This window comes from Telopea speciosissima, chromosome 7, assembly GCF_018873765.1.
Source record: "Telopea speciosissima isolate NSW1024214 ecotype Mountain lineage chromosome 7, Tspe_v1, whole genome shotgun sequence".
Taxonomy (NCBI): Eukaryota; Viridiplantae; Streptophyta; class Magnoliopsida; order Proteales; family Proteaceae; genus Telopea; species Telopea speciosissima.
This window is the reverse complement of record NC_057922.1, coordinates 57,199,905-57,271,993: the sequence shown is the minus strand read 5'-3', so window position 1 is coordinate 57,271,993 and position 72,089 is coordinate 57,199,905. Positions and strand designations below refer to the sequence as shown.

The window sequence follows — 72,089 nt, the reverse complement described above, 5'->3', positions numbered from 1 at the left end:
AAGATCGGTGGCGCACCGCCGGAGGAACTCACACCTTTCCCCTTGGAAAGGGGCAATACAGAAGATCCAGAAGGAACAACAGAGGGAGGCAGAGGCACAGAGCCTGGAACGCCATCGTCACAAGGAGAAGTACGGGGAAGGAGGACCCGCACACCAGAGCTCGTCACGCGGGCATGTCCTGGTCCACCCTTCCGCTTCGCTCCAACAACCATAGGCGCAGAAGCACCACCAACATCGGTCACTCCAGCAGATGGACCACCCTGAGAAGCAGCCTTCCTCCGCAGATTGCCTCGGAGTAAACTGAAGTCCGGACGCGTATCCACTGCATAGATCAACCAACCAATTAGATGACACATACATTCAAATACCAACATACCAATCAAGTACAAAAAACAATGCACTTACCAGGACTCAGCTTCCAGAGAGACAGGAAGGCCTCCGAGTCCAACTCCTGGACGTGGAACGGATCGCGACCCAGGCACAGCTTGAGGGAGTCACCCTCAAAATCACTCAGCTCAAGCCCCTGATTGACCCTCTTGAGGTCAATAACTTCCCTAACAGTCCGTAATGGGCATCGGGGGACCGTGGCAAAAAAGAAGCGATCCCTCCAATACTTCACGTGACTAGTGATCCCCGTGAGAAGCTCCACAGAGGCATAGGGCCCCTTGAGCACGCGGCGAGCAAAGTGATAGCATCCATGGTTCCCCTTCTTCAACAGATAAAAGTGGGAGAAAAGGGGAATAGTGGCGACGCCCAGCGGCGAAGAAGACATAGAAACCCAAGATCACCCTCCAAGAGTTGGGCAACACCTGCCCAGGGGTGAGGTGCCAATGCTCTAACACTAACTCGAGGAAGCGAGGGATAGGAAGGCGAAGGCCCTGGAGGAAAAATGAACAGTAGAGACAGATCTCCCCCGCACGATGAGAGAAGCCATACTCGCTAGGCCCTGGAGCACGCAACATGACCTCGGCGGGAATATGGAACTCGTCATGGAGGGAAACCAAGTCAGAAGGTGACAAGATGCTAGCAACAGGGCCTAACCTATCAGCAGGACCGGTGGTTGAGGATGCCGCCTGCAGGGTCGACGATCCCTACGGGGACCGGAGACACTAGAAGGTCCCACTCCTCCATCGATTCACTAGGGGAGGGTATAGAGGAGGGAGTACCCACGAAGAAGGCGATCCGGGAACGCTCCTCTCGAAGATCCAACCCCGACTGAAGCAGGGCCAAGGTCACCCGGGAACGACATGAAGGACAAGAGGGGAACGAACTACTTACTCGAGAAAGCAATCTCCCCGAAGCAAGCAAGAAAAATGAAAGGAATGTCACCTGCAAAATATAAACAGCAGATCCATCACATACAAGAGGAAGAACAGGGAAGAAGAGCGAGGGTCCATCACGCCCACGCCGCGGCCACCATAGGCGCGGCATCACCACGGCTACATCCGCAGGGCGCGGCCTCACCGCGGCCACACCCGCAGGCGCGGCCTCACCACGGCCACACCCATGGGGCACGGCCTCACCGCGGCCACACCCGCAGGCACGGCCTCACCCGTGGCCACACCCGCAGGCGCGACCTCACCCGTGGCCACACCCGCAGGCGCGGCCTCACCTAGGCACGGCCTTACAAAAAAAAAAAAAAAAAAGAGAGCAAAAGGAAGAAAGGGGACCGATTTACCTCAGATAAGAGGTGACCGCGCGGAAAGACAGGCACACGGCGACGACGTGGCCACACCATGAGGCACAATCAAGGGATAGAGGTCACAAGAGGCAAGGCACTCAAGCCAAGCACCACTCAAGCCTTCCAAGCAAACCAAGGCACCAAGATAACACAACCCCAACACAAGGACCCAAAATCAAGCAAAATGGATACTAGTGGAGGTGACCCAAAAACAAGCACATGGTGCGCACCAAAGAGAAGACAAAAGACAAAAAGGGGGAATTAAAGGAGAGCAAAAGGGGAGACAAAAAGTAAGAAAGAGAAATGAGAAGTGAAAGAAGAAGGGAGAGGAAGGAACATATACCTACAAAAAACAAAAAGAAAAAGTGTAGGAGGTAAGGTTTGAACCCCCAACCTCTTCTACCTCATTAGTGGATTTACAGGCAAACCCCACAGGAAAGTCTATTCGCAGCGGACCCCTCACTATGCAAAGACACCTACTCTCTTGGACATCCTATCCCAAGAGAGTGGGGGGCAAATGATACATCCAATATTCACCGGGCCAGTCACCGACCGCCACGTGTCACAGACGACCCGCTCCATAGCTAAGGGGAACGAACCGGGGTCCCAGCACCACTCGGGGGTGCGGCCACCACTCGGGCGCGGCCTCCTCACCCAGGCGCGGCCTCACCCAGGGCGTGGCCTCCTCACCAGGGCGCGGCCTCACCCAAGCACGGCCTCCTCACCCAGGCGCGGCCTCCTCACCCAGGCGCGGCCTCCTCACCAGGGCGCGGCCTCACCCAGGCCGCGGCCTCCTCACCAGGGCGCGGCCTCACCTAGGCGCAGCCACACATCCAGGCGCAGCCTCACCCAGGCGCGGCCTGCACCCAGGCACAACATCGTGGGCACGTGAGGTGGGGGCCACCCATCTACGATCCGATCGTATCGCTAAGACTCATGTCACTACCAGGACTCTAGACCGCCGCTTAGAGGTCACGTCATCCAGACGGATTCAAGCACCAAGGACGTTATCACCACACGCGGGTATCTATCCACCAAGGATCCTGATGCCACCAGGACACTCCCTCCCACGGGGAGATGGCCAATCAGGATAGAGCCCCGTTACCCAGGGCCTCTATCCACTCAACGGCACAATCGCCATCAAATAGGGACTCTCCACACCGCCATACACCGCCATATGCTACTATAAAAGGCAAGGTACGCAACCCCATCGAGGGACATCTAAACTCATACTGAATAATCACTATTCATCTGTTTGCGCCAGGAGATCTAACTTTGGCATCGGAGAGCCCTAGGCCGGGACCACACCGGTTCTCTCTGTTGACCCCTTTGGTCCACTTGCAGGTGACGGCACTCGCAGGACCGCTCGACGATTTCTTGACGCAACAGGTTGTGTAGCCCCTGCACCAGTGCGGTAGCCAATGAAAGTGCATGCAAAGGCATTGGTTTAGATGCGATATGATTTTTTATTTCAAATGGGGGGCTAAATGGTCTTTTGCGTACAAAGGCATTGGTTTGTGTCTAGGCGTAGAAGCCAAGCAACCAGTTAGTGTTTTTTCCCTTATGTTTAATCCCTGTGTTTGAACTTTGAAGATGGATTTTGAATTTGTAGTTCTGTGCCAGGAATGAATGTAATCGGTAGTAGTCCACACAACAAGGACAGAGGGGGGGTGCATCCTTCTATAATATGCTCTTTGATCGTTCACAAGGGGTGGAGTGGAGGAGTTATGCATAACCGAGATCTCCTTCGATTCTATCTGGTAAGGAAGGGCGAGGGTGGGGAGAGGGGAGATGAGGGGGTAGAGGGGAGGGGTGGGGGTGAGCACACATGGTGTAGGATTGTGGCAGGGAGGAGTGCACACAAGGGGTGGGGGTGGTTAGCAGGGAGGGACGGGGATGGGGGGAGGGCAATTAGGGGGTGTCAGATTTGCAAAGCAAGGGTGGGATGGGTGCGCGAATTAGAGGGAGACGAGGAGACAGAGCTAGAGCTTAGGAGAGAGAGAGAGAGAGAGAGAGAGAGAGAGAGATGTGGAAAATTATCTCCTCCAGTTCTCTGTGCAGCCCAGTTCCCTAGTGCCTCTAATAAGGGGGGGGAGGGTGGACCCCACCCTGGCAGAGTGTCCGGGCAGGGTATGGTGGTCATTGTGCCCCCTCTTGTTAGGGGCACTGGGCCAGGTAGGGAACTGGAGGGGATAAAGATCCATCGCAAAGCTGTAGTGGATCGTGAATGATGCATTGATGGCGGAAACAAACCACTAAATGCATTCTATTCCATTCTTCTTCTTTTTTCGGTAAATCATTCTGTTCCTTTTTTTTTTTTTTGTAACAAATCATTCTATTCCATTCAACACTCAATATAATGCTAACGTATAAGATTATATTACATTTCACTGGGGCATACATCATTTTCAATTAGATCCATTACCTATTTATTATTTTGAAGAGTCTATAGTGTTAGGAGAGGGAAAAAAAATCCATGTGAGGAGGAATAGAGCCCTCACATATATTTATGAGGGTTCTATTTGTAGAACCCTAACACGATGCAAAAAAATAAAGGAAAAACGCAAACACAATCACACAATGTGCATAAGGATTTATGTGGTTCGGCAAGGTTGCCTACATCCTTGATAAGATGAGATTTGTTTCATTATCAATGGAGAATAGGGTTTACGGTCGCTCAGTCCTCACACTTCTCTTAAATTTTTGTTATAGAGAAAGAATTCTCGCCAAATGTTTTATAGCGAAACCCTATATAAGAAATTTATTGAAATACCCATATAGTCCTTAAGTCAAGACTCCATATAGCAAACAGTCCATCATCAGAAGTCAAGACACCAAAAACTTCAACAATGTTATTGTCGTGGGAAACTCTTTTTTTTATTATTTTAAGCAGGTAAATAGGTAAAGATGGGTCGAATAAATCCTTACGTACCATTACCCCCATTGGTCTAGCCTAAACTGAATAAAATCCTTATCCTAAGTTCTAACTCTCCAAATAACTATGGATTAAAATGAATTAAATTCACAACCCTAATTAAAATTCAATTCTAAAACTAACTTTTTATTGGAATCCATATTCAAGCATTTGTAAATAGAATTTAATTAAATTCTAACGGAGTTTGGTCCAATTTTTCAAAATTTTTAGGCAAGTCATAACCGTCCAACAATTCGAAATATATACAAAAAAACCATTCCTAGGAACTGAAGAATCAAACTTAAGTGCATGCATCTCCTTTTTGTTTCAACAACTTTGCATAATTTTTCTCAAATCACTTGATTAGACATTGGCTGCAATTAGTTGTCACGTCCAATGATTCTTTTTGGTCAGCAATTAGTTGGGTCAACGGCTAGTGGGCTAGTTTGCTCCGAGTCCGGATCAGGTTCACATACATGAAGACGTTACTTTTCATGTACAGTGGTAAGCCTATCCATATGTGTATGCTCCACGTACAAGTACGTGATCACATGTGCCAACTCTATCGCTCTTAAGAGTGCATAGAAGAGGTATTTATGAAAGCAAAAAAGATACATGTCGTTCTCTGCTACAACTATACATGAAGAATACGTATAGGTAGACAATCCACACTCGTCGAAATTGGTTAGCATTTAAAAAGTCTATTAAAGTGTCGACTGTCTAATAGGAAAGGGACATGCATGATATACATACTACCAATAATACATGTCTTCGATCTCACACACACTTTCTATCTTCCTTGATTATGTATACTCTCTCGAATACGAGTTGTGAGACATTTCCTTTCGTGCTCCCATTGGCATACAGAGGTAGGTTGGCATTTAAAAAGTCTATTAAAATATCGACTGTCTAATAGGAAAGGGAAATGATATATATGTATATACATACACTACCAATAGTACACATCTTTGCTCTCACACTTTCTCTGTCTTCTGTTTGAAACTTTCTCTCTTCTCCCTGACTATGTGTACCCTTGTATACTTCTTGTGAGACATTTCTTTCCATGCTCCCATTGGCATGATGTGAGAGATACTAATATGCACGGGCGGCTTGTAGATCCCTCTCTTAATTAATAGAAAAATCTTGGGTTTACCTGAGGTGGGACCTTTTCTTTTTTTAATGCAATCAAATCTATTGTCATTGATAAATTGCTCTTTTTTTTAATTTTTTGCACTTTGCACCCTGAATGCCTTTTTCACTTGCAACTTGTGAAGTTGAGAGATAGTTAATAATGGGGAATCCATCTTTTTGATGATAGTGTTATGTTAATTGAACTCCCTCTCTTGTATATAAAGGATAAATACCCACTTAAGATATTGTTTATGGTAAAGATAGCATTTTGGATGAATATTATTATAGGACTAATTAACATTTACTCTTAGAAACTCCATCACCTTCTTATAAGTTGTCACATTGTGTTAATTTATATATAAACTACCTGGATAGAGCATCCTCAATATTCATAACTGGAATAAGATCTTCTTTTTCTTCAATTTGTGCTTAATGGGTTCTTAAATACTAATTTTCAGAAGGGAAAATATTCTCTCAGCCTACAACGGAGGGTGCTAAAACATTAGCTAGCACGACCCTTTCACTTTCTCTCTCTTTCTTCTCATATGAAATAACCTTGCTGCTCCACTATTATGAAATTGGTTCGTCGTTCCTAATTGATGTATTCTCTTATGCCTTTTGCTCAGAGAACCCTTTCCTAAATTTAAAAATATGAATTTCACTTTGAAAAAAGAAATATATAAATAAATAATTGGACATTATCATCCAAAGAGTTTCTGACTTTAAGGATGCTCTTTGATGAGCCAACTAGCTAGTCCTCAACTTGGTTGAGCTCTCTAAAGGAGTGGGTATCTTTGGAGGGACCATTTAGTGCTTATGTTTTCAAAAATCCGTACATTTCTTCCAAAGAGCTTTATATAAGCATTTCCATGATTGTTCCTTCAATCCAAAGTTCATGATATGTGAATAGCAGCTAACCAAGTGGCTTTTTTGGCCATGATAATAAATGGTCAAAATAAATGGCTCAAATATATCTCGTGATTTTCTCAAACATCACCTTTCATTGTTACATGGATAACTATCCTATTATTAAATATAATTTTATTTTTCAAATAAATTTTGAAATTTATTTTAATATTTGAGTGTTATATTGATATTAAAAAAAAAACATAGACTTAGATGACAAACTTAGGTTTCCCACGCCATTGACGTGGGAAAATCTCTCACACACCACATTAATCACGATGCGGGAAATGGTTTCGTTTAGTACTAAGCGGACCTACATGGTGTTTAAGAAGAGAGACTGTCAGTGTAGGCCCACAGCTCATTATGTGAACTAGAGGGAGTGAGGAAGGAATTCGTATGTCCTAAGTTATAAGTATCCTCTTCCCTTAGATGACTCTAAAATATGAATATAAAAGATTGCATGCTAATAATAGGGAGGAAGTTTTTCTTCACCCACCATGAAGGTAATACCACGAATCTAAGGTTGCATCATTACTCCCCCTCCCCCCATATATGCCAAGTTGAAAATACCCTTCACTAGTCCCCTATGCCCATCTAACACCAATGATGGCCATTGGTGAGAGAATATCTTCTTTACCATGGCTTGTGGAAAACCCGGTCCCAACTATAAGGACCAAATCTCTCTCCATTCATCGAGGGGAGCACGGGAGAGGGTGAGAATAGGTATCAAGAGGGTATTTTGGAACATACAAAAACCTAGGAAGGGGTTGTACGTAAACCTTATGATGGTGGGTGAACCATCCTTTATGGATCGAGAAAAACTTTGTCCCAACTATAATATCTTAAGCAGCCTTTCTTTTCAGCCATGGGAAAGGAAGAATCCCCCACGATAGGTATCTAAACTTTCTAATTGAAACCCCACCCCCTCCCGCCCCCACCAAAAAAAAAAGGTATTTGATACCATAATAATAGCATAGAGACATCACCAATGGAGAAGGAATTAAACTTAGTCCATAAAATCCAAAGGGGCAAAAGATTGAACAGTGCTCTCCTTTCATTTTTAAGAGACAAAAACGAATCATAAAGTCATAATAAAGCATATATATAATATTGCATAATTGATGGATTAATAATAATGGGATTAGAGAGTGGATTCATATGTACCGTGTTTTTTAAGGAAAGGGAAAAAAGAAAAAAAAAGGCCGAAGAGGGCCAGAATGCCAGAGATACATGCACCGACGTCGACGTGACTCCGCATATAAAATCCAATTCCTCCGTTCCCAACGGTCAACACCGTCTTCGCACACGGAATTTCCACCACATGCCATCTTTATTTATTTACTAATCATAGTACTAATTAATACTAGGTTAATTAAGGTCTTGTACATTGTCCTAATTAATTAATTAAACAAAAAACCACAGCTAATAATAGAAAGTAATATAATAGTATTAAAGCACACGCGCGACACACACAAGCGACACAAGAGAGAGCAGCAGGGACGTCGTACAGCAGCAGCAGTAGTTGTAGTAGTAGTAATAGTAGTAAATGAGTTTGTTTCAGTAAACGAGATGATGAGTCGGAGGATTGGTGAGAAGTACGACGTCGTCCCAAAACCAAAGATCACCTCCTAACTCCTTAGTACTCATCACCTCCGATTCAGATGACTCGGGCTCCAACTCCAGAAACGATTTCAAACTTGATATCTGCTCCTTCATCATCATCTCATCATCCTCACTACTACTACTACTGGTTTGATTGGGAGAGTTGATCATCATGAGTGGTATTATTTCCTCTTTAAATGGATAACAACAAGGGGAACCCATCTGTACCTCCTCGAAACTCTTCTTCTGCCCTGTTTCTGGTTCTAAGCACTGTCTTTTGGCTGGTTCATCAGGACCACCACCACCAAGTGGCGGTTCAACTGCAACAACAAGAACAGGTGTCGATGATGATGATGATGATGATGATGATGGTGTTTGTTTGGGAAAGTTGAGCTTAGCTTTGTTGCCTCGGATTCTCTTTGCTGCTTCATCATATGCTTTGGCAGCCTCTTCTGCAGTATTATAAGTACCCAACCAAACGCGTACTCCCTTTCTTGGATCTCGTATCTCAGCTGCCCATTTCCCCCATGGCCTCTGCCTTATCCCTCTGTATATATTCTTCCTCCTACCCGCACCACCACCACTTCTCTCTCCTCCTCCTCCTTTCTTCCTGATCTTGTTCGTCTTTTTGGCTTTCTTAACACTCGTCGCTGCTGCTGAGATTCCAAGATTTCATTCATAGATTATAAAAATGTAAGAAATTCCAAACTCAAAAACTAATTGATCCATCAATTAAATATTGGTTACCTTTGGAAGGTTTCTGAAGTTCATCAGATGAGTAGTGAGTAGAGGAGTCTTTCTCACTGAAATCGAAGCCCAGGAGATCGGAGATGGTGTCGAAGTCGGACCATAGATCCTGTGTCGTCAGATTCCGGCCACGTTTGGCGGCGATGAGGTCGGAAATGATTGCTCCTCCACACATCTTCTTTTCTTCTCTCTTTCTTTCTTTCTTTCTTTCTTTCTTTCTTTCTTGTTTTTGCTTCTATATTTATTATAGGACTGAGAAACGGGAAGGAAGCAGGAATACCCAAACCTAACCGCTTTTATTTATAAAAAAAGGGGCAAAAGTGTAAGAAAAAGATACCTTTTAATTTCCAGGTTGAGGTGACGAGAAATTAATAGAAGGAGACAACTACAAAGGAGATGAGATTTGAGAGAGATACGTAACGTGGGTGTCGTGAAGTGGGAAGCGACAGAGACCGTACGATCTTGCGCAGTTCGAGAAGAAACGATTGGTGGTGGGACCCTTATTTTGGTTATCTTATTCTGACAAATTTTGAATCGATTGTACACGTGGCGACTTCTGGATTGAGAGACGAGGATTGTCTGTGTGTGTAGAGTAGGCAAGCTGTTGTAAGTTTTTGTAACGCACGTTCGAGTGATTCTAAAATTTAACGGCCGTGCAATGGCACCTGCCGTTATGGGTGGCTTAAACCTATAAATGCCCCTGGAATTCTTCTAAATATCCAAACTAATCCTATTCGCTTCCAAATTGATTTGTCAATTTCTAACCCGAACCGGTTGGACCGACCAAAAGCGACATCCAATTAAACCTTATTGGTTTGGTTTTAATTTTTTGAAACTGGTAGAAATGAAGCCAAACCAGACCAACCAATTGGATAGATTGAAATTGAAAATTGAACCCAACCAAGAAAAAAATCAATAAAAAACCATTAGTTTTAGTATTTTTTTTAAATGGGTTTGCGTTTTTGGTGGGGGGAGCATGGTAAGAATATGCACATTGGCATCATGGGGGTGGGATTTTCACCTTTCATTAGGGGCGCGTAGTCATTTGACCCCCTCTGTGTCTGAGCATGGGTGGTACACTCTCCCACAAATAACTTTTTTTTTTTTTTTTTTTAAAATATACATAGAAAAACCAAAATCAAACAGGTAATAGTCTGAATAGAACCTGTGAAGACAACCTGATAAGAGACCAAAATGAACCGAAATAGAACTTCGGCTCTATTTGTCCATTAGCCAATCGAAACCAATTTAGTCCAATCAAAACTAGACCAGATCAAACCGGTCAATTAAAACACCTACTTTCAAAGGTCTATCAAAATTCCAAATAACTACAATTCTTCTCTCAGATGAAGCCATCCACCGATTGATCTGATTTCCCAAAAAAACCAACTGATCTGATCTACTAGTATGGTTTGTGATCACCTTTCTCCAATAGTATTTTGAGATCCCATTCATCAAGTCCAAGCTCAGATATGCGTCTTCCCAACCCATTCCAAGATATCCAATGTCAGTTTTTCTCTTTTTGGCTATCAAATCGTCCCTTGAAGAAATATGCGTCCGCCCAACCCATTTCAAGATGGATCAGGATCGTCTTCAGAGAATAGAGAATGTTCAAGGTATTATTAGTCGTTAAGCTGTGTTGCACACATTTCTAGGCATACACCAAAATATGTACGACACAACTCAACCGCTGAATGTCTCCTGACAGTCCCCTGGATGCAAACCTCCCTAGAGACGAGCTATATTCTTCCAAGATATCTAACGTCAGGTTTTCCTTTTTTGGCTACCAAATCGTCCCTTGAAGAGTTGAAGGTTCATTAAGCATCAAAAGGTGTAAAATTAGATACCCTTTGGTTGGAAACATTGACAACTTGAAAGCAAAAGGTTCAAATTTTGATGACAAAACAAAAGAACGGAAAGAGAACCCAGGAAATGAAATCTGTTGGTATGATTTTGTCTTTTACCCCAATCTCCGGATTCAAACGTCATCATACTCCAATCATTAAAACAATTTAATGAAATTTTACACGTTGCTTCCCTGAGGTATTGACTAATTACCAATTCACCCATGATGTTACACTATTTAATCTAGTTGCGATAGGTTTTTTTTTTTTGTGACAAAAAAGAGAAGATGTATTAAGATAAGGAGGTATATACAGTTTTATTGATCAATGAATGGCAAGCCATATTCAACACTATAGTTATACAAAAAGGTTCTCCTTGAACTATAAACAATGTTACTATACGAGTCAGAAATATATAGCAAATCGTTAAGATGCTACCAGGGCCAGGCTGATTTGGTTGGAGATGGAAGAACATTGGCGATCGTAGGATAAGAACACCATACTTCTTAGATCTGCAACCCCAAAACTGATGCTTGATCCAACCCAATCCAAATATTGTATAAAATCGGCTCCATTTCCGTCGAAGTAGACTGAAATCCAACAACAAAAAAGGTAAATCTTCCTCCAGTCAAAAAACAATAAGACCACCCTACTATTCTCAACCCTGGTATGTAGTATCCTGCGCAAATTAAAACATGAAAATCTAGGTTTGGTAAGCCTTGGAATTGTGAAACTGACAAACAAATATCCGGATCATTATTTACATTCGGGGATGTAATATGGGGGGGGGGAGTTTCATATCAGATAAATAACGTGAAAGTAGCATTATACTCCGAGTCGAATTAGGTCTCTCTGACCTAAACATAACTATATTTCGAGCAGCCCAAATAAAGTAGTATGTTATAATAAAGACATTAAAAAACCAGACAAGAGAATGTTTTTTCGAGTTGTTCGTTAGTTGTTCTGTTAGAACGATAAAAGTATCTGGGTAAATTATGAATCATCCCTTGATTTTCAAACGAAACTCAGATCACCCCTGGTTTGGACCCCAATATGACAAATTAGTCCCTAACGTTAGTTTTATGTTGTTAAGTGATGATGTCACCCAATTAAATAAATTTAAATTCCCAAACTACCCTTTAGCAGTGTATTGTAAATTTAATTCTAATGTTGTAGTATAAGGGTAACATAATCCTTTTACACCAATAACTAACAACAAACTAACACCGTTACTGTAGAGGGGTTGATTTAAGTTTTTTCAATCAAGGGGTGATCTAAATTTCGTTAGAAAACCAGGGGGTGACGTGTAATTTACCCCCAAAGTATTTTAGACATTTTGATGACCAATATATCCTTGATAGGATAGAATGACTTTATTGTCCTCTTCTTCTTCTTCTTGGTTCTCACCCTCTTCTTCTAATCTAGCACTGTAACATTTCATCCTCATTGAGTTTGGTCTTGACCTCAAGATCACTCGTTGGAATCCAATCCTCGACATCAAGATCCTTCTTTGTTACTTCCGCCGTTCTGGTATCATCACCAAGCACCATGGATCTCCTTCAACATGTTGTTTACCATTTCCTATCTATTTAATAGAATTTAAAATAGTTACAAACACTTATAACTCTTTCAACCCATGGACAACACTACTGACACTATCTCATTTAACTCCACAAATTAATAGATAACTACACCATGTCTGATTATCTAAATACTATAATTAATCATTAACTAAAGGGAAAAAGATCTCTGTATGGGAGTGTGGCCTATGCCAGCACTCCCATGAGTCTATCTCTCTCCTTCCCATATGAAAAGATACCTTTGCCCCCTTGTTTTAAGGAGGAGAGAGATAGACGCATGGGAGTGCTGGCGTAGGCCACACACCCATCCAGAAAACTGCTTCTCTTAAATAAATTAAGGGTAAATTATACATCACCCCCGGATTTTCAAATACTTGCACACGACACAAAATTTGTTGGAGAGTTGGAACTGATCATTGTTTACACTGCCTTTAGTTTTCGAATTGGAGAATGGTTTCGGTACTGCTTTGCTTTGACCGTTTGAATCTTCAAGCTTTTCACAATCAAGGTTTAGAAACTTAGAATCTTTTAGGGTCCCTCTCCGTCTCCGTGAATTCCTATTCAATTCTGATCTGAATTCAGTCTAACTGGATCGGTTTCCATAAACAAATAATTGCAGATAATTGGATCGATGTCGATCGAGTTTGAGTTGAAGCAATCAAATTCAAATTCGATTTCTTAAACCCTGACCACAACCAAGTTCAAAATACATGACACATGTGTGCAATCCTTATTGGGTTGGGTTAACCGAACTTGGGCCTAGACCCAGTTCGGTTGGCTCTCACCCATGGGGCAGCCACAAAGGAACCGCAATCCGCCTTGAGTAGGTAGGCCACAAATAATTATCACCTCCAATTCGTGGGCACCTCCAATTCCTTTAATAGGAGGAAGTGGATCCCACCTTGGGCAGTGTTTTTGGGTAGGGGGTAGGGTGGTCATTTCCGCCTCCATGTGAGGAATTGGAGGGGACAACGATTCTGTCGACCACTTAAGGGTGGCCCTCCTATTTTGTTTCTCTCCAATCTTAGGATTCTAATTAGAGTGTGAATCTGCACGGGGAGGGGGGAGATAATATACCTATCTAGTCTCAGCCATAATCGTGGTTGTTGGAATTTAGTCTTTCTCACTTTTAATACTAGCTTTCCAAGTTATTATCTTGTTTTTTGTGGGATTCTATTTGTTCCCAAGGATTTGTGATGTGGAGTTCTTCGTGGAGAAGTCTTTCAAAATATCTAAAGATCGTAGAAGATCATTCGAGTTCGTTAAACTTGTAATCAAATCTGTACGAGATCCTTCTGTTGCGCTCCAATCTCCGTTCAGGAAACGAATGGTGATTTGTTTACAAGTTCAATCAATCAAATTCTAATCCAACTTTTTCTGATCATTCAATCAAGTTTTGAAACCAACTTCACTTTAGTAGCCCACCAAAGAAAATCCAGCCAAATTGGGACCCAAATTTTTCCCTCCTCTGTTTTAGTGGTTACTCTGCTCGGTTTTCACAGGAATGGAAAAATGAGGATGAAAGGAAGATGGGTGAATGGAGGAATGTTTTCACCCACTAGTTATATTTTATAATTTCAGTGCTAAATTTCAATGAATTGCGTATATTTCTCCAAAATTTATTTACTCCTAGATAATTACCTAACGATTTCTCATTCCATACTCCATTATGTCTAATATTTACCAAACGATTTTCACTTTTTGATCAAAAATAGTTTTAATTAATGATTTTTTTAAAAATAGACCATAAACAAAAATAAAAATAATACTTAAATGATTTCAATTTTTAAACCAAATTAAACCATTTAATAAATTGTTCATCAACTCTGGTTTAAATGATTGGGTTCGATTTCGATTTTGTCTTAACACCCTTATTCTCATTCTATATTCCATGGTTCACTCTTCCAATCCAATCAGAAAAGCACGCAATTGAAGAGGCCACTCTGCTCTTGTTTTGTTTTTTTGCCTTTTTTTTTCCCAGCCTTACCTTGGTTAGATGGGGCTGTTTTAATGTTACTTTTATTTGGGAGGGGACCAAGGTTCAAAATCCAGGTATCGGACTTGGATTGGTCATGGCCAAAACCTTTCTGGATTAGGATCGGATCGGTCCAAATTGGTCAAGATCTGTCAAAAAATCCCCCAAAATCATTTTTATATGGATCGGGTCATGCATCGGCCAGAGTTGGTGGGTGTTGTAATCTCGGAATCGAATCGGCTGATATTATCTAGATCAGATTGGTCAAAATCGTTTGGTATCTGTCGGTATTGGTCAAGATAATATAAAAAGCTTTAAAACTTTAAAAAAAAAATAAAATTCATTTGGATCGGTCATGGATCAGATCGGATTGGCTGATCCAACCAAGTTGGGTGATCCAATCAAACCTTGTTGTATCGGTCAAATCTCAGGATCGATCTCGACCGATACCAATCCGATCCGGCCAATATCAGGTGATCCCATCTGATACCTCAAACCATGGAGGGGACAGTAGGGAGAAAACGAAGCAGCAGGGCTCAAGTATGAGCCGCAGACCAGTGTAATGAGAAAACAGCCTCAACTAACAGAGGAAGAAGCAGGATAGACAAGCCTAAAGAAAACTGTGGAACAGGGTGAAGCTTCAGCCAAAAAGCTTGATCAAAAGTACGATCAGAAGTCTTTTGATCTTTACCAGTTCCATTTCTAGTTTAAACACTTGTTTTCCCCAGAAACCAGGGTTGGATTCTGATCGGAGGATCTTTATCCTCTCAAATCCGATGCACTTGAGAGGATATTTTATCCTCTAAAGTGTGGTACACTGTCCGATGCACTGGCTGGTGCACCGGACTTGAGAGGATAAAAATTCCTAATCAGACAGCTGGGAATTGTTTTAGCAGATATGACGTGCACAGTTGTCGATCCAATCCCATGTTACCTGTCACAACTACTCATTGAGGTTGCTCATTGAGTCTTTCAGATTTTCTATGAACTTGCTAAAGCAAGCCTTCAAAGGTCTCTGCTACTAAAAACTCACATTTAGAAAATTACCATTGTATACATAAAGAACTTCTATACAGACTCTTGTTTTTTTTTTTTTTTTTGGGAAAAATATACAAACTCTTGTACAAATAGTTTCTTAACTTGCAAGAAAGTGTTTATGAATTGTATTCTAATTCCTACCACTCTTCTCTATATACATTACCTTGCTTCACAGGCAAGCACATTTAAATGCTGTTGCTGTTTATTTCTTTGAGCTTTGAACAAATAAATGAGAATCACTTGGCTCCCCCTATTGGCTCATGAGCAAAAAATCTCCTCTTCATACCTCAATTTTACTCTATATAACATGGGTTGAATCCGTTGACAAATTAGCATTCAAGAAATTGGTGGCCATCTGTTGAGCTTGGCCAGGTACAACCAGTAGACCAGATCAAAACACCAGGAATCAGGTCTACACTTGAGCAGGCATTTACCTGTAGAAAAATAAATCAGTACAAAAATGTATTGAAGGGAGGAAAATACGGAGAGTCAGGCATCAGATGTACCATACTGTCTAAGCTCCCTTCGATGTGAAATAGCATCACACCCATTCCCCTTCTTCTGTCAATCTCTGCCTGCTCATTAAATAAAATATTAGAACACATTATGCAACAGTAAACAAATACAGAAATTCTTTGTTAGTAAAATCTTATTCCTTACCACACAAGAACAAATAGAGATGCCCACAGTGGTCAATATGGATGAAACCTCCGCCATCATACCTGAAGTTGTCCAGATAAAAATGACAAAACTTAAACAACATCATCATTATTATCAAAGGATAAAGTTATACCCATAATGAGGAATTCTGGACGCAAATTAACCGCAATAGCATACCAGTACTATAGGTGTGCATGAAAGGTGTTCAGCACATAACAGGGGAATCACCAAGATCTACTAAGAAATAAAACTTGGTAGTATGGCCAATTACATAACTTGAAGAAAACCCATCTAACAGACAGTAGTCCATTGAAGACATGGTTAGTTATCAATTCCAGTATTTTTTTTTGGTTCTTAATGGTGGCTCCCACACCTTGCATGCCTGCCAATAAACACCAATTTTCTGCTGCTACAAACATCCACCTCAGCATATGCATATTGCGGTTTTCTAAACAAATCAGAGTGGACATGCTACTAATGATGTGAAATTCACCTCTTCGATCCGTACATACTACACAGAACCACAGAACTGACTGTCCTTCAAAGTTGTGCCAAGAGGCAACCTTGCCAGCTTGCCAGCTGTCTAAACCAGGCAAGACTTCCTTGTACATTGGAATGTTAGCATGGATCAACTTGGCAAAACCATTTCCTTGTAACAACTCTCCATTTGTCTTTAAACTCATATGCTGCACATTCTTGTTATGGCTCCCATTGACCACAGGAATTCCGACTCTACCATTTTGAATGTGGAGGACATCGTCATGGCTTATCTTTGAAGTAGAAAACTCTGCAACATCCACAAGGATTTGCTTCCAATCGGTTTTGCTTTCGTCTACGTAGTTGGATAACTCATATGATTCCCTCTCATCCTCAATATCAGCAACAAAGTTATTTACAGCATCTGCCGTCATCTCCGTAGCAGACAGAGCAGCTTGTTCTCTCAAGAACTAGAAATATGACGAGCATTGATTAATAGAAAAGCCAAATCTAACATTGGAAAGCAGTATATAATCTACAGCACATAAGATGACTTACTTTTATAATCTTGTGTCGAGCAGATCGGGTCTTTGCATGTTGCAGCCACTGCTGATGCCTTTGAACAGCATATTTGCTTGAGAGAGACTGATAGAACACAACATGGGTATGTCAATTGATTTTTCATATCTGTGCAATCTGATGAGCTGAAAGTAGATGTTTGTAATCAAACCATCAGATGAAGGCTAGTTTCTATTCTAAACCAGCGAAGATGCAGTAGATCCAAACTGCTACATGGTGTGACATCATGTAGAAGTTAAAATGTACAATTGCATCAATAAAGAATTTGGACTTGAATTTCTTCAAGTTCAATCTAACAAAATGAGCCTTGCACAAAGCCTGAGTAATTGAGGATGAGATTTGTTAGAGGTCACATGTTATATCACAACAGATCTACTAAGATGTCCAGATAGAGTTAAGTACACCAACAATGATACATACGAGAAAGAGAGAGAGAGAGAGAGTATATAATTACAAAGTAGTTCCAAATCTGATGAGTTTCAGCATATGTTTGTCATCAAACCATCAGATGAAGGTTAGTTTCTAACCTAAACCGACAAAGATCACAATAGATCTGGCTAAGATGTCCGGATAAAGATAAGTATACCAACAATGAGAGAGAGAGAGAGAGGCTGTTAAAGTGTACCATGAGGAGGTGTCTTGTTAAGTCATGAGAGTCGTGTTGTCTTAAGAGTTAGAGTTGGTTTATGTCTAGTCCAGTCAAGTCATTGTTGGTCTTTGTTATTTAGTTTGGCTGTAATTTGACTCCAAGTAGGAGTCTTAGTTTAATATATGTAGTGGGCCTAGGCCATGATAGGTTAATTCTGGATCCTATCGTGGCTCTAGGATAATCTCCCCTTTTCTCCTATTATTCTATCTCTCCCTTTCTCTCTCTTGGTTCTCGTCTTCTTCTTCATAGATTCTGGTGATACCTGACTTTGCTATAAAGTATCAGAGCTGTGAAGAAGAAAAAGAAAAAAAAATTGCTATGAAACCCTAATTGGGAAAATAAAAAACTAGGGTTTCTTACTTTTTTTATGAAGATTGATTGAGCAATGGAATCATCTCTCCTGTGGATGTTCTGTTTTTTCCAGTTAGTTTCCTGTAACCTGCAACTGCTCATCTCTTTCTCAATTTTGATCTCTTTAGCCTGAAACTCTACCCATCATCTTTCTCTTATAAAACCTCGTACCATTTTTATTCTGTTCTGGAGCTAGTGCTGGAACAGCAAGAGAGACACCGATCTTCCAAGGGTCTCCTTTTAATCTCAAATTTTGGGACTTTATTACCTACCAGTGGGCGACCCTTTTCTGCTGAAACTCAGGTCAAGAGCCTGCTGGACTGGGAGTTTCACTCTAGTTCAGAACTGCTTTACTGCTGGACCTTAGTTGCAGAGATTTACACTGACCTTCTCCATGTTGCTTGGAGTGTTTATCAATGGGAATCAACACCTCCTTAAGTTATCGACCTCCGCATGAAGTTTTAGACCAATCGGAGGCTCCTTGAGGGAGTTCTCTGATCTCTTTCGATTCTGGTTTCCGCCTCCCATTACGTTTGAGGTAGAAGACAATGGAATGTTTATGCCTTTAATTCTTTAAATCTAATATCCCATGTTACCCCCTTTTTTGTGTTATTATATCCTTCTACACTTATTTTGTTTCTCCTTCCAAGTGTATCCCTACATAATAAATACTGATTTCCTTTGTATCCTTGCCTTAGTCTACTTCTTACAACTGTGTTTCCGTCCTGCTCTGTGATTAGCTTCCCTGCGGCTGGGTTTTCTGGTTTTACTATGAAATTTGTCTTGCGGTTGGGATTCTTTATCTACTTGGATCTGATCTGTTGCTGCAATCGTGGCTGCTCTTGATAATGGGATTTATTTGTTGCTCATCCTTCATGATGCTGGTTATTGCTACCATATACTGATGAGATATCCTTTATTGTATCTTCTGTATTATTTGTCCATGTGTAGCGCTACACGTGAGGGGGAGATTAGAGTTACCATCTAATAGTTGAAGATTATTGTTATTATCTACTCGTATCATCCGCATATCTGTTTGTGTCATATTCTCTTGTCATCAGCAACAATTTTATCTTAGAAAGTCGTTACTTGTTTGCAGCAACAAGATTATTACTTGTGGTTTACAAAAAACCTTTATGCTGTTACTTATGGTTCACAACAACCTTATGCTGTTACTGATGATCCACATCAACCTTATATTGTTACTTGTGGTTCCCAGCTTCCCTATGCTATACTTTTATCAGTGGTTCACAGCAACCTATGCTGCACTTTTATCTGTCTTCTTTGTGAAGATTATACTTGCCTTCCTTGAGAAGGGCTAGTGATGTTGTTGTTGTTGCTATGATATTTCGGATTGCGGATGGTATTTGCTGCCTGCTTATTTTGTTTGTTGTTGTTTGGATTTATTCGATATGAAGATTTTTCTACTGTTGCTGTAGATGATTGGTGTGCTTGAGTTGGTATTGTTGTCCAAATGAAATCCTCTCTGTGCTCACTGGCATCTACGACTGTTATATATGTTCAAGACAAGTTTTGCAATTAATATCTATTCTTCTTGTTGATATATATATATACCATGAGGAGGAGTGTCTTCCTCGATAAGTCAAGAGAGTTGTGTTGTCTTAGAGTTAGAGTTGGTTTATGTTTAGTCTAGTTAAGTCATTGTTATTCTTTGTTATTTACTTTGATTGTAATTTGAGTCTAAGTAGGAGTCTTAGTTTAATACAAATAGGTGACCTAAGCCACGATAGGTTAACGCTGAATCCTATCGTGTCTAGGATAATATCCCCTTTTCTCCTATTGTTCCCTCCCTCTTGGTTCTCGTCTACTTCATAGATTCTGGTGATCTCTGACTTTACTACAGTTACAAAGTAATTCCAAACACACACATATTAAACATTTATTATATCACCTTCGGGTCATTAGGTAACAGCCCAATCTTTTCTTCCACATGGGTAAGATCTCATTTACCATTCTGTACATTATTTTCTGATGGATCAGTGTTTCCATCATTGAGTACCTACTCAACTTCTACTGCCAGGGTAAGTGATCTTAAAAGACGCACCAGCATGTAAATGAAAATCACAAAATGTAGAAGACAATAACATGGCAACAAACAGCCCCAAGTATTTAGTTCCATATTGGAGTACGCTGAGAGAAGGTACTCCAGAATAGGTGACAAAGTGAGATATATACTATGTCCCTGATAATCTACAACCCACAAGAAGCACAGATGATATGAATAATAAAGTACTTGAAAGCAAAAAAGTGTATCTAAAAATGCATCACAAAAAATTACAAAAAAAGGTGGATACTAACATTGTAAGTAATTATCTCCACAACTTCAGCATTTGCAAGTACATGCATGGGAGAGACAAGATTACCATTCACCTGCATCATGATAAGTCATGCAATAACACATGATTAAAAAGGGAGAAGTAATAAAGAAAGACAATTTTAAGGCCGGAAGACAACCTTCCCAGCGACCATTTTGTTTCCAATCTCAGTGTGTATCATATAAGCATAATCAATCACAGTAGCTCCCTTAGGTAAGTTTTTTATCTGTTTGACATGGGTAAACAAGAATAAGAAACTTGGCATCATAATATCTTATTAGGAACTGTGCGTCCATGTGTGTGTGTGATGCTATCCAATATATTTCCTACCTCTCCTTTTGGAGTAAACACAAAGACGCAACTCCCTAGCAGATCCCTTGTGATAGTATCAACAAACTCCCTAGAACTCATGTTCCCAACAAACTCTTCTTGCCATTCTCTGATAGCATTTAGCCAACCAATCTATAGGGAAGCAGAAAAAACTTTCATCCATAAATTAACACTCAAAACAGAACGTGACCATGAAACCCCTCCAAGAAAGACTATTTGATATCAAAACTAATCAAGGAAAACTGATGAAATACCCTTAGAGCAATGTTTGCATTGTTGAGACAAACTGTTTTCCCTCTGAAATTTTTCCCATTCAGTACGGCATGTCCAACTAAGCCAGTACCAAATACTCTACCACTGTAGTGAGCAGCAATTCCTCTCTCAGCTATCAGATCCATCTCTTCCGTTCTAATCTGAAAGTAACAAAAACCAACAAGACAGCATTAAAATAAATTAAATAATGAAAAGGCTTAGATGAAGTGGAAGGCTACAGTAGGAATGGAACTTGTGAGTTCAAGAATGCTTATGGATCACCTGAATTTCAAGTCGAAACATGCTCTCATACAGAAATGGTATCACTGTTGTGTGGAGACTTTGATAGCCATTAGGTTTTGGGGTGGCAATATAGTCTTTCATCTGACAAAAGAATAAATTGGTGTTACTTTCCAAATATGAATATTAACCACCTTCCCCCACACAATCCAAAATACATAGAAAGAATGCAAATTGTACACACAGCTCGAGGAATTGGGGTCCAGATTCCATGAACAAGCCCAAGAACATGGTAACATATCTGCACAAATGAAAACGAGGGGAGGTAAAATATAATAAAAAATGTCAAAACCTATATAACCCAATGACTTTGACATAGGACTCACCTGTTGTGCACTACAAAGAGGCCCTACTCCAATACATGGCTTTGGTTTTATGATAATACGAAGCTGATACATCAAGCAATAACCAACAAATAGGATTACATATGAAGCAACATTAGAACATTGATTGTCAGTGATAAGTAGAGCTTCTCGCAATCATATTTCAAATTATGGTGTCAAAAGTCAAAACAAACCTGTGCAATTTGGTTGATCTCATTTATTGAAACTTTAGAGTTCAGCACTGCCTTATAGATACTGCAATTCACAATAAATGTGAATATATTGTTATTACCTATAAGGAATAACCAAAATAATAAAGAAGCTTAATTAACTTAGAAAGCCTATGACTGCCACCTCGCCTCTCATAATCATATGCAGAATACAATTTTCTTAAACAGCATTAAATGAAGTTTGTACCACATCAGATGTCTCTAATTTTTTTAGAAGTAATACAAAAAAAAAAAAAAAAAAAAAAATTAGTACCCAAATATGGCTGATTCTTGAATTATATCTGCTATCCTATAGAGATTGTTATCTAGCAGCCCCACTCCCCCAGCAAAAAAAAATATGGGTTCAGAAGCTTATGGTTTCAATCTTCCAGACATGCATGGCAGCATGTGCCCTATGTATGGATCTCAATGTTTTTGAAAATGGGCTGGGCATTCGACCTCCCCCTCAGAAAGTTCGATGGTCTGGCTGTCCAACCATTTTAACTTGTTTAATGAATGAATACTAAATTGTGTAACACTATACCTTTGCGGCTTTGCGCAATGGTGCTAAGGCATGTTTTCTCTTGGAAGTTCTGCGTTCAATTCCCCTTCAAATTTTGATTTAAAAAAAATTTAAATAATGTCCAGCAGTCCACTGGTATTTTTGATTGTCCATCCAACCGACAAAACCAGACAATCTGCTGACATTTCAACGGTTAGATAGAAATAATGGACAGCTATATTAAAAAGGTTGATGGTCTGAGACTCTGAATAGTCCAACAGTCATCTAACCATCCGGTCCTGTGGTCCAGTCATCTTCATGGATGTAGTGTTTATGTAATGGTTCCATTTTACCAAAAAAAAAAAAGTTTATGTTATGGTTCCTAGATGTCCAATTATGCTTATCTTCAGAACTTTGATTAAAATTTCATCATTTCCATGACTAATACAAAATTTTGACACATGTCAATACAATTCCATGAAATATTTGCGTTTCGACAGAGATCAAAATAATGAGGGAAATCAAAATATTAAAATCTTGGTATCTACCAACGTGGTAGTATCTGAACATTTCTACCAGTAACCAATCATCTGAACAGCTTATTTAGTCCCTACATAAAGTGGAATCGAAATATCCACACACTAACTACAGCAGTAAGTTTCACAGATGTAAGCAGGTAGGGCTCGGGTGGCTCACATAGGTCCATCTCATCCTAGCCCACTATAACATCCCAAGCATCGGGCTGGGCTTGTGATGTAGATCATAACATGAAGAAGAGGCCAAAACACTGTTCACGTGAACAGTGTCACAGCCCCTGATTTGGCTTGGTGAGAATATTACTAGAAGAATCATGGGGGCAGCTTTGTCAACGTCTTAAAGTCTTTTTAACTGAACCGATGAAGACAACTTAAAGGGTGGGGACCACAAGCTATGGAGTTCGGCTGCACCTATCAAACCATCTAAAGTACGGGTCCACATGATTCAGTTGAGGAGATTTGAAAGCTTTAGAATTGTTAGCAGAACCGAGAATGAGAGAATTAGAGAATAGCTTCTTGTTTCATTGATAGGTAAGCCCTCTATTTATAATAGAGGGAAAAATACAAAGAGGACAGAACTGCTCCTAAAGTAGCCGACTCTCATAGAGAGCAGACTTTACATAATCATAGTTGTCATGGCGTCCTGGCGCTGGAGAGGGCTGCATGGCGACCTACGCCATGGCGACCCTCTTTGATTTCTTCTTCCTGACTCTCTTTCCCTCTTCGATTTCTTCTTCCTGTCTTCGATTTCTTCTTCCCTCTTCGATTTCTTCTTTCCCTCTTCAATTTCTTTCGATTTCTTCTTCCTGTCTTCTTTCCCTCTTCGATTTCTTCTTCCTGTCTTCTTTCCCTCTTCGATTTCTTTCGATTTCTTCTTTCCCTCTTCGATTTCTTCTTCGATTTCTGAATTTTCTTCTTAAAACTTGAGAAACAATAGAGAAAAAATAAAACATGGCTTGAGTATACATCTATTAACACATTAAAAATAGAGAAAATAAAAAATAAAACATGGTCGACATGCTCGCCATGGCAACGCCATGGCGGGCGACATGTCGATATATCGACGTGACACCCCTCCACCGACTTGGATCGCCGTGACGCCGTGACAACTATGTACATAATGAAAGTAATAACTAAACAAAGGTAGAAAGTCCAGAATACCCCACGGTATTCTGGCCCATACTCTCCAACACTCCCCCTCAAGCTGGAGTATGCCTATACTAAAAGAAGCTCCAACTTGAACTAATTAAGAAAAAATAAATGCTAATACTCCCCCTCAAGTTGGCGCATATAAGGCACTAATGCCCAACTTGAACAAAATAGGAAGAAACAGAGTTGCAGCAAATTCCAGCTTGACACACTGACGGATGAATGAAGCTCTCAAATAATCATGATAATCTTCAAGAATTTGAAATAATTGATCTTCAAAACCTGGGCAGGATTGATTAGCAAAGCTAATAGCTGTCTAGAGCTAATAGCTGTCTAGTGATGAATCTCAAACTGGTACTCTTGAAGATAAACAACTAGGGCAAGCAAGCAGCGAAAATAATCAACCCAACTGTAAACCCTCAAATAGGCAGGCAACAACCAAATATCTTCATTACGCTTCAATACTTCAATCTCCCCCTTACGGCAAGTTCAAAAGATACCCAATGGCTATGGTGGAAAAAACTGATCTTCTATGTGTTTTGCCACAAATGTTCCTGCAAGTTCTACTTCTGCAATGCCTGCAAGTGTACTGTACATAATCTCCCCCTCACGTGTAGTAGTATACATGGACATAACAGAGATGCTGTAAGAGATAATGGCAAAAGTATAATGTTTTAGAATTTTCCAAAGGTGTTATGGAAATGGAAAAGGAAGGAATGGAAAATTAAAGTATACCATAAACTTCCAAAGTGGTTATGGGTAAATGCCAAAGGTATGGTATGGGATATGGGTAATTGAAGAAGCAGTGGGATAAAGAGTCATGGAGGAAAAACCAATGCATCATATCAACTTTCAACCTTCTTCAATCGATCAAATAAACTTCTTAGATGGAAACTCCTGCAGAAGAGAAACACCAAACTCCAATTTGCAGATCTGATCAAAATAAGAAAACAGATCTAATTTGGAAGCAAGGAAAGGCTCCAATCTTCAAGGCTTGTTCAATCTCCAAACAAGGAAGAATCAGTGTGCAAAACTCCAATCTATAAGCTCCCAGATGCTGAATAGAACTAATGAAGATATTTGGGCAGAATTGAAGTAATAAGCTTCTAGAAAAAACTTGGATCAGGTCTGAATTAGTGGATATGAACCTGTAGAAAAGCTTCACACAACTGAATAGATTCGTAGTCGCAACCAATAGCCATGGAACAACTGTTGTAATCCCAAATAGAAGCTGATCTCCAAGGTAGTAGATTCGATTCTTCAATAAGGTGAAAGAACTTTGATCTCCAATATTAGGCAGACACAGTCTCAAGACTAGGGCAGTAGTAGTCCTCATGAAGTCAGCATAAACATGTTAACCAGTCATGCTTACAGAAGCCAATCAACAGAACCAGCAAGGGATGAATTAAGACTCAATAGAACCAGCAAGTAGTAGACAATAACTCAGCAGATCCAATAGGAATTGATGCAGCCAACCACATAGGAACCAGAAAAAAATATAGGTTGATAGTTGGATTGATGAAACCTGAATTTTTCAAAAATACTCCAAGAATGAAGCTGATATTTGGATCGAATACTCCTCTGATGTTGATAAAACTCCCCTAAAAAAAATCAGCAAGAGAGGACATCCCTAAGCCTAAGATCGATTATAGTCAGGGTTTTGTAAAACCCCTGAAAGTTGAGATCGATTGTAGGGAAGGGGGCTTCATAAAAGTGATGATGACATGTCAAAGATTGATGATGTCTTGTAATAGATGTTGTCCTCAGCTGCTTGAATGGATCTCCAATACGAATAACCAACCGCTTTGTGTGATTGAGACTTGATCTTCAAAAGGGAAAAACATCAAAAATTACAGAAAAAATAGGACAGCAGCTATCACACGAAATAAAACTTCTTCAAGTAATGTATTGATGAAGTAGATTGTCCCTCTTGATAGTAGATACACCTCCAAAAAACTCCAGTAGCAACAAGCAACCCTAACCTTAAAATCGATGTGTCAGGGTTTTGTAAAACCCTGAAAATAAGGATCGATTGGGGTTAGGGGTCTTTAAACACTTGGAAAGAGGCTAATATTGAGGTCGAGTGGTCCTTGTAGTAGTGGAGAATCACCCCTCAAAAATCAGCAGTAACTGAAAAGAGGAACCCTAAAATCGATTGGAGTCAGGGTTTTGAAAAACCCTGAAAAGGTGAGATCGATTGGGTGAATCAAGGCTGGAAAAGAAAGGAGAGGGGAGTAGATGGAAGAAGGTAGATAGGTGCTGAGAATGGTTGCATAGGAAGCTTCAACAATGGAGTATCAGCCTTCATGAGTGAGGAATCTGATCTTCAAAAATTTCTGGAAAGCTCCAATATCACAGGTATGGTTTCAGCAGTATCGATTAGAATTTAGGTTATGAAAAAAGGTAAATTGGGAGGAGGGCAGCAACTAAATCATTGGATTACCTCATTAGTGCTGCCCTCCTAGAAGGATGAGAACCAAAAAACCAGAAGAACCCTAGATCAGATTAGGAGTCTCTAATACCATGTTAGCATAACCGAGACTGAGAGAATTAGAGAATAGCTTCTTGTTTTATTGACAGGTAAGTCTTCTATTTATAATAGAGGGAAAAATACAAAGACGACAGAACTGCCCCTAAAGTAGCCAACTCTTATAGAGAGCAGACTTTAATGAAAGTAATAACTAAACAAGGGTAGAAAGTCCAGAATACCCCCACGGTATTCTGGCCCATACTCTCCAACACTCGCCCTCAATCTGGAGTATACCTATACTATAAGAAGCTCCAGCTTGAACTAATTCAGAAAAAATAAATGCTAACACTCCATTCTAACAAGAATCAATTAGTCTTTGGTAGTTTCTAATTCATGTCATTCCTAGTTACTAAATTTTATTAGTTTCTATTTTTGTTAAAGCTTGAGATGCAAGCTATGCTTTTATTTATATGTAACAGCCCTTAGAGGCTCCCCATGATTTTGATTATTGAATGAAATTTTGCTTTAAAGCATGAATATTCTCTTGTCCATGTGAGTAACTTAAGGGCTGGGAGACCTGGCTGAGAGAGCCGAATCTCCTTATCCCCTTCTATCTTCTTCTCCTATCTCCAGTCGATTCCCTGCTGTTATAGTTGTTTTGAGTCACCAATCAAGTTCTGTTGCTACACCTGAAAAGGACCAGAACTCGATCCAGACTTCTGTTGGAGTTGTTGTTGCTGATCAGAGATAAGAAACCTTCTTCTCCATACCTGCCGGCTACACCCTTTGCATTCCCCTGCTGCTGCAATCGCAGGACCTGAATCCAGCATCCTCTGCTCCATTGAGGGTGGTATTTGAAAGGTTGATTCAGACCTGCAAGAGGTCCACTCGACCCCATTTGCAGAGCCCCCTGTTGGCTGGATTGTTCTACAGCACAGACCTTCTAATTTGAGTCCTACCTTCTAATTTTCATTCTTCCTCCATCTCCACTTCTGGCCATCAAGATTGACCCAAACTTGCAGACAGAGCTTCTACCATTAAGGTCTACACTCGGTTGCAATTGGAGCCCAAGATCAGCTCTGTTTGAAGGTTTCCCTTAACTTTCTAATTTGGTGTTTCCTTGATAATTCAGCATCCAGCCATCAGAACTGAACCAAATTTTGAGCCAAGGATCCTTTTAGCAACCCCTACACTCGACCCAAGTTTGATCACCATCACATGGCTGGTTTGGCTGGAAACCCTTAGTTTCTAATCCTGAGTTTATTCCAATTTTTTTATTTTGTGGGTTTTTGGGACTAGTAACCTAGTCTTACATTAGCTTGACATGTCCTGGTGATAGAGAGCCACACACTAACTACATCAATACGTTTCACAGATGTAAACAGGCAGGCTCGGGTGGCTCACGTAGGTCCATCTCATCCTAGCCCACTATAACATCCCAGGCATCACGCTGGGCTTGACATGTCCTGGTGATAGAGAGCCTCCAAAAATTTTACAGGTATCCTATAAAAAAAATGTACAATTGGAGTAAACAGTTTTGAACTCGGTACACAATTCATTTAATTACATATCAGGCCATACATATATGTTTACTTCAAGCCTGTGGGTGGGCTGGGAGCTATTGGGTTTAACTGATGTCAGCCCAGCCCATGCTTAGGCTGTGCTTGCACATAAACCTTTTGGGTCAATGTTGGACTGGGCTATAGGCTGGCGTAGCCCAAGTTTCAACCATACTTGGCCTTGAACATAAGATATTGCATAGAAATCTGATCATGACTATATGCAACGTCAATTCACATAAGTTGGTTGAATAAGAAAAATTAAACACTGTAATAGAATGGAAGTACTGAGATTTATGTCTTGACCTGTAAGGTTCTTTGCACGCAGAGCGGACATCAGTTTTTACTGTCATAAGGTCCAAAAACTGATCATCTTCGATCTTCTTCATTAAAATCTTTTTGGCCTGGAATGAGAAACAAAACGATGTGTCAGAAGAAAACCTGACTCCTGAAATGATGGGATAATTTCTGTGAGGCCAAAACTTAGTTGTGCACCAAATTGAATTGTAAACAAAGAATCATGGTAATAAAAATTAAAAATTGAGCAATACTAATATCCTTAAGAATTTCAATCAGGTACTCTTTCTAAGCATTAAGGCCACACAAGAAATACCTCTACGAGTTCTTTCTCATGCTCTTTATATTGGTCTGCAATTCTTCGCTTAACCATTGCATAATCTTGAGCATTTGTGTACATGAAGGATAGATTTTCCAGCTCTGACTGCAAAGGATCATAGTGTTAGAGTAATGTAATAAGGGTAGTTTGGGTACTAGTCTAGTATCTTATTAGAATGCAAACTTATAAAAAGAATAGACCAAAATAAATAAATAATAAGGAAACAGCAAGTGAAACAACATCCAATCTTCTTTTGGAAAATCTCTTCAAAGCATGATTCCCTTTGGGTTAATTGGGTATACTCCCACCTCCTCAAACAGGACTCCATCTGGACTGCTACCACCCCTGCTGATTCCTCCTGGGTCTAGCGCAAGATTCTTCTTCTGTGCCCTCTGGCCCTTAGCGCCACCTCCTCCTCTATATATGATGGGTCCTCTATCGCCCTTTGGCTTGACCCTTGGCATCCCAACGGTGTCCTTTATAATCTTCTTGGAGCGAGAGCTGTCTACTCCACCAGCATTCCCAAGTCCGCCCCTCTCTCAGTCATCATTGCCCATGGTACTTGGACCCCTCCCTCCCCCTTCCCCCCCCCCCCCTCCTTCTCCCGGTTCTGGGACTCTCTCCCTCCCCTCCCCCCCCCCCATCCCCCCCCTATCCATGCGGACAAGACCATCTGGCTTCCCTCCACAAATGGCCTCTTCTCCTTTAAATCAGCCTGGACCCTCATGTCATTTGGCATAGACTTATCTGGTTCAAAGGCCACATCCCCAGACATAGCTTTCTAGCCTGGAGAGCCCTCAAACTTTGCCTCCCAACCCAAGCCTTCCTTCTTCACAGAAAAATCCCTGTCTCCCCCTCCTGTATCCTTTGTTGGACCCGACATGAAGACATAGATCACCTATTTTTTGACTGCCCCTTCTCTTCTACCATTTGGGAAAAAACCCTTACCTTCATTTGGCCTCGCATTAGGAGACCTCTTCCCTTTGCCAGAGAGTGGCTTTGGTTGGACACGAGCTTTTCTGGGCAAACCATTTGCGACACTATTGGGCGACTTGTTTTTGGTGCAACTCTTTATCACATTTGGATGGAAAGGAACCTTAGACGATGGACCTCCAACTTCTTTGATGTCTCCTCCAGGCTTAGTGTTTTGCCTTTGAAGGCCGTCCCGGACACCCCAAGGAACAGGCATATTGTTGTTTCCTAGGGTTTAGATGTCTCTTTATTGAGAACCCGCTAGCGGGTTTGCTCTCCCTCCCCCCTTCCTCTCTTCCCCCTTGTATATTCCCCCCCCCTCCTTGTCCCTTTTCCTTTTGTAATACAATTTTTTATTCACCAAAAAAAAAAAAACATCCAATCTTTCAGCACTGTATACCATAGTTGTCATGGCGTCCTGGCGCTGGGAGAGGTGGCATATCGAGCTACGCCATGGTGGATGTAAATATATCGTTCGATATGGCTTCCATGGCGACGCCGACGCCATAGACGCCATACCATGATATGTTGGCATATCGGTCGATATTTTGACAGGTTAATCTATATTTTCAATTTTTCATACTTTCATATACACTAATGGATATTAGTTACACTTTCATTAATTAAACCATAGTGGCATAGTATATTAGTAGTAGTGCAGTACACTTTCATGTTGATTTTTGATGTTATAGGACATATATTATAGCATACTAAATGACATTAAAAATACAGAAAATAAAAAATTAAACATGGTCGACATGCTCGCCATGGCAACGACATGCTCGCCATGGCGGGCGACATGTCGATATATCGACGTGACACCCTTCCACCGACTTGGATCGCCGTGACGCCGTGACAACTGTGCTGTATACTTCAGCTGCTCAATGCTGATGGGTATGAAACGATGTTGTAGAATTACAATATCAACTTCTTTTTTTCTTGGAGGGGGTATTTTAGAGAACTGTTTCAGAGGTAAGTTGATGTCACACAACAAAAGCAGACATTCTCGACTTATAACCAAGAAAACAGCAACTGTATGGAGAAAAAATCTATGATGCAGCTTGGGTGTGCATTTTATAAATTTGGATCCCCCAATCTGTCAACAGAGAAGGAAATGAGGATGGGAATTTTAAAAAGAAGAATTGGATAAATTTGGATCCTCCAAGGAAATAAAATCTTTATAGAGATTACAGCATAGATGGTGGAATATGACATGTTTGATCTCAAAACATGACTGGGACAGATCACCTAGGTTAAAGATCATGTGCAAGAAGCATATATTCTAATGGTCAGGTTGTGATAAAATGGTCCTTCTGGATTTAAAGCAGAATATAGCTTAGGGTTTCAAAATTTGGTGTACATACCTTAATTTGGTACATCCCTAGTAACTTTGAAAGGGGCGCAAAGACCTGTAATGTCTCCAAAGCAATGCTGGACTGCATACCATGCAGCAAGGTTAAAGCTAATGCAAATTATCTACCCATTAAATATCAAAGAATGGTACCACCTGCTTATGTGGGGGCATGTGTGAAAGTGTATGCATATTGTGTAACCTGCCAGCTAATTTCACAATGATAACACGCACCTGCTTATGTGGGGGCATGTGTGAAAGTGTACGCATATTGTGTAACCTGTCAGCTAATTTCACAATGATAACACGCACCTGGAGGAAAAATGCAAGTTTACAAGCCAACATCTTAGCAGCAGAGAAAGCAAATAGCCCTAGGTGATCCATACAATAAAGTCATATATAGCATGTGCATGCAGTCATGCACATGAGTAATTCTAACATTACCTCCTCTGTCATGGCTAGAAACATTTGACGCAGGTCATTAGCTTTGACATCTTGTGCTGAGCTCACATTTTTACAATGAAGTTTACCCAGCTTGGACACCTTCATTGCAAAAGAAGAGAATTACATCCAGCTGCACCCAAACCAAACTCACCACATATTCAAAAAATTTAGAATGAAATACAAATTGCAACTATCGACAAAAAGATAAATAAATATAGACCTTAGTTTCTCCTTCTACAATGTGGCGCACAGTGGCACCGAATTCCTTCTCAATTTTTTCAAAAGTAACAACATTTGTGTCTTCCACTGTGTCATGTAATAATCCAGCAGCAATGGATTCCCAGTCCAGTTCCTAGTAAAAGAGCTAGTGTCAGTCTACAGCGCTGGCTACAGCATAATGAACACAAGAAGTTTCTTAAATAACTGTGCCAAAGGGATTTTTGATAAAGTTGAAAATCTAAAAGAAAAAAATATCATATTTCATTAAATCCATTGCCTTACAAGTTCTCCAAGAATACGTGCAACTTCTACTGGATGAATTATAAAGGGTTCTCCACTTCTTCTTTTCTGACCATCATGAGCCTGAAAAGCCAGCTGTACTGACCAAAAAGACACAATCTTGATGTAATCTCTGTTCCTCTAAAGTGAAAAAAAGATAATATTGTGCAGGACTTACCTCCAAAGCATCATGGATCAATTTCACCTCTTTTGGTGGAAGATATGAAACAGTCGGTTTAAGGTCCTGGTGCAATCAATACAAAATTACACACACAATCATAATCATTATCATAATCATAATCATAATAATAATGATAATGATGTTGATAATAATAACGATGACAATAATATTATAGTTAAGGGAGCTTATTGGGGTTCCACCCATTTGTGCGCTTCCTGAAAATCATATTTCAGTGTTTGTGCCCGCAAACCGACAATGAGGGGTAAAAGTAATTTGTCGAAAGGCCATGAATTCCCGCCTAAAAGCATATGAAGGGAAAACCCAATAATTTGTCATAATGTAAGAGGTGGTGTATGGATTTGCTCCCAGTTCTCACTGCACCTCGAGTTAGAAATGTAAATGGATAGTAAAAATCCTGATTCGATTCGAATTCATCTCAGTTTATTCGGATATTTATTTGGAAAATTGGATATCGGATGCAAATTTGGATAGATTTTGATATCCAAATGATAATCGGATACTGTTTCGGATATTGATGTATCCACTTCGATAATATTCACTTCAATTATAATTTAATATTATCTTAAATTATTTAAGAACTTAGGCTTTATACGTATAACATATTGTATGTTATTTATATTCTCATCAAGTAGAATTAACTGTGCATTAGATTTATACTATTTTTATATATATTTATGGATTAATATGCGTAATTAGATATTATCAGATTCGAATTTGGATATCCGACTCCTTGACGGATAATAACTCGGATACTCAAATGAAATGTCCACCAGATATTGGATAGCGGATATGGTAATTGGATACGAATTCGGATACTGGTGTATCCGCTTTGAATGTGCTCCATTTACATCCCTACCTAGAAGACCCCTCACTCTTTAGAGGACAAAATAGAGAAGCTGGGGTCTCTAATGCCTCGATGGTGGATAAAAACAGAAAGGTGGGGTGGGTTTGCTCTACAATGCTGACTGATCTCTTTGTATTTCAATGGCAAAGCCAGTTGAGTGGATGTCACCAACTCATTTATTATCACTGAGAAGTAGGTGTTAACAAAACAAAATATGAGAGAATGCTTGAATGATCGAACTGATCAACCAAGCCATATATTTATAATATGGAAGATTACATCATAGAGACAAAAATACCCGTAGCTATAGCCGACTTAACTAGGCAGTACAAACACTTAAATATAAAGCAGTAAAAAGACCAGAATACCCCCACAAAACACTTAAATATAAAGCAATAAAAAGACCAGAATACCCCCACAGTATTCTGGTGTACATTATTCAACACTCCCCCTCAAGTTGGAGCAAATATGTCAATCACGCCCAACTTGACTAAATTAAGATGAAATAGCTTTCCAGATAATCCGTTGGTGAAAATATCAGCAAGTTGATTAGCAGACTTCACAAAAGGAACACAAATCAACCCTTCTTCCAATTTCTCCTTGATGAAATGCCTATCCACTTCAACATGCTTGGTGCGATCATGCAGTACCGGGTTATGTGCAATGTTGATTGCAGCCTTGTTGTCATAGTACAACATCATAGGAAGACGAATAGGAACACCAAGATCTTGTAGCAAGCCTTTAAGCCAAAGTAACTCACAAATGCCTTGTGCCATAGCACGAAATTCTGCTTCGGCACTAGAACGAGCAACCACAATCTGCTTCTTGCTACGCCAAGTGACAAGATTGCCACCTACAAAAGAACAATACCCAAAGATAGACTTGCGATCTGTAGAACCAGCCCAATTAGCATCAGTGTATGCCTCTATCCGTAGGTGACCATGAGAAAACAGGAGAATGCCATTTCTAAGAGCTGACTTCAGGTAGTGAACGATACAAAGAACAACCTCCATATGAGAAGAATACGGGTCATGCATAAACTGACTCACAGTACCCACAGCAACAGCAATATTAGGACTATGTGTGTGAGCGATAAATCAACTTCCCCACTAGTCTTTGGTACTGGCTTTTATCAACAGGTTTACCTTCTTTTTCCTTGAGACAAATAGTAACATCCATAGGAGTATCTGAAGGGTGACATCCTAACAAACCAGTGTCAACCAATAAATCTAAGACATACTTCCTTTGGGAGAGAAAGATGCCTTTAGAAGATCTGGCAACCTCAATCCCAAGAAAGTACCGTAGCTTTCCTAGATCTTTAATCTCAAACTCATGCCCAAAAAAGGACTTCAACCAGATGATCTCATCACCATCATTGCCAGTGACCACTATGTCATCAACGTAGACTATAAGACCAGTGAGTTTTCCACCAACCCTCTTTATAAAGAGAGTGTGATCAGCATTACTCTGCTTATAGCCCACAGAATTCATGGCCTTGTGAAACCGACCAAACCATGCTCGAGGTGACTGCTTCAGCCCATAAAGTGCACACTTCAATTTACACACCTTACCTTGGTTTTTGTCACAAGAGAACCTTGGTGGAATGTCCATATACACCTCCTCATCCAGTTCTCCATTGAGGAAAGCATTCTTCACATCCAACTATTGCAAATCCCATCCAAGATTGACTGTACAGGATAGCAAAACCCGAACAGTATTCAGCTTTGCAACAGGGGCAAAGGTCTCTTGGTAATCAATATCGTATGTCTGGGTGAACCCCTTTGCCACGAGTCGTGCCTTATACCTATCCACAGTGCCATCCACCTTCTGTTTCACTACAAACACCCACTTGCATCCAACAGTTCTCTTCCCAGGTGGAAGAACCACAAGCTCCCATGTGTTTTTTTTTTCAAGGCTTCCATTTCTTCCATCATTGTTGCCTTCCACTTTCCATCTGATAGAGCTTCCTGCCAATTGTTAGGAATACGAACAAAAGAAAGAAGAAACAAAAGCACGAAAAGATGGAGAAAGGGAGTCATAAGAAACAACATGGGATATAGGATGCTTAGTGCAAGCCCTGACACCTTTGCGAATAGCAATAGGTCAATCAGGAGAAGAAGTATTACCAGGTGGAGAGGCAAATTCTGGAACCAGGTTCGGCAATTGGATGGGTACTGCCGTACTAGTGCTATAGATGGTTGAAGCTGCTTATGTTTCCTCATATAAGTCTGCACATTAGATTCATTAATCCTCCTCTGAAATTCACTAATGATTTTCTGGACTGGAGTCTGAACTGGAGTTTGCTCCCCTTGAATAGGAATGTCAACAACATCATCTGGGATGGTCTCCTCCTGTATAGGAACCCCTCCCCCTAAGGCAGAGGGAGGACTAGGAGTAGGAGGAACAAGAACAGACTCATTGTAAATAGACTATAGGGGAGGTTCTATGGTCAGCACATCTTCACTAACACTCTCCCCCTGAAGAGGTGGGGACAAATAATAAGACACAGTCTCATGAAAAACAACATCCATATTGACCAATGTACGTCTGGCAGGAGGATATTAGCACTTGTACCCCTTCTAGGTGGCAGAGTACCCTAAAAAAATGCAACGAAGACTATAGGATTCAAGTTTACCAAGGGACCTAGTATCTTTGGCATAACAAACGCAGCCAAACATCCTAGGGGGAACAATAAAAGAAGAAGAGCCAAGTAATAGCTCAATAAGGGACTTGGAGTCAAGAACCCGACTGGGCAGCCTATTAATAAAATAGGCCGCAGTGAGGACAGCATCTCCCCAATAAAAAGAAGGAACATGTCGAGCAAACATAAGTGCTCTAGCCACCTCCAAGAGATGGCGGGTTTTCCTTTCAGCCACACCATTCTGGGCTGGAATATCAACACAGCTGGTCTGATGTAAAATCCCATGGGCAACAAGGTATCTTTGGAACTAACCTTCCATATACTCTGTCCCATTGTTACTTATCAAGACTTTGAGAGTGGCATTAAACTGGGTCTAGACCATCTTGTGAAAATGCTGAAAACAGGAAAAACTTCATTTTTTGTGTGCATCAGGTAGACCCAAGTGAATCGGGAATAACAATCTATAAAAGTGACATACCACCTATGACCAGAAAGAGAAGCTTTTCGACTAGGACCCTACACATCAGTATGAACCAAGTGAAATAAGGAAGAAGACCTTTTATTAGAAATCGGATAGTTTGAACGTGTCTGTTCGGCCAAGACACAAGGCTCACAAAAAAAATCTTCCTTATTACAATTTTTTATTAATGCTGGAAATAAATGAGATAAGGTTCCTAAGGGGGGGTGTCCTAGTCTAGAATGCCATTGGTGTACTTCAGAGGAGAAAGATGCAGGCTAACATAGCTGAGAAGGTAAAGCCTGTGTAACAAGAGGATCACCATCAAGCAGGTACAATCTACCATGCACTTTACCCGATCCAATTGTCTTCCCCGAGTCCAGATCCTGAAAAACACAATGAATTGGAAAAAAGGTCACTTTACAATTCAGATTTTTTGTAATACTACTAATAGATAGAAGGTTAGTAATGAAATTGGGAATATGCAACACATAAGACAAGGTAAGAGAAGGGGAACAACTAATGGATCCTTTCCCGGAAATAGATGAGAGGGACCCATCAGCTATTTTAACCTTATCCTTGCCAGAAGTAGGGGAATAGGTATGAAAAAGGCTAGAAGAACCTATCATGTGATCAATGGCACTGGAGTCTATGATCCATGGAGTGGAGACAACCGAAGCACAGTGACCAACAAAGGAAATACCTGAACGGGCAAAATGAGAACCTGATGGTGTGGAATAACTAGCAGTAGATGTAGTGGAGGCAGCGGAAGTCTGTAGCATACGCCTAAGAGCCTGAAATTCTTCCTGGGAGAAAACTGGTTCAGCAGTGGGGGCTGTAGTTACACTTTCAGTGTGATTAGCCTTGCTTTAAGGTTTACCACGACCACGTTTGGTCTCAAAATCAGCGGGCTTCCCATGTAATTTCCAACACTGAGCCTTAGTGTGATATGGTTTGTTGCAATGGTCACACTTGATAGGCTCTCTTGCAGGAGCAGCAGCAACAGAAGCACTACTCTCAGAAGTAGTAGAAGAGTTGGAACCAATAGCTTGTAGGGCTGATCTCTCAACTGTAGGAGTCAACATCATAGCAGCCCGACGTGTCTCTTCAGTGTGAACATAAGAAAAAGCCTGCTCCAATGTTGGGAAAGGGACCTTACCAAGAACTTGTACACAAATTGGATCATATTCAACATTAAGACCAGCCAAAAAATCATAAACTCAAAACTGGTCCACATACTTGCTATAGGCAGCAATGTCGGCAGCTGTAGAGGGCTGAAATCGAGCATAATGATCCAATTGTTGCCATACGCTTTTGAGGACAGCATAGTATTTGGCAACTGACAACTCCTTCTGAGTAGTGGTATGGAGTGTCTTCCAGATGTCATACCTTGGCAGCAGCCCATATCTGTGTGGTTGTGTCAAGGAGAAGGTACTGACTGGAGAGTTCTTGTTGCATGGAGTTCAGAACAAAGGACATAACCATAGCATCATTAGCATTCCATCGAGCTTGAAGAGGGCCCTCTTCAGTGGGCTGTTTAGAGGTGCCATTAAGATGGCCACTAAGTCTTCTTCCAACCATAGTCAAAGAGAGATCTGGCCCACATTAGATAATTGGTGCCATCAAGTTTAATGGCAGCAGCATAAGGGAGGAAGTCAGTCCTGGACAGAGCATCTCCTCCAGTAGTAGCCGTGGTAATATCAGAGTCTGGCATGATGATGGTGAAACCTTGGCAAAAAAATCAGAAGTAGAAGCTGAATATCAGGTCTAGTAGCTCTCCTGGCAGCTGCAACTTGCTTGAAGAAAATAGCAGTAGCAAACAGCCCTAATCCCAAAGATTGACAAGGCTCAGGGTTTTGAAGAAAACCCTAAAAGTGGAGATCGTTTGGGATTAGGGGTCTTCAAAAAATCTGAAAGTGGCTGATATTGATGTCGAGTGCTCTTTGAGGTTGAAGAAACACACCCTCCAAAAATCAGCAAGTTCTGAACCTTGTAACCCTAAAAATCGATTGGAGTAGTGACATCGATTTAGGGAATTGTCTTCAATTGTTGGTGTAGACCTCTGATAGTTGCTGTCCAAGGTTGCTAATATGGATCTCCAAGAGGTAAAAAACAATCCTCAAGGTAATAGAGGCTCAATCTCCAAGAAGACGAGAAATCCAAAAAATCGCAGAAGAGGAAACAGCAGCTATCGATCTCAAGTGTTGTTTAGAACATTGATGAATGAGGTTTGATGAAGGGCAGCATCTAGATCAGAAGATCACCTCATTAGAGCTGCCCTAAAAGGAATGGAGAGAAGCAAGAAGAAACGATAGAAGAGAAGAGAAGAACAATGGAGGGGAAGTTTTGAAAACCTAGATCAGAGAATTTGGCTCTGATGCCATGTTAACAAAACAAAATATGAGAGAATGCTTGAATGATCGAACTGATCAACCAAGCCATATATTTATAATATGGAAGATTACATTATAGAGACAAAAATACCCCTAGCTATAGCCGACTTAACTAGGCAGTACAAACACTTAAATATAAAGCAGTAAAAAGACCAGAATACCCCCATGGTATTCTGGTGTACATTATTCAACAGTAGGCTATAAAAGGCCACCCTTGAATGGACCAAACTTGAAGAAATTCCACTCAAATACACCCTTCAAAGGGTAGCACCATCTCATGACAACTCCAAAAATCCATTCAACATAACTCATCAACACAAAGGAACAAGTAACACCATACTCAATATTTCAAAAGCAAAAAAGGTAAACCTGCACCTTTCCAACCATAGCAAAATGAGTTGTGTGCTAACAACTCAAATCCTCATTGACCAAGGCTATGGGGGTATGAGAAGGACCCCTAGGCAATTCATATGGACCCTATAGTAGTCCTAAACACCCCCGTAAGAGAGAGAGAGAGAGAGGTGGCGGTAATCAGTGTGGTTGCTGTCCTTCGACGGAATGAGCTTCAAACGATCCCTCCTTCACATGATGGCCCCTTTGGTACTCCTATTGTCTTATCCAAGACTATCTTATGAAATTTTCAGTATTTTTACATGGTAACCTCTTCCTTGGAACCCCTTTGTAATATAGGGTTCCAAAGAGAGGAAATGGTAAGGGAGGGCTCGAAGTACGACTCTCAAACCAAACTGTGAGTAAGCTCAGCTATCAACTTAGAATTCAAGGAGTGTAAGAAAGTAAGAGAATATGGTAGCAAGTTGTGTGGGAATAATTGTGAAGAACAAGAAGAAGAATATGGTAGCAAGTTGTGTGGGAGTAATGGCTTACTCTCCACTATATCGATCACTAAGCATTAAGGGAAATTACATCCTTATTCCCCATGCCAATACATGTTAGCTAAGGGAGGTAAAAGTTAAAAAAGTAAAAGGAACATTACAACATAACACATTACATCATGTTAACAAAACTGAAATTGAGAGAATGGCTAGAAATAATCGATGTGATTATTCAGCCCTCATATTTATAACTTTCATAAAATAACAAAATTACAGTAATAACCCCATATAGCCGACCATACTAGCTATAGGGAAATAACAACAGAAAAAATACCAAAAATACCCTTATAAGATCGGGTAATACATCTCAACACTCCCCCTCAAGTTGGGGCATAGATATCACACATGCCCAACTTGACTAGAACTAGGATAAAACAACTTCCCACTCAACCCTTTGGTGAAGACATCAGCTAGTTGATCTCCAGACTTCACAAAAGGGCTACAAATCTGCTCACTCTCTAACTTCTCCTTAATGAAGTGTCTGTCAATCTCCACATGTTTGGTACGGTCATGCTGTACTGGATTGTGGGCAATGCTAATCACTGCTTCGTTGTCACAGTACAACATCATTGGAAGATGAACAGAACCACGGATATCTAGGAGTAAACTCTAAAGCCACAATAACTCACATATGCCCTGGGCCATGGCACGGAATTCAGCTTCAACACTTGATCTTGCCACAACATTTTGTTTTTTACTCCACCATGTTACCAGATTTCCTCCAACAAAAGTACAATAGCCGGAGGTTGATTTCTTGTTTGGATTACCACCCCAATCAGCATTTGTATAAGCCTCAATGCGAAGATTGGTCATGAGGAGACAAAAGGATCCCTTTTCTTGGAGCTGATTTCAAGTAATGGAGAATACGGAGAACAACAGCCATATGAGTGGAATAGGGATCATGCATGGACTGACTTACTAGACTTACAACAATGGCAATATCTGGTCTAGTGTGGGAGAGATAAATCAGTTTTCCCACCAATCGTTGATATCTGCCCTTATCAACAGGTTCACCATCCTTCTCTTGTAGACGGGTAGTAGCTTCCAAAGGAGTGTCACAAGGATGACAGCCAAGCAAACCAATCTCTGATAGTAAATCTAGAACATACTTTCTTTGGGAGAGAAAGATGCCCTTTGGAGAACGGGCAACTTCAATCCCAAGAAAATATCTTAGCTGCCCTAGATCTTTTATGTCAAATTCCCGTCCCAAGAAAGCCTTCAGGTGAGAAACTTCATCTGCATCATTACCAGTCACAACTAGGTCATCAACATAAACTATAAGAAGAGTGACCTTTTCTCCCTTTCGCTTGATGAACAGAGTGTGATCAGCATTACTCTGTTTGTATCCATAGGAGACCATGGCTTTATGAAACCTACCAAACCATGCCCGTGGGGATTGCTTCAACCCATATAGTGCCCGCTTTAGTCTACAGACTTTCCCATGGTTCTTGTCAGAGAAAAAACCTGGAGCAACTTCCATATAAACCTCCTCTTCCAGCTCTCCATGAAGGAATGCATTTTTTACATCCAAATGTTGTAGATCCCAACCAAGGTTGACAGCACAAGACAGTAAAACCCTGACAGTGTTCAACTTCGCAACAGGGGCGAATGCTTCCTGGTAGTCGATCCCATAAGTCTGAGTGAAGCCTTTGGCCACAAGCCTGGCTTTATATCTATCCACTGTTCCATCTGGCTTCTGCTTGACAACAAATACCCATTTGCACCCGACTGGTCTCTTACCCAAAGAAAGAACAACTAGCTCCCATGTCTCATTTTTAAGTAAGGCCGTCATTTCTTCCATCATGGCTGCTTTTCACTTTGGATCTGCAATCGCTTCTTGCCAATTCTGAGGAATAGAAACAGAGGAAAGAGAAGAAACAAATGTATGATAAGAAGGAGATAAAGTATCATAGGAAACAACATTGGAGCTGGGGTGTTGGGTGCATGACCTAACGCCTTTACAGACAGCGATAGGTAAATCAAGAGAAGGATCCTTACCAGGTGATGTAGCAAGGTCTGAATCTGGATCAGGTGCAAACGATTGTAGAGGTGGTATGATGGTGGTGGCAGTCTCAACCTATCTTGTGCGCTCCCGGGTATGTACTTTATCAACAGGGATTTGATTAGCTGGTCTACGCCCCCCTGATGAGGAACCACAGTAGGAGCTGAAGTTACAGAGGGCTCCCCCTGAATAGGAGCCGGAAGAATAGCAGACATGTCTTCAAAAACCTGATCCTGCTCCCCCTGAAGAGGTGTCTGGGAATAGTATGGCAAGGACTCATGGAAGACAACATCCATGGAGACAAAAGTACGGTGAATAGGGGGATGATAACACTCGTATCCTTTCTGGGTAGCAGAATAGCCCAGAAAAATACACCGAATGCTCCGTGGATCAAATTTCCCATGTGGATGATAATTGCGGACATAGCAGACAACCAAAAACTTTGGGGGGAACCACAAAGGAGGACGAACCCTGAAGGAGAGCAATAGGGGAACGACCATCAAGGACACAAGTAGGTACACGGTTGATTAGGTAAGCAGCGGTAAGAATGGCATCACTCCAGTACTGGGAAGGGACCTGCCGTGCAAACATAATGGCCTAGGCTACCTCAAGGAGATGACGATTTTTCCTCTCAGCAACCCCATTCTGGGCAGGTGTGTCAACACAGCTGGCCTGATGGACAATACTATGGGCAGCCAAATAAAGTTGGAACTGACCCTCCATGTATTCTCTGCCATTATCACTGCGTAAAATGCGCAAGGTGACATTGAATTGGGTCTGAACCATACGATGAAATAACTGAAAACAGCGAAAGACCTCACTTTTATGGCTCATCAGGTAAACCCAAGTTGTACGAGTATAACAATCTATAAAAGATACAAACCATCTATGACCAGAAATGGAATTACAACGGGCAGGGCCCCACACATCAGAATGAACCAAAGCAAAAGGAGACTCACTTCTTTTATTTATTGAAGAATAACTGGAACTAGTCTGTTTGGCCAAAACACAAGCCTCACATAAAAACTCATTCCTATTACAATGTTTGAGTAAGTCCGGAAACAAAAAAACTAAGGTACTAATGGATGGGTGACCAAGCCAACAGTGCTAAAGATGAAGGTCAGGTGACGAGGTGGACTGTAAATGATGAGCTGTAGAGGAAGCCAAATGCAAAGAAGAAGGCTAACCCGTGTCAAGGAAGTAGAGACCACCTTGCATCTTACCACCCCCAATCGTGTGCCCCATCTCCAGATCCTGGGTAACACAATGAGAAGGGAAAAATGTCAGTTTGCAGTTCAAATCTCTAGTAAGACTACTAATAGATATATGGTTGGTAGAAAATGATGGAACATGCAAAACAGATTTTAAGGAAAGGGTAGGAGAGCAGCGTATGGAATCCTTCCCATTAATAGGAGAAAGGGAACCATTAGCTACTCGAACACTGTCTTTTCCAGAAGATGGAGAATAAAGATGAAACACATGAGAGGGGCCCGTCATATGGTCAGTAGCACCGGAATCTATAATCCAAGGATTGGATACAGCCGATGCACACAGACTATTGACTGGAATACCTAAGGCAAAGTGAGAACCAGAATGGGCAGCAGGTGCAGGTGGCGTAGTAGGAGCAGCGGAAGAGGCCTGAAGCATGCGACGGAAAGCTAGGAGCTCATCCTAAGTAAGCCCAATGTCAGATGAAGGGGCAAAAGCGGCAGCAGTAGAAGAATCAGCAATGTAAGCCTTGGGTTTGGACTTCCCACGGCCTCTCTTTTCTTCAAAATCAGCAGGCTTCCCATGGAGCTTCCAGCATTGAGCCTTAGTATGATAGAGCTTGTGGCAGTGCTCACACTTGACAGGGCCTTTAGGGGCAGCAGTACCACCATCAGTAGTGGTAGAAGAAGGAACATTGGAAGCAACATGCAAGGCAGACTGATCAACAGTAGAGGAATGCAACATAGCTGCCCGACGAGATTCCTCATTATAAACCATGGCAAAGGCCTGTTCCAGGGTGGGAAATGGAGATTGGCCAAGCACCTGAACCCGAATAGGATCAAACTCCATATTTAGGCCTGCCAAAAAATCATAGACACGTATTTTGTCGACGTGTTTGCGCTAGGCAGCCAGATCAGTAGCAGTAGAGGGCTGATAGTCGGAGTAGTGATCCAATTGCTGCCATCAGTTTTTGAGGGCTGCATAGTACTTGGAGACAGAGAGTTCCTGTTGGGCAGTCCCATTAGCCTTTTTCCGAATCTCATAGACCTATGCATCATTCCCAGTGCGACCATAAGTCTCTTTGGCACCATTCCATATAGCCTAGGTTGTTTCCAGAAGGAGAAAATTATATGATATATCCCCTTGCATAGAATGAATCAGGTATGACATCATCATTGCATCATTAGATAACCAGTTGTTGAGTGGAGAACCCTCTTCTTCAGGTTTTGCAGTTGTCCCGAGAAGATGGCCAGTAAGGCCACGGCCAGCTATTGTCAAATAGGTAGACCGAGACCACTTTAGGTAGTTGGAGCCATCAAGCTTGATGGGGGCAGCAAGAGGCAGTAAATCAGTCCGAGGCTGTCCATCGAAGCCAGAAGAGGCTGAAGAAGAATCAGAACCAGTCATGGTAGCAGGGAACCACAGTCTTCAACAAGCAGCAACCTTCCAAAAAATCCCTGGAATCGATATAGGGAGAAATCGATTGCAAGAGAAGGGGGCTGTAATGAGGCCAAAAAATCCCAGATATTGAGGCAGGGAATGAAGTTGAATGAAGGCAGCAAGGGTGCCAATCAGAGGCAGCAACAACCAGCAGCCCAACCCCAATATCAATTAGTGTCAGGGTTTTGAAAAAAAACCTGAGAAGAGAGATCGATAAGGGGGAGGGGTCTTCAAACAATCTGATGAAGAGAAAGGAGGCTGAGAGCACTATCAGAAGGAGATTCTCCAAGGGAAGAAGCAGCCGAAACACCTGTAGAGGTCTGATCTTCAAAAAAAAGGAAGAATCTTCAAATCGCAGACAGTCCTGCAGCTCCTATCCAGCGGAAATAATTGCATAATTGGAGGTAGGTGGGGCAGCAGCTAGATGATTATGATCACCTCCTTAGTGCTGCCCTGATGGGAGAAGAAGAACCAAAAGAAGAAGAAGAGAGAAGCTCGAGGGTGGGAGGGAAGGGAGGAAATTCGAATGAAGGGAGGGTGGTGGGTTTTGAAAACCTAGATCAGATTTTATTTGGCTCTGATACCATGTTAACAAAACTGAAATTGAGAGAATGGCTAGAAATAATCGATGTGATTATTCAGCCCTTATATTTATAACTTTCATAAAATAACAAAATTACACTAATAACCCCATATAGCCAACCATACTAGTTATAGGGAAATAACAACAGAAAAAATACCAAAAATACCCTTATAAGATCGGGTAATACATCTCAACACATCATAATACCCAAAGTACCCTTATTACATGAAATTACATAAACTCTAACATTACTGCCCTAAATAATCAGAAATCACTGAAGCTCCCGATTTTTCTCACATGTCAAATATGCAAGCAACACAGTAAGCTGCAGAGAACCCCAAGAGCTCCTCTAGGTCTTACCTTAATTCGTTTAATGGACTACTTTTAAAATTCAAATCGTAGCCTTACCACATTGCCAAGAACATTACCAACCTTGCCTGAATTTGCAATCTCTAGACTTGAAACTTATAGCTTCTGAAACATAATCATCCACTCCTCCATCAGAACTCAGATCCTATTCCTTAGTTTAGGGTACCAAATTTTATTTTTCTCAAGCCCTACTAGCCACTTTCGCCAAATTGACCTTTTGGTAACCTAAACCTAGATGGTTTCTAATATAGCTTCCCTACATTAACCAGAAGTCAGCATAGATTTTTTTTTTTTTTTTTTGGGTGATGTTTCCATTCCTTCCAAATATTGTATCTTAGCAATGGATGATAACAGCAACATTTCAAGACAGTGAAGGTTGTGAATGTCATACCAAATCAAAGATTGTGAAAGTCAGGTAAATGTCTAGCTTGGTCCCAAAGCATACCCTTCCATAAAATAGAGTATGATAATGAGTGCACGATGATTAGTACTTCAGCATAGAACAGCTTCAGAATGCATAACTTAATTATTTCAAATAAAATCATAAATCACGAGATAAACAGTGAATCCTTCTGAAAGTAATAAAGACAATTAACAAAAGGGATATCCCTAGATTATAAGTTTCATGTATTTTGAAGTCAAGTATACCTCCCACAAAATTTGAAGAGATATTGCATCAGAGAATTCTGAAGAGGAAGAACAACACAATTGCCATCTTTTACAAGCAGTACGATGCACACTTGATCCAATTAGCATTCTGGAAAATGCAGAATGAGAACTTGCAATGTTATCGGAGTACCAAACATCAGAGGCTTCACATCTCCAGCAGGGCTACAATAGCAAATTCATGCATATACCAAATATCAGAAAATAAGAAAATATGTTCTAAGAAAATGTAGCAAGATAGATACTTCCATGGTGGACTGGTGGTCACAGCAACCAAAGAAGATTGTTGAAATATTATAAAAGTACAAGTGACAATGGATTCCACTGTGACAACAGATTTCCTCAACTAGAGCACCCCTGGCCGTTGGGGAACCAGCTGCTTGATGGAATAAATCCGCAAGCTAGTGAAATTTTTTGAATTATCCTCCAGCTTCACTTATAGAGATATAACCTGTAATTCCCAGATTATAATAAAAAGGATCAAGCGTGAAGGGGTTTCATATGATTCTAAAGCATGTTCAGCAAATACCCAATGATTATATTGATGAGAAACCAGAATATTTGCCGAATGCAAAAGACAGTGTATAAGCTAAATTCATCATTTTCAAAGAAGGAAAACCCGAAATATGGTCCGCGTGTTGCTCTGCTTAAATAAGTTTCATCTTGTTGGGAACTTTAACAACGTAATATATTGTTGAAAATTTGAGATTTTTCCTTTGCAAATGTTAATTCACAGGTTAAGGCAGGGATTCTAGTTTAGCAGATAATTCATCAATCTTCTTTAGTAAAGATTTCGCCCAGGTGAGATGTATAAAAGGGGAGGATGGAAAGGTATTAGTAAGGGATGAGGACATTGTGAGGAGATGGGATGAATATATTTGTGAATTTCTAAATGGAAATAGATCGAATATGACCAATTCAGTTAACTGCATTATTCGTCAAGACACCACACATCATAAATATGTACGAAAGGTTGGTGTGGCGGAAGTTAAAGAAGCCTTAAGAAAGATGAAAGTAGGCCAGACACCAGGCCCGGATGAAATCCCAATAGAAGTGTGTAGGGTATATTGGCTAACCAAGTTATTTAACAAGATTATGATCACAATGAAAATGCCAGATGATTGGAGGAGAAGCATTGAAGTTTCAGTTTACAAAAATAAGGGTGATGTCCAGAGCTGGCTAACTATAGAAGCATAAAACTAATCAGTCATACTATGAAACTCTAGGAGAAGGTAATTGAAGCCCATCTGAGAAGAGAGACTCATATCTCAAAGAATCAATTTGGTTTTATGCCAGGTAGATCCACGACAAAAGCTATCTACCAACTGAGGAGACTCATGGAAAGATATATAGCTAGTAAGAAGGATCTCCATATGGTCTTTATTGGCCTGGAGAAAGCCTATGACAGAGTCCCTAGAGATTTAATCCGGCATGTTCTTGCGAAGAGAGGGTGTTGAGTAATTATATAGAAATAATTAAAGATATGTATGAGGGAGTGGTGACTAGTGTGAGATCTAGCAGGCCAGGACAAGGAATTCCCAATTACAGTTGGGTTACATCAAGGATCAGCCCTAAGTCCTTATTTGTTTGTGCTTATCATGGATGAGTCAACCAAGAACATCCAAGACAAGGTACCGTGGTGTATGCTCTTCACTGATGATATCGTTTTGGTGGATGAGACAAAAGCAGGGATAAACGCTAAGTTAGAGTTGTGGCGATCGACCTTGGAAACAAGAGGATTTAAGATTAGTAGATCAAAGACGAAGTATATGATGTGTAACTTTAGTCACACTATGCGAGATGATGACAAAGTAAAAATTGAGGAGAGAGATATACCACCAAGTGACTATTTCAGATATCTGGGATCTATCATGCACAAAGAAGGTGACATAGATGATGATGTTTCTCAAAGAATTAAAGTAGGTTGGATGAAATGGAGAGGTGCGACCGGAGTACTGCGTGACCGACACATTCCCCTGAAGCTTAAAGGAAAGTTCTATAGGGCTACTGTCCGACCTGCTATGATGTATGGGGCAAAATGTTGGGCAGTTAAGAAGTGCCATATAGTGAAGCTTTGTGTTGCAGAGATGAGGATGTTAAGATGGATGTGTGGCAAAACTAGGAAGGATAAAGTGAGGAACGAACGTATTAGAGCTGACGTGGGAGTTGCCCCTATCAGCGACAAACTCTGAGAATGTCGGCTGAGTTGGTTTGGCCATGTGCAACGGAGGCCTGGGAACGCCCCTAAGGAGGAGTGATCTGATTCCGATTGTAGGAGCTAAAATGACAATAGGTGAGGTTGTGAAGAATGGCATGCATAGTTTGGGTCTTGTGCCAAGTATGACCTCAAATAGAGCCTGTTGGAGGGCAAGGATCCACGTTGTCAACACCATGTAGCTGAGATTCTCCTAATTTCCTGGGCTATCATCTTTCCTCTGACTTTCATCTTTCATTTTTGTTGAATAATGTAAACCAGAATACAGTGGGGGTATTCTGGTCCTTTTGGGGTTTTATAATATGTTTTATGTACTGTCTAGTTAAGTCGGCTAAGCTAGGGGTATTTTTGTCATTAGGATGTAATTCTTAATGTTATAAATATAAGGCTTGCTTGATCAAATCGATCATTCAAACATGCCATTATTTTCTGTTTTGTTAACATGATATCAAAGCAGGCAGGGGTCATGGTATCGAGTCCCTCTGGGAGCGGGCAGGTGTTGAAATTATTTTTCCATCCATGTCCCCCTTTGGATAGTCCGCCATGTTAGAGCTCCTATATGATATACATATTGTTTCCTCTCTTTCCTACAAAGTCGGCCCTTTAGAGGAAGTGGTTCCAACAAATTCTTATATATAAAAAATTCATCTCTCAAAGAACGCCCATTAAATGAAGCTCTGCTTCCAAAGAATTTCTTGCTAGAATTCTTCTAGGACCTGTTCAGTAACTAAATAGAAACACGTCAAGACAACTTGCATGATCCTAAGTACCGAAGTCCAGGGTTTGGAACTCATCTTCACGCAATGTTTTAAATCTCATTTCAAGCTTACTTAATCAAGCTCAAAACCAAATTCACCCAAGTCTCAAGATTTTGTTCAAAGCCAAATGGAAGTCCAAAATAAAATTAATAAGTTTCTTCTTATCATTCTTATTTCTTTCCCTCTTCTTAACAACACTCTGTCAACAACTATTTATTCCCCTCCTATATTTATTGTGTTTCTTTCATGTTAATTCCCCATCCCTCTAGTAGATTGACTAATGCTACTTATTCTTCGGAGAATCATCCATCAACTGCCAATAACTACTCAACTGCTTTCCTGGGGAAAAGGAAAGCATGAACCCACAGTAGTACACAACTTCCATGAATTTCTAATGAAATACCTCCTCTTGGAATTTAAGGTCTGAACCACATGCAGTCTTTTGTTTTTCCTTTCTCTTTCATTCCCATGTCTGAACTTTGGTCAGAGGTTTTGATGTAGAACAGGTTGCACTCGGTTTCTTGGAGAACCAAAAGAGGTCAAAGCCGGTCGAGTCTGAAAACGTTAAGTCCATGCTCGTGGATTCTCTCTTGGATTCTAATCTTTATGTTTATATTTTCATGAGTTATCTTTGGTAGTTTCTTGGTCTAAAAGAGTCCAGTTTAGACTAAATAAGATTTTCACAATTTCATATTTTTCCTTACCATTTTTATTAGAGTTATAGTTAAAAGTTGAAGTCTAATATATGTCGATGTAAGTTAATTTTCATTCAATAATGAATTACAAAGTTGTTTTCTCTTGAGATTCCTCTTCTCGTCTTGTGGATTCAAGACTCAACAGGTTGAAGAAGGTGATCCTCTTCTTGTTTACACGTTGTCCACTATGTTATTTGGTATCAGAGACAAGGTTTCTCCCTGGTTCAATGGCAGAACGTGTATCGGGCAGCATCAACTCCGGTGACGGTGCTCACGGAGATCAAGTGGTCACTATGACCGACTTCAGGAATTTCCAACACTAGACGATTCAGTTGTCAAAGACTCTGCAGCATTTGGCAGAGTCTGCAACAAATTCAACCACAGTGTCGCGGAAACGACATGGTTCCTATCGCCGAAGGGGCTCGCAATTGCCCTGCTCATAGACAAGCACCTCCAGCATCCAGTGATTCCAGTGATGAGGAGATCGAAGATTTTAGTCTCGGAAGGCAAGGTGACGTTGGAACTGATTGGGATTTCAGAGATCAACACTTTAGAAACTTCAAGATGAACATAGATCTTCCTGCGTTTAATGGTCAACTTGAACTTCATATTGAAGATTTTCTAGATTGGTTTCTTGAAGTAGAGAGGTTCTTCAATCATATGGAGATCAGTGAGGATAAGCAAGCTAAGATTGTCACCTACACGCTTAAGAGTGGAGAATTAGCTTGGTGGGAATTAACCAAAACTCACCAAGGCAAGGTACTGATTAAATCATGGAAGAGAATGAAGCAGTTGATGAGAGCGAGATTTCTGCCACCAAATTATGATCAGGAATTATTTCAACAATACCAGAATTGCAGACAAAGAAATTGTTATGTGAGAGAATATGCAGAAGAATTTTATCGCCTCTCCTCGCACAACGATTTAACCGAAACCGAGTTACAACAAGTAGCAAGGTTTATGGGTTGTCTGCGATTGGCGATCCAAGATAAAAGTAATGTTGCAGCTGATTTGGACTTTGACGGATGCTGTCAAGATGGCAACTCGAGTTGAGACACAGCTGGGCAGACCGCCTGCGAGAGGTCAGATGACTAGCAGACTTTCAACACCTGATTCGTCCTGAACAGCAACACCAAATCATGGTAAAACACCAGTGGAAGAGCCGTCTCGACCAGCTATCACCATAAACCAAGATTTGGGGAGTGGAAGTGGTCAGACGAGACAGAATTGGGGATTGGCCACAGCAAAAGAAAATCCTTATGCTCTTCCTAAAACATTGAAGTGTTAGAGATGCTAATGTAAGGTTAGATAGGAACTACCCAACCCCAATCAGGATCCACAACAACCCAATAAAACACTGATATAGGTTCAGACAACAGTACATGAAACAATCCCAAGACTGTAGTGAATCCCAAAACAGTAGCCTCAAGTTGATGGTTGTATTCCCAGATCTGTCCAATATTGATTTAGGTCAAGAAAGTGGAGATTTCTTGTATCTCAGCAGCCAGGCCAGATGGCCCTACAACCCTGGTCAAAGGGCCTTTAGATAGGCCCTGAATGGTCCTCAAAAGATGGGTGATAAAGGCCCAAGGATCTAGAAGATTTGGCATCAACACTGCTGCCCAAAAAATCTCCAGAATAGATACCTGCAGGCCTTGATTGGTCTCCTCTGTTCATAGCAGCAATAGTAGTTGATAGAAGTCTTCAAAGGGCCTTCGAATAGGTGTCGGACAGAACAAATGCCACTCAAAAAATAAAGGAATTAGAAAGGGGAAAAAGAGAATCGATGGCAGAGATAGAAGAGAAGAAGGATAGATAGGAGAGGGGGGATAGGGATGGGTCTCTCACCCACGGCCTCTCATCGTACCTGTCTCTCACAGCCATTAATGGCTTTTAACCAAGCTCATTCTTTTCTCCAACTCGACTTGGCTGTTGCCCTTTTTTCTTTATTTATGAACTTCAAATCGATTACATAAAAGGGTGCCTTCCTTGCATGGAAAAGAATCCCTCACAATTGAATTTTATCATAAATAGAAACTACTTACGAGGTATCCCACTCCCAATCTAATTAACAAACTAAAGAGTCCTAGAAAAGGAAACTTCTAATTACAATAAGCAACCTAATAAATAGAAATGAATCTTTTAACTAATAACCCCCCCCCCAACGAAAGGGACTATATCTTCCCTAAAATATAGGACCTTGCAATCTGGAAAAAGATATCCAAGCCTCCTCCATGTATTGGCCATGAGGCCCACTCTAAATTTGGAAAAAAATTTCAACAAATAAACAAGATCAATAGCTGTCCTCCTAGGCCCTCATGAGATTTGTTAAAATCCCCTACAAATCAGCAAGTCAATAGCTAATAAATCTGGAAAGTAATCTTCCCTCTAATCTCCACGCAATCTGGACTGGGCTACCTTATGAGATGCTCCATTGAACCAACAAAAACCTGTCACATCAGCAGACCAGGCTGTCTCCCACAGCAGTTGAATCCCACAACGATAATGGGTTGGTTTTGGGGCTTGTTTCTGTGGCTACACATGGACCTATGATCTACATCAGCTCTTCCCATCTTGAAACAAAACTTGTCCACGAGTTTAGTGGAGTTATCGAATCAAACTTGCTTGATCGGCCTTCATTGGGAAATTGAGTTCAGCAACTGACAACCCTACCTTTTGTCCAATTTGGCTCTGCTACCAAGTTAATGTAAGGCTAGATAGGAACTATCCAAGCCCAATCAGGATCTACAACAACCCAATAAAACACTGATATAGGTTCAGACAACAGTACAGGAAACAATCCCCAAACGGTAGTGAATACCCAAAACAGTAGCCTGAGTTGATGGTTGTAATCCCAGATCTGTCCAATCTTGATCTAGGTCAAGAAAGTGGATATTTCTTGTATCTCAGCAGCCAGGCCACAGATAGCCCTACAACCCTGGTCGAAGGGCCTTTAGATAGGGCCTAAATGGTTAAGGATCTGGAAGATATGGCATCACACTGTTGCCCAGAAAATATCCAAACTACTAGTTGATGGAAGTCTTCAAAGGGCCTTCGAGTAGGTCTCAAATAAAACAAATACAACTCAGAAAATAAGAGAATTAGAAAGGGGGAAAGAGAATCAATGGCAGAAATAGAAGAGAAGAAAAAGGATAGATAGGAGAAGGGGGATAGGGATGGGTCTCTCACCCACGGCTTCTAACCGTACCTGTCTCTCACAGCCATTAATGGCTTTTAACCAAGCTCATTCTTTTGTCCAGCTTGACTTGGCTGTTTCAGCCCTTTTTTCTTTATCTATGAACTTCAAATCGATTTCATAAAAAGATGTGTATCATATTGGTATCAACCGATACCGATACTTATTGGCCGGTACGATATGACACAGACCAATACTTTAAACCATGAGTACAAGGAGAATGCGAACAAGCACCGATGTCTGAAAGTGTTTGGAGAAGGTGATATGGTGATGGTTCATCTCAGAAAGGAGCGTTTTTCGAGGGTACTTATAATAAATTGAAGAACAAGAACTATTGCCTGTATCAGACATAGTTGTCAAAGCGTCGCCTTGGGCGCCTTGTTGGTGTCGCCTTGATTTTGGACCCTCTCCAACGCCTTGGATTGCTGATGCAGGTCCAAGCATCCGCAAGAAGAAGAGACAGCCCTAAGCTTAGGGCCGATTGAATTGAGGAGCCTTGGTTTGTCTTAATTTTATTCTATGCTTAGCCTCTTTTGTAAAACTTAATTTGAACCAGGTTTATTTTGTAAACTTAAATTGAACCAGGTTCAACCTTTGGTTCACCCCTATTGGCTAGGAGTTAGCCTATTTTCTATTGGTCCTTAGAGGATCTTATTAGGTTTTGGGCTTTCAGCCTAATTAAAGCTAAGTAAATCGTGGGAGGCTCCCCACTATTCATTTTGCTAACAAACTGTTTCAACTTCTGCCATTGTTGCTGCTGCCCAGCTCCCTTGTGAGTGTGCCTTGTGGAACTCAAGGTGAGGGATTGGTGGTATTCCAATTGACTCCCTGCATCTGTTCAGATCGGGAGGTTCTCTTCTTCATCTCCAACTGTTGTCTTGCCATTTCTGCCAATCCAGTAAGTGCTTATCATTCCTGAAATCTCTTTTCTAGTTTCATTCCTTTATTAGAATCCCCTCATGTTTAAATCTTAGCTTCTTCTTATCAACCCTTCCACTCGATCCTATGTTCTGCCCCATTTCCTACCTCAAAACCCAATATCCCCCTCATATCCATTAAACCCTAAAATAACCTAGAACTTGTCCAGACTTAACCTACCCTCAAAAATCCTCCATATTAGGATCGAACCTCCCTCTCCCTATTTGGGAAACTCGATCCAAACCTTGGACCAAACCCTCCACTATAAACCCTAAACTCACCATCTTCTCCTTCCCCAAAACCCTAATTTTTTCTGACTTTTAAATTCTCATCCAAATCTCTCCAAACCTAATTTAATAGCCTCCCCTAAACCTGCCCTGCTTTACCCTGTAAGATTCAATCCCAATATCCTCAGCCTCACCAAAGTTTTAACAGATTCCCTCAAATCTGCCCCTCCAAACCAGTAGCTTAACAGCTCTTGTTTTACCTGGCTCCTAGTAGATTTAAAATCTATCTAGGACGACATTAATCGCCTAGACGCCGTGACAACTATGATCATATCTCCGACATTCAATGTTGCAGACATATTCGAGTACCATGCCCTAGAGGAACTTGTTTCTTCAACAAACAACTTGAGGGCAAGTTTTCATCAAGTGGAGGAGATTGATGTAGAATAGGTTGCACTCAGTTTCTTGGAGAACCAAGGGAGGTCAAAGCCACTTCGAGTCCGAAAACATTAAGTCTGTGCTCGTGGATTCTCTCTTGGATTCTTATCTATATCCTTATCTTTGGTAGTTTCTTAGCTTTCAAAGAGTCCAATTTAGACTAAATAAGATTTTCCCACTTCATATTTTTCCTTACCATTTTGATTAGAGTTGTAGTTAGAAAGTTGAAGTCTACTATATGTTGATGTAAGTTGATTTTCATTCAATAATGAATTACAAAGCTGTTTTTTCTTAAGATTTCTCTTCTCTAGTTATGGATTCCGGACTCAATAGGTTGAAGACTGTGATCTTCTTCTTGTTTACACGCTCTCCGCTACATTAGTTGTATGCCATGGTGGGTTCACAATATCACAACCCTGTCCAAATTAAAAGGGGGAAATCTAGAAATCAAAGCTATTCTTGTATGAAGCTAGTCCATTGTTCTTATTCATCAACCAGCATAATCCAGTTAAAGATAATTAGAGAAGATAATAAGGACGTTTTAGATGAGGAACAGGAATGCAATGTCGGGACCCACTTTTAAAAATATTCTATGATACGCCACCAAGAACAAGTAAACCACCCAAAGCTCTTACTCTATTAAAGCAGAACAGCAGTAGAAATAAAAAAAAAAGGAGTACCCAGTGCACGAGGCTCCTGCCATTGCGGTCCGGGGAGGATCATAATGAATGCAGCCTCCCCCTCCCCCTCCCCCTCCCCTCCCTGGTGGAGAGGCTGTTTCCCGACTCAAACCCGCGACCACTAGGTCGCAATGGAGCAAAATATGAAATGTAGGATTCTATGAATGAAAGCAAAGGTTCCAATCCCATTGAAGCTGGTAAGTGAACCAAAAAGATAATATCTAACGACCACTAGAAGAACTTACGGATTTCGTCCGGTTTCGCCTTCTGGGCCGCCCATCCAGCAACGAAGAACAGTGAGGATGATGTGCAGTACTTGCGAGGAAGCCAGTCAGGGCCCTCGGAGGCTTCCAGGCGCAGTAGAGGATGGTACAATCATACCTACCCGTCCCATCCCCTTTCGACAACTTACAAATGTTCACGCATTCTACGGAAACTGCAGAATTCAAATTCACAACCACGAGTTCGCAGGAAATCAGGAAAGAAGTGCCTAGCAACAAGCATAGAAATATAGAAGAAAAGAAACTCTTCCCAGAAAGAAAAAAATTACGAGAAAAAACGCACCTGACATAGAAAGAGTAGAAGACATTCCTACAAGAAAGCATCGGAGCAGCTAAATCTCATCTACTCAAACAAAAGAAATAGCGCAAGCTTTGAATCGACGAAGCCGAACGAGAACTCCTCATATAAGCCGCACAAGATATTCTTGCCAATCCATTAACTCATTCAGCTGTTAATCCTTCGGCCTTGAATCGAAACGTGCAAAAGCCAATCCCTCTTTTAAGTTGTATGTCTTTGCTTCCGGCTCGCAAAACCTTCGAATTCAATTTGGAAGAAGACCAAGGTTTTCGAAGGAGAGAAGGATCTACAGAGGAGTGTTGGCCAGGGAAGGCAGAGGTCGACGAACGAAAGAGACAATGAAGAGAACTCAAAGAAGTAGAATTGAGACTTGAGAGCGTTCCGCCAAGACCACACAAGCACCAACTTCCCGTGTCTCTTGAAGATATTTATATATTTCTCTTCCCATTTGTCATCTTCGTTCCATTTTCTTTCAGTTTAATTGACGTTCATGCCCCTAGGATTTCATATGAACTACTTAAATACCCCGATTTATCCTTTCAATGATTCAGATTTCGAAATCTTCTTTATGAATAACCAAAAATGAAAAATTAATTCCCGGGAAAAAATTCTTATAAATTATTATTGCTTTGCCCACTTTATTTCCTAAAACAATTCTTATAAATTGTTATTGCTTTGCCCACTTTATTTCCTAAAACCCTAAATTGATTTGAAACAATTCCTTTCAAATTACTGTGAAAATTATTCTTGCTCAATTCTTTCCCTTATAAGAGATGTAAGATCTATGGTCATCATTGCACATGGATGGGTGGAAGAATAGTAAAAAGTGTTCTTGACCACCAACATATAGGGGGAGTAACAATAACTATAGATTTATTGAAAAGCCTTCACCATGCGGTGAAAAAAAAAAAAATTTCACCTAAAATCTTTATCTTTCCTAATAGTTTGTCGACGAAGTTTAAACAGTTTTTTGTTTTGAACCACAAGATTGACAAGGATGGTCAGACCATCTCATGGGCTGAAGTCTATGGATGATATAAACCTTTGAATTTACCATGTAAGTATTAAAATTCATGATCCACTTCAACTCCATGATCCCACCATGTAGATCTTTCTTGAAGCATTTTATTGAAATGTTAATCCATTGCCATTTCTTAACGTAATACAAATACAACTTGATAGCAAGTTGTGCATGATCTATAAACCTTTTTTTTTTGGGGGGGGAAGGAGCATGATCTACAACTTTAAGATGAACGACAAGAAAGCGTAAGAATATGGAAACCATGTCTACCAAATTTTAGTGCTAAGTTCTATCAATTAAACAACCATGTGTTAGACTATATTGCATACAACATCAAGAGAACTCTAAAAGTCCTAGGATTTCTATAGGGATCAAATTAGATGATTGTTTCAAAATGATCGGTTAATGTTTACATAAGATAGTAATTAGTTCTTTCATTACAAAAAGACTGCTTTACTTGAAAGAAAATAACATTTATTTATTTTTTATTGATAGATATTGGCATTGGTTTGGCCTACTACTTTTGTGTTGAGTAGGTAAGCTCTAATTGCTTTTCTTTGAATACACCCCCATAAGGTGGCTATTATTCTTTTCTCATCTATTTCTTTTATGTTTGATGAGAATCTCATTTTTATCAATCTTTCTTGTAAGGGTCCCACTTTCCTAATACAGCTTGGTATCTAGTTGGCTACAATGATTACGGGCACGTTTACTTTTTTATTGAAGACTCTGGAGTATTGTGAGTCAAGTCTGCATTCTTGCCCACTAATTCAATCCTTATTTCCAATATTGCCCTTATTAATCTTGTTTATGTGGTAGAGAGAAACAATTATAACAAGTAAAAACAATAAATGTGTAGATGAATAATAAGGGCATTAATGGGTGTGTCTAAATGGCACTTCTATAGGTGTATTTAGAACTTAACACATTTTAATTGTTCTTTGTCTTATTCCCAAAAATTCTTTAAGCTAAGCGTATAAAAGGGATTTCAAAATAATTTAGAAATGACTTATGATATCTCATTGTCAACCCCATTTACTTGGGATAAGGCTGAGTTGGTGTTGGTGGTGTTGTTATCATTATCTCATTATCAAAAACTACCATTGCCTTGCATATTTTTTGAATACACATATGAAATGATAATATTTACCTTCATTGGAAAAAATGTGTGATATTAAAAAGACAAAAAAGTAAGATTACAAATCAATTTATATCTTAAGGGGTGTCAATAAGAAAATCCGATTAAATAAGAGCATTATCGAGAATCTAATAAAATATCTTTGTTAAAAAGCACAAAGAGGGAGGGAGGGAGGATTAATAATTTGTTAAGAAGTTATAGTTGTCAACGACTAGTCATTTAAAAGCTACTTATTTTGATTAGCATATGTCAATTGTTATATATGTTATTGTGTGAAAAAAATCTTTAGTTTGAGTCCTCCCCAGGTAATTAACAATATGAATATCAAAATTGTCACTCACTCCCACGAATAAGAAGAACCAAAAGAATAAATATACAAATCATGTGGAAAGTCGAAACTTCTATATCGATTGATGATGAAAAATATAAAAGTATAAAACATCCACAATGTTTGAGCCACAACAACACGATCATATTCGTAAATATTAAGATCATCTAGAAGAACTTATCATGATGGAATCATTCATGAAAACTAGGCCCACAGAATAAGCATACAAGTAAACTTTATCATAAAAATTGAAATTTTAAAACAATATATAAAACATGGTCTGCTTATATGGTAATGTAATTCTAGATTGGTAGGAGATCAATAAGAAACCAATAAACTAGGATCTGTTATGAATAGGTGAATCAATTAGATCAAAAATAGGGTTTTTGATGAAATTAGGGTTAGGGTTTGATGTATGAGTAATGTCAAGTTGGGGTAAGGGAGTCTATCAGTGAAGGTCCTGAGATGTTTTAATGGATGGAAGTGAGTAAACTTGAATGGGCAACAACTTAGGTTTAGGATTTCGGGTTTTGGAAAAGAGAAAAATAGGGGAAGCTAGGATTTAGGATGAGGAAATTAGGGCAGGGGTTTGGATCAAGTTTCCTTAGGGTGAGAGGGAAATTCAGTCCAAATATGATGGTATTTTGATGGCTAGTTTAGTCTGCGCAAAATTTGGGTTATGGGAATGATGTTCAGAAATGGAGGGGATGTTAGGGTTTGGTGGTTTAGAGGATTCGAAGAAAAAAGAATAGGGTTGGGTTGATTCAAATTTACTGTTGTTGCAGAATTCCCTTGGCAGTAGCTTGTTTGATTGAGAAACTTGAATAAAAAATAAAATCTTTAACTAGAATTTGAAGGAGAGTTTCAAAAGAATCACTTAGGTTTCACACTGCAAAGTGTCAATTAGATTAAACACAATCCCACCAACGAACCACCCGGGCTTTACACCGCAAGGTGTTGATTGGATCACATATCAATCCCACCAGTCTTGATCAAACACAAAACAAAAATATTCACTGGAAAAGAAGAGCAGCAAAATTTTTTCATTATTATCAAAATTTATGTTTAATACTTGCCCCCCTTACAACCTTATATAAAAGATTCAAAAAATAGACTATTACACTAAAAATAAAAGGTCAAACCCAATCCTTAATTTATTAGGTAACTTAGACTAACTAGGAAACTGAAATAGATTCAAAACAGAGTCTTAATCCAACCCCATTAAACATTTAAAAGAAAAAACTACTAAAATCATTTAAATTGAACCATTGGTTTAACCGGTTCAATTTATGAACAAAAGCATCAAAATAAAACTAACTATGAAACTAAAACAATTAATCCCATATGGAACCTAAATACCCATATTTTATGCACATAAAAGTGTCTTATTGCATAGAAAAACCCATGGGACCAAAGGTCCAACATGTATATAACTTAACTTTAGACTTATTCCCATCAAAATAAATCTCTTTGGTGATATTTGCATCATATGGTGAACCAACTTGTATTATCATAAGTAGACACTTGATCAGTTCACGAAAGATATACATTACAAATAAAGAAAATAAATCATTTCATAATTACTAAATAATAGACACATTAATTTGCAAATTGATTACTACCAACCAAAAACTATTGATTAATAATTATTTTAGTAAGTCCCTTGTAATCATATTTCCAATGCTTTTAAAACTTACCGTATAAATGCGAATAAGGTATACCTGATTAAATATCTGACCAAAAAATTGCCACATGATGTGTAGGATGAGGCTTAATCTTTTTTAGCAAGTTGACCCCTAGTTCTCTCCTACTCATGTGTCAAGTTTCAGCCCAAAAGGTTTTGCCGATTATGAAAATAGAATATTAAAATTCTGAAACTATGAGAGAGTGCATACTAATACATGAGATTGTATCTAATTGAATTTGAGTATGAAATTTGACAGCCTATCTAGTTCATCCACTATCAATCCAACTATTGGAACTACCACATCATTCTACCATGTGGCAAAATTTCATGGACTGCCCAAAAAGCTTATCTCGACAGAGCCATGAAGTAGCATCTTTTTCATAAGTAAATGTGTAACTATTAAATTCTTTATAAATTTAGATAAGGGAATAAAGTTAAGTGGTAAGCAACTACTGTATCAAGTATAATGAATCGATTACCTTACAAAAAGGGAAAAAGTTGAGTGTGTCTAACATATACATAATATATGTGCAATGTGCATAAGTGACATGAAATATTCATCAAGTCAACACTGCACATTATTGGGTTGGCTTTTTAAACCCAGTAATTTGAACTAAATGATTAAACCTTATTGACTCCAACCAAGAACTCACTTGATGAGTTCATGAAAGATCTATATTTCAAATAAAGAAAAATAAATTATTTCATGATCATTGATTAATGGCCACGTTAATTGGCATATTGATTATTGCCAACCAAAAACTATTGATTACTAACTATTTTAGCAAACCCTATTCATTCACATTTTCATAGATTTTTTAAAAAAATTCCATGGATTGGCAAAGAAGCATATCATGATATAGCCATGAAGTGGCATTTTTTTTCTTAAGTAAATGTGTAATTATTTAATATTTTATAAAATTTGATAAGAAAAAAATAGGATAATTGATAAGTAATTATCACATCAAGTATAATGAATTGGTTATCATACAAAAGGAAAAATACGACTGTGTTTAACAAATGTAATGTATGTGCAATATGCATAGGTGACATATAATGTTCTTCATATTGATGCTACACATGATTAGGCTGGCTTTTTAAACCTAGTAGTTTGAACTTGACGATTAATCATTGTTGACTTCGTCCAAGAATTTTTTGGATTTGCCATCAAAACAAGTTGTAATCTAAAAGCACTAACAAAAATGTGGTTTTGTTGTTTTCAATCAGTATGCGCAATGGTCGCACTTATTGTTCACTTTCTTTTCCCTTTCAAAACAAAATGTTACTAAACAAAAATGAAACTCTAGTATTTGATTAAAAATGTCCATTAACCAAGAGGGATACACTTCCCAAGGAAAACTTCATTTGTTATAGTATGCTTTTCGATTTTTTTAAATAGATAAAGGACTATTGAGGCAAAAGTAGTTCTAGACTAGCAAGTGTAGAGGGTTTATCTAGACCAACATCCAGTTTTGTCATATGGAAGGGTGATGTGTCAATTTGAATGTATGAGAATATCTAAGAAACGGCCTTAATTGGTAACATATCAAATTTTAGACTCAAATTCAATTATATACCTTCCGATGTACTATTCCTTTGTATTTTCAATTATCCATTTTATAAAAAAAAATCATTTTCACTAGATTTTCAAAGCATTGTTTGCTACTTGACTAACTCCATTTCAGCAAAAAGCTAGTAAATGGAGGACCTTCGACAAAGTTTCAGCATTATCAATTTTGCTACATATTAGGAATTTGTACATGTCTTGTTTCACCCTCTAAATCTCATGGACTAGAAAAACTATTCTCATACACTTGTTACACTTAAGCTAATTTGGATACTCCTTTTTTCAAAGATGAAAAACTTATATTTCAATTGATGAGGTAACCTATGCATTTCATTAATGCTTTCTTTTTCTTTTTCTTTTTTCCTTGTGCTGATTTTTTTAAGGAAATTAATTGTCTATCTGGTTGAAGATATGTCAGCTCTATTTCAACAATTGATGTTGATTTGTAATTGAAAGAACAATTGCATACTTGGATCCATTTGATTACACTCCGGTTCCGTTAGAATGTTCTTGACACAAAAGTGTTCTCTTTTGGTTCTATTCTTATGACATAAATGACATGTATTCTGCACATAACTGGGCTAGTTTTTTAAATCCAATAATTTGAACTTGACCATTAATCCATGTTGACTCCATCCACGGACTTTTTTGGATTTGCCTTCTAAAGAAGTATGTGGAATGGTTGCACTAACTGGTCATATTTATTTAAAACAAATGTTATTATAAAAAAAAAAAAAATTTAAGTCCACACATGGAAACTTTTTTACCTTATTCATCAAAATATATATATATATATATATATGGTTAAAAGTTTCATGCACGGTTGTGTATAAGAGGAATCTTTTACACTGGTTTTTAGTAACTGTCAGATTAAAGTGTTTTAAGCTGAACCGTCCAAGAATAAAGTAATTGTAGATAACTCCTATACGGTTACGGTTACCTTTCAATACCTTTTCAAATACTTGTAAAAGATTTTTGTATTTATCAATAATGATTAAAAAATACAATAATAAAAAATAAAAAAATAAAAAAAAAAAACCCAAACAACTTCCTTCTTCCTTTGTTTTCTGCAACTATTTTTTCAAATATGTTGTCTCTTCAAACAACTTCCTTTTGTTTCTTCTGCAACTCCTTTTTTCAAATACGTGGAAGATGCAAGCTAAGAAGGTGAGGAAGGTTGAAGCAGCGGAACCCACACACGAAGAAGAACTAGCAGGGTTTGACGATGCCCACCACGTTGACGAACCCCATGTCTGTTGCTGTTGTTTCTGATGTTTGGTGCTCTCCGGGAATAGCTTTCGTCGCCGATGCTGACCCTGTTGATTGCGTTGAAGCGAGGAAACCTGTGGCAGGAAGAGGGAGAATCAATGGGAAAGGATACACAGAGAGGTTTGCCTCTCCCCCCAACCCCTCCCATTTTCCATTGCCTATTGATCTTAAAAGAGGGGTGGCCGTCACTGTGGAGGTGAGAGAGAAAAGAGGGACTGAGTGGAGAGGATTCACAAAAAAAAAAAAAAAAAAAAAAACAAAGCGAAAATCGGATACAAGAAGAGAAAAAAAATAACAAAGTGAGAGAGAACACAAAAAAGAGAAAGGAAAAGAGAGAGAGTTTGGTCTGAGACAGTTCATCGCAGGCCCTTTCTAAGCCGGGGAAGAACCAAGCTTGTTGCCGCTGCCGCTGACGCTGACCAGTGCTGCTGCCTCCTTTTCATCCTCTCTTATTTTTCCTTTTGAACTAAACCCCACGAATCTCTTCTTGTTCTTCTTCCATTCAACTGAAACCCACCTTCCATTAGTCTATCACCAAAACCATCCATTAATCCCACTTCTTCCATTTTTGTTTTACCCCACCAACATCAATCAGTGATCCATTTCCCCATTCATTTTCTAATCTTCTTTCATCTTTCCTATCTTCTAAAATCCCAACCCAAATCTACCGAGCCACTTTCTCTTCCATTTCTGTATTTGATTTCTTGTCTTTGGAATCCAAAATACCCCCACTTCTCCACTTCCATTTCCGGTTCTTATCATTCCATTTGGGAGGTATCCGCAACATTTGTGAAGAAGGCAATGGAGCAGTTCGTGAAGTTTGCCCGTTGTTTAAGCGGTTCTGCTAGCATCACTTGAAGTCTCAGTTTCCATTTTTGTTTGGTTTTTATTTGTTCAAATCAGTTTGTAATAATCCTTTCCCCATTTTGATTCCTTGGCTTGTAATAAATCCCTATCCCCTGCTTCCAAAGTTCATTGATCGATTGCATCGTGGAGCTACAAGTACTTTTCGTGTGGTCGATTGAGAGTTGAGATGGAGATGAGATGGAGATGAAAGAAACCAGTGTTTGAAGAAGAATTGTAGAGAACGAAAAGGAGTTGCAGGCCCAAAATAAATTATTTGAAAAAAAAGAGAGTTGTAGGGAACGAAACAATTTTCCCTTTTTTTTCTCTAATCGGTCTAGTTCCCTTTTTTTTAATTTATTGTTGATATATACAAACGTATTTGAAAGAGTAACCGTATAGGAGAAGTATATATCATTACTTTATTCTTGGATGATTCAGATTAAAACAATTCAATCTCACGGTTACTAAAATCCAGTGTAAAAAATTCCTCTTATACGCGACCGTGCATGAAAACCGCCCCCTATATATATTATTAAAACATAATGAAACTCTAGCATTGATTAGAAATTTACATTAACCAAGAGGGATACACTTCCCAATGATGCTTTCATTGTTTTAAACCAACAAGTGTGAGGATTTATCGAGACCAACATCAAGTTTTGCAATGTGAGAGGATGATGTAGCAATTTAAATGTATGAATATCCAAGAGTCTAGAATTAATAGATGTTATGAGGAAGAATGATTAATGTAGCTTGTATTTAAAATATAGATTTGGCAGTAGCTCCGATACACGATAAGCTACGAAAAAATCGTTTGAGGTGACACGATCATATTTAATAGAGGCCTTTAGATGCCCCAATATAATGGAGTGATTTGATTTAAATTGAAATAATTATAAGAGCAAGGGGAAAAGAGACAAGCATAGATTATACTTTGTATCGAGAAACTCGAATAGAGCTGATTGGAGAGCAAGAATCCCTGTTGCCAACCCCATTTAGTTGGGATAAGGCTACGTTGTTGTTGTAATCTAGATTGACCACATATCAAATTTCATACTCAGATTCAATCTGATACCTTCCCGTTTAGTGGCATATTCCTCTGTATTTTTAGTTGTCCATCTCATTATTTTTCACCAGATTTTCAAAACTTAACCAACTGCATTTCAATTGAAAGTCAACATCTTAGTAAGGGTGTCAATTGAGATGGATCTATACTGACACAAGTATCAAAGGTATCAATCCCAAAATCGTACCATTTAATTAATGGGACCAAACTTAAGTCTCGATCCGAATTATTAATGGGACATGCCGGTACGGTTCTAAGCACTATAGAAAAGGGAGAAGAACTTAAATGGTTCTTAACGAAATGGTTACATTATTAATATTATGGATTATTTTTTTTTTTAACATAATCATGAGATCTAAGTTGTCCTTCTAAAAAGCAAATTAAAATACAAAACCATGAAGAATTTCATGTGTTTATGTCAAACTCTCTAAAAGATCACATGTAACCTTCTCAAAATAACAACAAAATTAATGATAATCAAATAAACAAGGCTCGATATAGTTTTAGTGCCATTACCAAACAAGTTTATAATAATATAACTAAAGGTCCATCAGTTGAAACCTCCATAAGAAAAAAGACCACAAAAACACATCAAACTATAACCATTAAACTTAAACACAAAAACATTAAATATACCCTTTGAAACACTATTGAAGGTTCTAGTACCTAACCAGTATTTCAGTATTGATACCATTGAGAATCCCATCCAGAACAGTCCCCTCCTATTTATTATTTGGTATCAAAATCAGATCCTTACTCGGTTTGCTCCATTGTGATTCCGTACCAGGCTAAATGATACCGTTCATGGTGTAATCCAAAACAAAATATTAGAATATTTATAATTAAAATATTCTTTCAAAATTCCATAAGGCTTGGTATCAAAATAAATGACAAAAAACCCATTCTGACGAGTGTAGAATGTCTGAAGCCCCCCTCTCAATCCCAGCACTATATAGGTTTATATGAATATTAGGCATTGCCTGATATAGTTTCACAGCCAAAGTGTGAAGAATGAGAGCAACCTAGCCAGTTAGTGCAAGCAGTTACAAAATAGGCTTTCGACTTTCAGAGCCCACTTTTCTACCAAAAACAAAAAAAAAATTCAGAGCCCACTTAAATGTAGCAGTTCTATAGTTCCATAGCCAAATTGTGAAGAATGAGAGCAACCCAGCCAGTTAGTGCAAGCATTTACAAAATAGGATTTAGAATTTCGGAGCCCACATTTAATTGGAGCAGCAGTTGGTAGAGTTCACACGCACAACTTGTTCATGTTACTAGGATTCTTCAAAATTTTAAGGTCCAGGTTTCCTACCAAATTCATATTGTTGATCTTACCTACAGTTTATCACCTATGCTTTTAGATTACCACATTGAGTCGCAGAACAGCTGCTGAGACTTCAGTGAAAATGGAAACTATTTACGGAAAGTTACAAGATTACACAAAGTTAGGTTTGTTCACAAAACTATCCATCCATTGTTTTAGTTAACAAAAATACACTGTTTTCGGTTTTGGTCTGCAAAACTACCCAAACAGTGTTTCTCACTTTCTCCCTCAACTAAATACCTTTTTTGACAGTTTTACCCCCACCTCTCCTCCGTTTCTTCTTCTTCCTGCCACCCCATCGCCATGCCCCTGTGTACACATGCCCCCAACTCAGATCTGCAGCTGCCAATACTGATCGAAGAAGACTGCAACTTCTGAGCTTCAATAATCAACTTCGCTAAATCCTTGACACCTCCCTTCTGAAGAGAAACCCCTTCACAATCCCGCCACAAGTTTCTTCCGCAAAATTCAAATCTTTCCCTCTTGCAAACTACACAGTGATTGCAGGAACAAATTCTAAACTGACTGATTTCAAATAACCATTAATCAGATTAACATACAATGTTCGTCTTGATGGAATATCAAAACCATCCATCAGCTTCTCCAATTCAATGATCTTGTTTTCAAGCCCCTTCAAAGCATACAGGTATGCAAGAAATCTAAAACTTGATTCATCTGGCCAAACACTCAAGAGAGACATGATCTCCAAAACATTTTGGGCATCACTCACTGACCCCAGATCACAACACCACGTCACCACCCTTCCAAGGCACAGCATTACAACTTACAAGCGACCAAGTCAGGCTTCATGTAATCCAATCTCTCATCCAAGGCGATCCTACAATTCTCATTAAAATCCCGCAAGAATGCAATAAAGCAACCATTTTCCTGCTAATTTCAACACTAAAAGGAGGAAAAACCTGCTCTTAAACATAGATTTGATAAAAGAAAACACAGGGGCAGCACTGACTTCATTGACTGTAACAGGATCTGTATAGTTTCAGAAGAAAATGATTGTGGGTTCTTCTCTAATAAAAACAGCACAGAAGCAAAAGCCCTCTTGAGATCATGACCTCAATGCCTTGGCTCACCCACTCTGCAACTCATCCTCTCTGCACACCTACCCCGCAACCCGTCTTCTCCCCTGCAACATCTCTCTCTCTCTCTCTCAAATCCACCATGTCCACAGCCTTGCCACACCACCTCTGTCCTTTCTCCCCAACCAAACCCCACCCTACCCGCAACACACACACACCCTTCGCTGCAACAGCTCTATTGGAGTATTTGCCGATGATGGCAGTTCCGGTGGACAGGTGGGGAGCCCACGCAGCTTAGCCTCCTGGGTTTGAGTTCCCGAATTGCCGAGTCCACGGGTTTGTTGTATGAAGCTGGCCGCAGCAAAACCGCTTTGGAGGGGAGGGGAGGGGTGAGAAGGCAGGGGCAGGGTTAGGGGTAAAAATGTCAAACAAAGTAGGTAAGAGAGGAAGAGACACTGTAGTGGGTAGTTTTGTAAACCTAAACTCAATGTTGCATAATTTTGTTAAGTTAAACATTCAGTGGATAGTTTTGTAAAGGGATAATAATAAGTAAGTAATCCTGTAATTTTCCCAAATATTTATTCCCCACTTCTGATATATAATCAGGTTGCAGTAACAGATTCAATTCATATCAAATTTGAACAAAAAGCAACTACTACTTCCATTGTATGCTTCATCAAATCTAGAAGAGAGAAACAAAGAATGATAGAGCCATCCATATTTTCCTAATATTTCACTAAAAATGGCGTACCCAGTGCATGAGGGTCCCTTCAATGTGGGGTCTAGAGCTGGGATATAATGTACGCAGCCTTATCCCCACTTCACAGAGAGGTTGTTTCCCAACTTGAACCCACAACCACTAGGTTGCAATGGAGCAACCTTACTGTTGTGCCGAGGTCCGCTCTCTTTCCTAATATTTCATTAATCTCTACAAGATGCTAATAGAAACTACTCTTCCACACATGTGTAAGACATCCAAAATGTTGCATTTCTTCCAAATCAATATTTCGAAGTGGCTATTTGGATTAAAATTAAAATTAAAAATAAATGAGAATGTGATACACATTAACCAGCAATACAATCAAACTTGATACAACACACAGTGATAATGCACAATAACATCATCCTAACGGACAAAATAGTCAACAGATAACCCATGTTTCAAAAAACCTTATTACCCCTCAAAGGGAAACAAAATTGTGTGCATATTTTTCTGAATCGATAGAAAATGTAACAAGATTTTATTTGAAGGAATACCAGAAGAAGTTCACTAGCCGGCCAATTGATTCAACCGATGAATTGTACTTCTAGCAACCCTGTTAATGGGATCGAGCTTTAGAACAGTCCTTAGGTCCTCGGCCCCCAGTTTGTATTTTTCAGTACTCTCATATAGGAGTGCACGCTGTACTAGCACGGATACATTGGTATCGTCATGTTCTAGCACCTGCATACAAATTGCAAACTATAATTTCCCCACTTTTGGGCAATATGATGATCAAAAAAATTGGCACTAATTTTAAAGGTGGTGAGTGCAAATATCAGTTATGGAGTTAAAGTTTTCCTGGAGGGTTAACAGTCAAAAGAAGCCAATGCACTACTAAGTTGGGAAACTAAGGCCAGCTTGATTCTATCAATCTATAGACTATTTGGTCCTCCGTGAAGTAAATGGAAAGGTTCAGTTCGATCATTAGAAGGAGACATGATGAGAAATCCCAGGAGTACTAAAAAAATCAAATCTTACAAACAAGAGGAAGAAAAAAGGAAATAAATTAAAGCGAGAGCCATACCTTTGAACAGTCGGCAACGGCCTTTTTGTACTCCCCAACTTCTTTATAACACGAAGCTCTACAGGATAGGACCTCCACAATGGCAGCAGTGTCGCCAGCTTTCTCTAGAAGCACAATTGCCCAAGATAGAAACTTAATGGCATCAGCATACTGACCTTGTTTGTAATTGTCTAATCCCTTATTCTTTGCCGATGAAGCTGTGACCCCAGATGGAGGGGGAGGAAGACCTCCAAGATCTGTTGTACCTCCATCGTCATTCCCTCCAAACTCTGAACCCAATCCCCAATCATCCACTTGAGCAGGACCAGATGATGTGGGAGCTGCAGAGGAAGAGACAGACGGTGGTGAGAACAACGAATCCAGCGGATCAAGGCCCGTGGATTGTGGCGCAGACTGCTCGTGAGAAGAAAATTCTTGGGTAGGAATTCCAAAAGTATCCATTTTAGGGCCAGAATTGGATGCCGATCCCATGGGATTGTTAATGGAAGCAGGAAAAGCATCAGATTGAAATGGTGGAGTGCTAGATTTAGAAGCATTCTGGAAGGCTCCGAATGTGTTGCCGTCACCGGCATTAGAATTATTACTGGCCGCCGAATTGACATTATTAACAGCAGGCTTTGATCCAAAATCCACAAGAGATCCGAAGGGATCCTTCTTCGAGCTTGCAGAGACACCAGCCCCACTTTTCATGGACGGACCCCCAAGGTTTCGATTATTATTGTTGATGTTAATGCTGCTGCTGCTGTTAGTGGGAGTAGAATAACTCCCAAAATTTGCACCAGATCCCCAACTGGTGTTCTTCATTTGAGCGGCAGTAGTAGCAGGAGCAGTAGAATTGGACTTGGGCAGGGAATCGGCTACATTACCCATGGAGAAAGAATTCCAGGTTGCGGAAGCAGGGGCGGCGTTCTTCAAAGGAGCATTAGCGCCGCTGGTCTTACCGAGAGCCGAACCGACAAGATCTCCAAATAAATTGGGATTCTTCTCTGGAATTCCGAGACGAGCGCTAGGAGCGGAAGGAGCAGCGGAGGTCCAACTCTTCCCAGAGATATCCCCGACCATAGAAGTAGGTTTGTCTAGGCTGGATAGTGCGGCGGGAGTCGCGGCCGGCTGGTGAGTCCATGAGGGTTTGTTCATGGACCACGCAGAGGATGCAGGTTTTGACTGCGTCGCCGAGAAAGAAGTAGAAGAAGGAAAGGAATAAGGAGATCCGTGCTGCTGTTGTTGATGTTTCTGATCGTTGAGGGAGCGGGGACGATTGCTCCCCAGACCGGATCCGAGACCAAAGTCGAAATCGAAGTTATTGGAACCCTTTTGTGGATTCCCCGCTTTTCCGAAGTTAGAATTCATCGTTTCTACCCAGATCTGTAAAGAGGAAGAGATCTCTCTTGAGTCTGAGATCACGTGGACGACCACAACACCGACAAAGAATCGAAGAAAACAACAAAAAGAATGGTTCGATGAGATTAAATCATTCAAGAAAGCTTACCAGAATCAAGGAAGGTCGAAATGGAGGTGGAGAAGATGATCGAAGAAACAAGACAGAAGAAATCAAGAGGAACCGATCGCTAACTTGCTCGATTTTTTCCCCTATCCTTTGTACAGAGATGGTAGGAGAAGAAAGGGAAAGCTTGGTCGTGCCGGTTTGATGCCGAACTACACGCTGCTTCCTCTTCTGGCCTTTCCAGTTTCCTCTCTTCTTCTGGCCTCTCCTCTCCTCCTTCTCTCTATTTTAAGGAAAGCGGCGGCAGCCGGCAAGTGTAAGATCGAGTCATCGACTATGGCATTTTGGTAATTATAAGAGTTGATCTTCACCGTTAATGTTGCTTCTTTCTTCAAATGTAAAGCCATCTTTGCCCCTATAATATTCAGATTTTCCATTCCGACTCCTGATACAGCTGAGCGATGTAAGGGTGCAACGAGTCAGGTTCACGTACATGAACGTATGAGAACGGCTCACAGCCGTTCAGATGGAATCCACTTCATGTGACCACGTGAAATAGATTTCACCTGAACGACTGTGAGCCGTTCTCATACGTGAACCTAGCCCAACTAGAGAGCAATTTGAGCCGATTTTTAACGAATCGTTATCACCTCCAATTCCTGTCCGCTCCAATTCCCTCCAATTCCTCACATAGGAGTGGAAATGACCACCCTACACCCTGTCTAAACACACTGCCCAAGGTGGTGTAGAGTGGTCATTTTTGCTCCTATGTGAGGAATTGGAGGGAATTGAAGCAGGCAGCGAATTGGAGGTGATAAAAATTCGATTTTTAACACCCCAACCCAACTCTAGGTTCCTTTACTCAAGTCAACTCAAGATTCGATAGAGTTATCTCAGTTCACCTAGCAACACTGATGTTTAATTATATATTGGGAGATAAAACGTTGTTTGGTCGCGGGGGCCAATGGGAGCGCAAACCCAGGTATCCTACGTAAAGTGGGGTGGTCATTTTGCTATCCCTTGTGTTTGTACATAAGGTCACGACACCAAGCAACATCCTTTATGCCTTATATTTTAGGGTTTTTAACAAATGCCCCTGTGAAAATGCCCATTTGTTCAAATACCCCCTATAACATTTTTAATTGTAAATGCCCCTTTAATTTCAAAACATTGTACCATTTTGATCCAATCGATTAATGCGGGAGGTTAAACGTTAGTTTCAGGGAATTTAATGACCAAAATGCCCCTCTGATTAAAATCCATCAAAATTAAAAAATGTTAGAAATCTATAACAAAAAGGAGAGGACAGAAAGATGGCCTGCGACGATGCGCACGTACGAAGTGCAAAGTGCGTCATCAAAGCTCCACATTGTGCCTCACGCACACGCACATGCACACGCGCACGCGTACGCGCTTGAACGGTTACCTTTCTCGCTCGCAAGTGCACCGTACAATCTCTTCTAGCATTACATGTGATAATAATAACTACTAACTACTAACACATATAATCCCAATGAGCTTTCCTTTCATAGCCGATGTGGGACTAAAAGTCCACATCAATATTTTGAAAAATTCCAATAATTTTCTTCAATTTTTTAAAATAATTGAGCCTCAGTCAATAAACTCTCTGTACTTCTAAATCATACTTACATAAAGGTGTCTTTCGACTTGAACCTTTATATTGTCAAAATATATTAGTACTTGTCAAAAACGAAGTAGTCGTAGCCTTGAACTTAGAATTTTATAGCGACAAATCTAATATACTAGACATATGACTTACTTTAATATAGTTTCAATAACACCCGCACATTTATGGCCTTGTGCTTTCATCTTAGGTTTTCATAAGTGTCTTAGAGACAAGCTTTGAATCTCGCAGAAGCGGTCCCACTTCCTGCACTTATATAGGTGAATCTAATAAAATGCAATTGTATTACTTGCATTTCCTATAAGGCATAGACTCATTGAAGGATTGATCCTACCCTCTGTCGGTTTCTCCATACAAACATGTACTACCTTGAGATGTCAAGAAATCTTATCTCTACTAGTTGAGTGCATAATCGGTTATTACTACAAGTGTTTTTCCATTAAACTAGTTGACTAGATGTTGGTCTAATGTCTAGTTGATTTTCACTTGTAGGTTACCTCTCATTTAAAAGCTTTAAACCCATCTCCCTGGAAGTCTTCCATAC

General features: G+C 40.0%; 2 protein-coding genes across 3 annotated transcripts; both read right to left on the bottom strand.

Moving 5' to 3' along the window:
- Positions 1–15,714: 15,714 nt before the first annotated feature.
- Positions 15,715–55,448, bottom strand: LOC122668975 (putative GTP diphosphokinase RSH1, chloroplastic). 2 transcript variants are annotated; one of them, XM_043865580.1, is made up of 24 exons: positions 55,372–55,448; positions 55,053–55,243; positions 45,663–45,845; positions 32,160–32,225; positions 31,985–32,077; positions 31,704–31,835; positions 31,484–31,582; positions 31,196–31,351; positions 31,053–31,124; positions 28,714–28,821; positions 28,407–28,504; positions 21,870–21,930; positions 21,679–21,741; positions 21,537–21,593; positions 21,335–21,436; positions 21,055–21,213; positions 20,801–20,932; positions 20,610–20,696; positions 20,454–20,525; positions 17,114–17,200; positions 16,572–17,025; positions 16,079–16,140; positions 15,925–15,993; positions 15,715–15,852 (listed from the first exon to the last, which is right to left on the bottom strand). In XM_043865580.1, exons 1-24 carry the CDS (start codon positions 55,394–55,396, stop codon positions 15,748–15,750), a joined length of 2,733 nt encoding a protein of 910 aa, XP_043721515.1. In that variant the 5' UTR covers positions 55,397–55,448; the 3' UTR covers positions 15,715–15,747. The 2 variants fall into 2 exon arrangements, with proteins under 2 accessions (XP_043721515.1, XP_043721516.1); XM_043865581.1 differs by having other exon boundaries at positions 31,274–31,351.
- A 12,183-nt stretch (positions 55,449–67,631) lies between these two features.
- Positions 67,632–70,001, bottom strand: LOC122669486 (mucin-5AC). Its single transcript, XM_043866253.1, has 3 exons — positions 69,946–70,001; positions 68,457–69,821; positions 67,632–68,113 (listed from the first exon to the last, which is right to left on the bottom strand). The coding sequence occupies exons 2-3, from the start codon at positions 69,804–69,806 to the stop codon at positions 67,940–67,942; spliced, it is 1,524 nt and encodes a 507-aa protein (XP_043722188.1). The 5' UTR covers positions 69,807–69,821; positions 69,946–70,001; the 3' UTR covers positions 67,632–67,939.
- Positions 70,002–72,089: the final 2,088 nt, after the last annotated feature.

Excerpts from the sequence above, each read along its gene's own strand:
- LOC122668975 (XM_043865580.1), bottom strand. The coding sequence starts at position 55,396 with ATGTCTTCTACTCTTTCTATGTCAG. Across the intron at positions 45,846-55,052 it reads GGCGAAACCGGACGAAATCC|CCCTGCTGGAGATGTGAAGC; the intron begins GTAAGTTCTTCT and ends TTGCTATTGTAG. Across the intron at positions 21,931-28,406 it reads GCGTGCAAAGAACCTTACAG|TATCTATAAGGCAGTGCTGA; the intron begins GTCAAGACATAA and ends TGTGAATTGCAG.
- LOC122669486 (XM_043866253.1), bottom strand. The coding sequence starts at position 69,806 with ATGAATTCTAACTTCGGAAAAGCGGGGAATCCACAAAAGGGTTCCAAT. Across the intron at positions 68,114-68,456 it reads CCGTTGCCGACTGTTCAAAG|GTGCTAGAACATGACGATAC; the intron begins GTATGGCTCTCG and ends ATTTGTATGCAG.